At 37.8% G+C, this 71495-nt stretch overlaps 4 protein-coding genes and 1 long non-coding RNA gene across 17 annotated transcripts; 3 read left to right on the forward strand and 2 right to left on the reverse strand.

The window, feature by feature from the left end:
- The first annotated feature begins 7357 nt into the window (after positions 1–7357).
- On the forward strand, positions 7358–12065 carry LOC145136635 (uncharacterized). The gene is made up of 14 exons (XM_079070748.1): positions 7358–7787; positions 7878–7928; positions 8021–8212; positions 8294–8392; positions 8478–8533; positions 8670–8781; positions 8915–9094; positions 9178–9411; positions 9482–9676; positions 9752–9934; positions 10333–10602; positions 11109–11207; positions 11343–11677; positions 11764–12065. Exons 1-14 carry the CDS (start codon positions 7656–7658, stop codon positions 11786–11788), a joined length of 2163 nt encoding a protein of 720 aa, XP_078926874.1. The 5' UTR covers positions 7358–7655; the 3' UTR covers positions 11789–12065.
- Positions 12066–33570: 21505 nt separating this feature from the next.
- On the forward strand, positions 33571–38038 carry LOC145137248 (uncharacterized). 2 transcript variants are annotated; one of them, XM_079071392.1, is made up of 15 exons: positions 33571–33611; positions 33938–34131; positions 34224–34274; positions 34361–34552; positions 34633–34731; positions 34826–34881; positions 34982–35093; positions 35249–35428; positions 35518–35751; positions 35821–36015; positions 36112–36294; positions 36378–36626; positions 37114–37212; positions 37348–37679; positions 37752–38038. In XM_079071392.1, the coding sequence occupies exons 2-15, from the start codon at positions 34000–34002 to the stop codon at positions 37774–37776; spliced, it is 2139 nt and encodes a 712-aa protein (XP_078927518.1). In that variant the 5' UTR covers positions 33571–33611; positions 33938–33999; the 3' UTR covers positions 37777–38038. The 2 variants fall into 2 exon arrangements, with proteins under 2 accessions (XP_078927518.1, XP_078927519.1); XM_079071393.1 differs by lacking the exon at positions 33571–33611 and adding an exon at positions 33773–33791.
- A 5341-nt stretch (positions 38039–43379) lies between these two features.
- On the reverse strand, positions 43380–44958 carry LOC145135522 (GRF1-interacting factor 3-like). Its single transcript, XM_079069785.1, has 4 exons — positions 44836–44958; positions 44631–44749; positions 44106–44182; positions 43380–44029 (listed from the first exon to the last, which is right to left on the reverse strand). Exons 2-4 carry the CDS (start codon positions 44697–44699, stop codon positions 43570–43572), a joined length of 606 nt encoding a protein of 201 aa, XP_078925911.1. The 5' UTR covers positions 44700–44749; positions 44836–44958; the 3' UTR covers positions 43380–43569.
- Positions 44959–45078: 120 nt separating this feature from the next.
- On the forward strand, positions 45079–53341 carry LOC145137371 (uncharacterized). Of its 8 annotated transcripts, XR_013721008.1 has the most exons (8): positions 45079–45726; positions 50087–50515; positions 50991–51146; positions 51469–51587; positions 51898–51937; positions 52020–52125; positions 52228–52301; positions 52402–53341. It is a non-coding gene; the product is annotated as an uncharacterized LOC145137371 (long non-coding RNA). The 8 variants fall into 8 exon arrangements; XR_013721006.1 differs by lacking the exon at positions 51898–51937 and having other exon boundaries at positions 45080–45726; positions 50087–50478; XR_013721007.1 differs by lacking the exon at positions 51898–51937 and having other exon boundaries at positions 45084–45726; positions 50087–50177.
- A 2894-nt stretch (positions 53342–56235) lies between these two features.
- Positions 56236–58991, reverse strand: LOC145136913 (polyadenylate-binding protein-interacting protein 12-like). Of its 5 annotated transcripts, none has more exons than XM_079071018.1 (10): positions 58842–58990; positions 58687–58761; positions 58026–58565; positions 57825–57929; positions 57592–57709; positions 57373–57488; positions 57194–57301; positions 57038–57106; positions 56606–56667; positions 56236–56499 (listed from the first exon to the last, which is right to left on the reverse strand). In XM_079071018.1, the coding sequence occupies exons 3-10, from the start codon at positions 58476–58478 to the stop codon at positions 56442–56444; spliced, it is 1089 nt and encodes a 362-aa protein (XP_078927144.1). In that variant the 5' UTR covers positions 58479–58565; positions 58687–58761; positions 58842–58990; the 3' UTR covers positions 56236–56441. The 5 variants fall into 5 exon arrangements, with proteins under 5 accessions (XP_078927144.1, XP_078927146.1, XP_078927143.1 ...); XM_079071020.1 differs by having other exon boundaries at positions 58026–58589; XM_079071017.1 differs by having other exon boundaries at positions 58026–58589; positions 58687–58991.
- Positions 58992–71495: the final 12504 nt, after the last annotated feature.

The raw sequence follows: 71495 nt of genomic DNA on the forward strand, positions 1-71495 counted from the left end.
CTTGATGAAGCAGGTGACGATGCAAGGGATTAGGAGTAAGGGTCTATATATCTTAAGATCAAGATATAAATTAGCCATATAGATAGTATTATGTGGTGTAGGCTTTTATAAGAGGCATAATGTAAAGTGAACTTGAACATCTATGTAATCGTTTCAAGAAATAATATAAACCTTAGTTACGTTATCCTATGTGTTAAATGACTATGTGAAATTATTGTATGGTGACTTGGAGAACTGAGAGGCAATAATTGGGACGAGTATAAATAGGTGTGAAAGGTAGTAGAGGCTTATACTACCGGAAGCACATGACTCACACTTGGATCAGGGAAAGTCACAAGGTTACCAAGGCGCTTGTAATTGATTCCGTTTTGTTTATGTCTGTCGTTACCATTGTTTCGGTAGTGACCAATAAGATGATTGATATTCCGACCCTAGTTTTCATATCAAATCGAGTCTGAATAAGATAAGTATGTTACGTGGTTCAGAGAACCAAGTTTGATGTAGCATCCGACTTAAGCCAGAAGATTGAAGAAACATATAATCGAAGCGATCTATAGAAGTATCTCGATCGCCTTTAAAGTAAGAAACTTGTAAATAGAAGTGCTACATGATAGAATGTGATTATATCACATTAGAACATGAAGGAATGTATCCTCCATTCTGGAATCTGACTAAAAAAGACTTGAGTCTAAGCGTTGCATCATACGATGAGAGGCCATTAGAACATGACCCATCGGTCTGTTATGATAATCGAAGTAAAGAACTTATCTTAAGTTAAGTCTGTTTAAGAAGGAGCAGGAGTCTCCAATAAGGATCGATTTTGTAACTCGAAGGTTATGATTGAAAGTCTAACATAGTATGAAGAATGGGTGCAAGATTGAGCACCGTCAACAGTCAAGAAGTCCAAGAGTTAGATACTCATTTGAAAGGATGTAAGAGTTACAGTTATTACCTAGGATGAAAAGATAACGTATGGAGTCATTATACAAGCCTTGTTTTGTTGATGATTCTGGGACATAATCATCCTAAGTGGGAGATAACTGTAACGCCCACAAATTTAGGCTAGTCAATTTAGAGGTAATAAGCGTTAAAAATGATTTTTAGATTCTAAATAATCTTAACCAAAGTTATAGTATATTTTACAAGAATTTCGTACATATAAATAACGCTGGAATCCGACTTATAACGAAGAAATTATGACCTGTCGAAGTTTTGTGATTAAACCGGCACGACTCCAAGTATCGTAAAAAGCAAATTTTTGAAAAAAATACCTTTTAGCCTTAGAATATAAACAAAATCCATAGTAGACGTTAAACCGAGAGTGTACATATAGAGAACGTCCACACTTGACTTCATTTTAAGAAGTTATGGTTTTTCGAAGATTCAACGTAGCAATGTACAGCTTGGAAATCGAATTTTAGATCGGTCGGTTTTTAGCCAAGATGATATAAACGAGATTTGAATATCTCATTAATAGGAGCTCGACGATATAAAGACAACCAAAAACGGACGTCGGATGACAAATTTATGAATTTTTAATGGACTTTAACTGTCTAAGCTTGTTAAAATATAACTTTAAAAATAAAGTCAAAATTATCCGATGGAGTCTAAACGAAAGTTGTATATCACATCAATAGCTACACGTGGATATAAATAACGTCGAAAATGGAGCTCGTGTGCGAAAGTTATGAATTTTACAAGATAATTAATTTTCAGATTAATCAGAATGCGACACGTGGCGCGATCTAGCACCACACCTTCTTCCCCACGGCTTGCCACCAGATTGTGACACGGGGCACATTACACCCAACGTAACGCTTTGGTACGCCCAACGTACTGATCAATTACAGCCTATAAATTGAATCCGCAAATCACTCAATTATTCACACCATTCCATCCTACTCCCCCCAGGCCTCAATGCCTTTCTCTAGCACTTCCTAGGTGTTAGTAGCGAAGCGTCGGAGCGTCAGAAAACCCCGAGAAGTTGTTGGGTACAAAGTTATCCATGTATGACTTTGTAAATGGTTTGACTTTTGTAGACCCACTTGCATGTGGTAAAGTAGCCTTGTGACATGATATATATATATATATATATATATATATATATATATATATATATATATATATATATATATATATATATATATATAGAGAGAGAGAGAGAGAGAGAGAGAGACATGTAAACACCTCTATATAAGGTGAGTTCATTCCACATGTAGAGGTGTGTTTGAGAGATGTAACATTGAGAGTGCTAGTGTGTGTTAATTATGTAGATTTAGATATAGATCCTTTTTTGTAACACCTTTCATAATCGAATGCATCTCTTAAACACCCAAATCACTGTGTTCTTTGTGTGTTCTTTACTTCCGCATGTCAAATCAAATGCTCATGATTCACATCAATTGGTATCAGAGCGGGTCTTCGAATATCAACATGATTTTTTTAAGAAACGGTTCTCAGTTTGGCTACAATCATCACAATTGAAACATTTATGGCGAGTCTCTCTATGATCTCTCTAAATCTCGTTGATTCGTGCTTGTGTTCTTGAATTTTTGATCATTTTGACTCATTGGATCATTTTTTTTTGAAAAACTCATTTGTTGTGATCCAATAATTTTTCCGTTGATCAAAGTCGATCCAATCTCATATCTGTTTGTTTGATTCGATTCTAAATTTGCAAGGGTTCATTTTAATCCAGATTTAGCCCAAAACCATTTTAAATTCGTTACTGTTCATCTAACAAGTTCGAAGTCCAATCCAATGATGATCAGTTGGTTATCAAGTCGTAAGCCCATTTTGATTACTCGAATACTGTTCATGAGTCAGTTTCTCTATCTAATCCTTTCGTGTATCGTTGTTCATTTCTTTGAAGTTCGATTTCATATCAATGAGCGTCAATAATTTGAAATCAAAGTCAAATAGGCTGATGATTCTAGTTCATATCTGGAATTAAATCTCGAACTAGTTGATATCAAAATGGATTCGACTGAAATATGATTTTTCACTTGTTTATTGTTCGTGATCATTCATCAGAATCATATTTTGATTTTCAATCCAATGGAATTTCTAGGCTGAAATTTTAATGTGTTGGCATCGATTTTCAACCAGAAAGCAAAAACAGGAACGCAAATGTTGCTTGTAATGCTAGAAATCGATTTGATTGAGGAAGTCAAACTCGAAGATAAAGTCAAAATTAGATTTTCTATGTTTTGTGTTCGATGATCGAAGTGCTTCAAGTTTTGATTTCGAATTTGATTTGGAATCGATGGTTGATTGATTTTGATTTCGAAGATTTGTTGATCGATGGTTTGGTTTGGCGTCAATGGTTTTGCTATCTCATCGATTTCAGTTCACGATTTGGTTCATATGAGAGTCGTGTTTACAGTTGAATGGTTACATATCGATGTTCGATGGGAACGAACATGGTAAAGTTGATAGTGATTTCGAATGTTGTACACTCATTTCAGGATCGATGGTCGATTGATGGGTGAATGGTTGAATGCGAAGGTTTCTAATTGATTTGTTAATGTCGATATGTTAACAGTCTTTAGGAACGATTTTTTATGGGAATTGAAGGCTTGAAGTGAACAGTCGAATGATCTAAGTGTTTGGAATCACATATCCGATTTCGAAGATTTGGAGTCGATGGTATTTCGAAGGATGATTTGGTTAATGTCGACGTTTGATAACGACTCTGGAACTTGGACTTGATAATCGAAGACTTTGGGTTGATGAAGTTTCGAAGGCTTGATGCCTAAAAGCGAAAGTATGGCTTTGGAAAGGTCAATGTTTGGAAGATTTTTGATCGCGAAGGACGAAGGTTTTGTATCGATGATCGACTGGAACTAAAGAAGAAGAAGATAATGGAAAGTTTCGAATTTAATCCTTTAAGTTTTGAATGTTTGACAATTTCTACCCACTTTCGAAATGAGGACTAATTTTTCGAAAGTTTGAAGAATTGTGCAGTTGTTTCGAAATTGTTCAGGAAACGTTTCGAAGATTTGGCAGAATAAACCCACCTTCGACATTGGGCTGGAATTTTGAGAAATGGAATAATTTTCGAATCAGGCCCCTGCAGTTAATGCGAATTGATGCTTTCTACCCAGTTTCGCAAATGGGGGAGAGTTTCGCATTTTTGGCTGTTTTGGGCGCACTGGGTCACTGCAAAATTTTGAAATTGACAATTTTTACCCAATTTTGAGAAATCTTGTCAAAGGCGGTCCGTGAACAAAGCTAAAAATTGAAGATTCTTTGGATTTTTTGGAGTGAAGCAAAATGTTTATGCATGTGTTAAGGGGGAGTTTTGGATAGAAAAATTCTGAATTGAGCACTTTCTCATTCCTTTCTTGGTTTTATAATCATTTTTCGATTATAAAAAGGGGGAGAGATTTATATGGAAATTCGATAATTGAATTTTTCATATTACGCGGACTTGAAAACCGAAGTGACCTTGAGTATTGGAAATTTATGGAATGATTCGATTGAAGATTCGGAAGTGGTTTCGATTCATGATGGGTTTGGACTTATTAAATATTTTTGGAGTGTGCTTTTATGCTCAAACTTAGATAATTTTTTTGGAGATTGAGAAACTCCTAATTACCTTTTGATGCTCGGTTCGTATGGTCTCAATTCTAGAACCCAAATTGAAGAATCATGGAAGAATTGAATATTTGATGTTCGTCTCTACATGTGTCACGTTTGAGGCTCGGTTCATGAAGTTGCTCGAGTTTGGAAGATTTGAAGCAGGTCATCAATTCCTAACTTTGAGGGGGAGAATGTTGGGTACAAAGTTATCCATGTATGACTTTGTAAATGGTTTGACTTTTGTAGACCCACTTGCATGTGGTAAAGTAGCCTTGTGACATGAGAGATAGAGAGAGATAGACATGTAAACACCTCTATATAAGGTGGGTTCATTCCACATGTAGATGTGTGCTTAGTGTGTGTTAATTATGTAGATTTAGATCTAAATCCTTTTTTGTAACACCTTTCATAATCGAATGCATCTCTTAAACACCCAAATCACCGTGTTCTTTAATTCCGCATGCCAAATAAAATGCTCATAATTCACATCAGAAGTAGAGCTTTCGGCTTAGAAGTTCTGCCCACGCAGAGTCCGATTTCTCGCTAAGCCACCTGTAAGTTAAGTTACGTTTACTGTACTTTAAGTATAACTTATATTTAAGTTCATTATCGTTATTATGACCCTATACACAAGATTTATCAGTGATTCCAAGTCGTTATACTGATTGATCTACTTACGGGGATGATGTCTAGGCTGGATTTAGTGAGGTGTTTAAAATGAGATTTCCAAACAGTATACTTTATATACCAAACAGACCCTACCCCCAAAATGATCCTACCTGGTTGTCTCTTATCAACTATAGATAAGTAGACTTTGAATTAATGATGAATCTAGACTAATAATTAGTCGCAATAGACTAAGACTTAGTGATAATGACACTAGGTTACGTAAAAGGAAAAAGACATTTGCTAGAAGCGAAGCATTGTCCGAATTTCGAGTCATCACTTTAACATGTGAGTGCATAGTCCATTTCATGAACATGATTTTGATACAAGTATTAATTAAAGTATTAACTATATGTTTATGTGTGAGATATTTGATATTACCTGAATTACGTGTTATGAGCATATATGATAATATACGATAATTTTGGACTTACAGAATAAACCTAAATTAATTAAGATGAATATCAGGTAGTATCTCCTTATGAGTACGGGTGAGATATACACGGAGGGTAAAAATTTAAAATTTGTCATTGATCCGAGAGTATGAATTAGACATAGTCATCCGTCCTTAGTCCGAGAGTATGGAGAGGACATAGTCATTTGTCATTAATCCGAGAGCATGGATTAGACATAGTCATTCGTCCCTAGTCCGAGAGTATGGAGTAGGCACATTCATTTGTCATTGATCCGAGAACATGGATTAGACGTAGTCGTTTATACCCGATCCGGGAGTATGGATTAGGTAAAGCCGTTCATTTTAGATCCGAGAGTATGAATCGTGTCGTTGTGATGATCGACGGGGTGGGGTAAATTGCTTATATGAGGTGAAATTGTATCTTGCGAGTTCTAATATATATATATATATATATATATATATATATATATATGTTATAACATTATGGGATTGAAATCCCTATGTACTCACCAGGTTCTAAAATATATATATTTTATTGTATCACATGTAACAGTATGAAAGATACATTCTACTGAGAGATTAAAGGAGTATTATGCAACTAGTTTAATTACTGTAAGGTTTGTAATATTTCGTTATGCTTATGTTTATGTATTGACGATGACATCCTAATGTTTTAATATAAATAGAATACATTTTTTCGAAAATGATTTGATAATATGATTATCATGTTTTCTGGGAACAAATTCCGCAATATTATTCTTCAAAAATGATACTCTTATTTTTTTTAATAAGCATAGACAAATCGATATTTTTCTGCCTGTGAAATTGGGGATGTCACAGAATGCACATCCGTTGAACACTTATAGAAAAGAATCGGTCAAATTTGAGTTCATATGAGAGAGTTATTATTGTTCAAGGTTGAGGACAAATTATGCACATGTATGGTAAAAAAAAATGACGAACTCTGAAAAATTTAAGTTTTCAAGTACCTATGTTTTGGTCTATGTAACTCATGTTATACTTATCCAAATCAACTCATTATTGAGCCTAAGACAAAGAAGAAGATGCCGGAAGAAGAACCAACGAAATCGAGTCCATAAGAGAGAGTTATAAATGTATAAAGTTGAAGATTTTTTTACACATGTATGGTAAGAAAAAAATAACCAAGTCTTATAAGTTTTAAGTCTTCAAAGTACCTATATTTAAGATCATGTAATTTAGATCATACTTATTCAAATTAGTAGATTCTGGAACTTAAGATGTAGCCAAAACATAAAAAATACAGGTTGAAGAATCAATTCATTCAGAATTCATAAGAAAGAGTTACGAGTCTAATATGTATCCAATAAACAAACTAAGAAATCCCGATTCGGTTTTTACCTGGACCGAATGGTACTGGACCGTATATTCGTTAGAACTTAAGGGGACTAAGTACCTATATGAAATAGTTATATGATACGAATAACGTTGTCATAAGTTTTTTTGATGCAAAATAATTTCTATAATACTCATCCCTAATTTTTATAATATGAATTAATTTAATTTCATTTATTGGAATTTTTTCAACTCCCAAACGATTTGGATTCATGAGTTATTTCATTGGAGTATAGTAACCAAAGAGAACAATATAATGGTAATAATCGAGTTAAATATACATTTATTCCATTAGTTTGTCCATTCTTTTAACTTTGGGTTATTTCTCTTATCTTTTCATTCAATCCAATCAAACATACCCATTCAATCGCTAAATCGAGCACCTTTTTCCCTAATCCACAGTGGGTACTGCATTGATTGTTTAGATTTTGTCGAAGTCTCACGCGATTCGTACTCTTATTGACTCGTTTAACTAGGAGGGTTTTCGTGTTCTTGATCATTTGTTCTGTTAAATTATTCCAGTTTCTCGTTTTCCTTTTCGATACCCTGTTAGGGTTTCCGACACCAGAACAAAAGAGCCAATTGGGGTTGACGGTGTGTATAAGTTCGATTGTCGATGGAGGCGGCCGCTAGCGTCGCCGTCGCAGCGCGTGGTGTTTCTCTGACGATGCCATCCTCTCAGTCTCAATCTTCTCGGAAAGAATGGCGTGTTGTTTCAGACCATCCCGTTCAAAACTCCGGCAACGACGTAAGTTCCTTTAACTGATGTTTTTTCATTTTTCGTTTTTTCCCTCACAATGTTAGGGTTTTAGTACATGTTATCTGTTTCGATTATCAGGACTTGGACCGTTCGAAGCTAGGGCAGGGTGACGAGAGACTGGTATATGAGGTATGATACTTGTTCGTTTGAGTTAGTGTTTTTAGGTTTTCTCTTATTCAAGCTGGGTCTGGGTGTAAAGGAGTGTGATTTGTGTGCATCAGGGTAGAGAATCTGTGAATGGAGGTTCCGATCATGAACTGCGTCTTGATGATGTTGTGAAACAAAGAGAACAACTTCAACATTTAGAAGTTAATCTCAAAGCTCGACTTATAGCCAGATCAGAAGTAATGGGGATGCAGGAAGGCTTTGATTCTCAGATCAAAGAGCACATTACTGCATCTGTCAAACTGCAGGTTAGTAAGAATGTCTTTGATCCTATAGTTTATTTTTCGCCATAAATTACTTGTCACTTACTGGAATGTGGTGGTATAAAGGAGCAACTACATGAAAGGGAAAAAGCTATAATGGAATTGCAAAGGACTTTGGATGATAAAGATAAAGAACTTCATGCAATTAGTTTGGATCATGAAGCAGTATGTGTGACCTGTAAACATTCATTTCATTCTTTTTATTTCATCTGTCATTATTTAATATAACTGCTATTCTCCATTGGTACAGGCATGGGCTAAAGAGGACCTCTTACAAGAGCAAAACAAAGAATTGGCAACCTTCCGGTATTTCTTTGAATATATATATATATATATATATATATATATATATATATATATATGTGTGTGTGTGTGTGTGTGTGTGTTGGTGAATAGTGACAGTTTAGGTCTCAGTTTTTTGTTTAATGAATTATTTTTATAGGAGAGAGCGTGATAATGCTGAAGCTGAAAGGGCTCAACATCTTCAAAAAATCCACGACTTACAAGAACATGTTCAAGAAAAAGAGCGCCAGTTCTTGGAATTACAGGAACAGGTACTCTACTTTGCATGTTTATAATTTCTATGCTGTTTGCTTCCATCATAGAAAATGGCAATGCAAACATTACAAAGCTATTAACTTTTTTTCCCTTTGTGAAAAAATGTTATGACCTGTGCCATTTTTTCAGCATAGAGTTGCTCAAGAAACTCTCATTTATAAAGATGAGCAAATAAGAGAGGCACAGGCTTGGATTGCACGTGTTCAGGAGATGGATGCCTTGCAGTCAAATACAAATCACTCATTACAAGCTGAACTCAGAGAACGCACTGAACAATACAACCAGCTTTGGGTTGGTTGCCAGAGACAGGTTGCTTCTTAAGTTACAAAAATAGTGTTACAAGTTATACAGACAATTCTACTTTCACATATCTGACATTGATGACGTGTCAGTTTGCTGAGATGGAGAGGCTTCATTTGCACACACTGCAACAACTTGAAATTGAGTTGTCTGAGGCAAGAGAAAGAAATGGCACTATCTCTGATGGGAACCGCACTACTCATGTGAAGGATGTATCTCATTTTGTGCATAACAATGGAAGCCAGCTGGAGGGTAGAGGAGGAAGCAGCCCTGCTGGCGATTCTAGGGGCGTCCAAAATGGAGATGCAGAAGTTGTCTCTTCACAGGTAGATGTTGGTATTTATATGTATACAGAAAGTCATTTACATAAAATAATAATAATCTATTGGATTTCAGAATGAAAATCTTCCTGCTGTTCAAGTTGCTCCTCAGTCAATGCATGGAATGCCAGCTTTCTTTTCACCTGGACAGCTGGCACCTTTGCATCCATATATTCTACACCATCAAGGGTTACCTCAAAATGTGAATTCACATCTTGTTCAGTCTCATGTTGGCCAGTTTCATTCTGTGCCCACTTGGCAGAATCAACAGGTGCAAGCAGATATATTCTAATTTGTGATTTCACAAGAGTTTTACTGTATACTTATTCTTTACTTTTTTTTTCAGGCTATCTCAGAAAGTTTACAAATCCCAGTTCATGAACAGTATTCTTCCCAAGATGATCAAAATTCATTGAGACAGTATGAAGCGGCTGTAAATGAGCAATCACAGCAGAGCTTGCAGCAAATATCGTCTCAGTTTCATGACACTTTAAGGTTGAGTGATTCTGACAATGGCAATTTACACCAGGTTAGCTTTTTCTATACTCTAGACTACTGAAATCAAACAGAAGTCTCTGTATCGAATGAATTAGGGAAATTGACTGAATGGTTACAGACTCCACTGATATTCAAGAGACCAGGAGTCTCCTAGAGCTCAAGCTCACAAGCAATTCAGTTACAGAAGTACATAACCCTCTAACGAACTCATGATCAGCTATTTAGAGCTCTGATGCACCGGCTCTACATAGAAAAGACTAGATTGCCCTTTTACATTACATGCTCATGTTTTGTTCTGTGAAAGACTAAACTCTTCCTCCTCTTGCATAAGTAAATTGTAATGGTCCAGCAGCTTTATGTTACCAAATCTGTTTTTTTGCTATTTTATTTTTATCCCACTAAGATTAAGTTTTGACTTTTGAGTAACAGGGAAAGAATGCAAGTTTTTTGTCTAGTCATGGAAGCGAAGCTCAAAGTCCACCCACAGAACAGCAACAGCTTGGTTCTGGTGCTACGATTGGATCTGAAGTGATTCAGTCAGTGAAGGTGAGTGAAGGCACTAGTGCCCCTGTGCCAGAAAGATATGCCCCCACTGCTTCTGAAACAAAAATGGGTCTTTTTGATGAAGAAACTTTGTTGGCTTGTGTTGTTCGTACAATTCCACCTGCTCCTGGAGGAAGAATACAAATCAGCTCAACGGTTGGTAACCCATAATAACCTCATTTCAGTTTTATATTTTTATAAAAATATGCGCTATTTCTTGTGCCTTTAATCATTTCTTATCGGTCAAATTGCAGAGAATAGCAATGTACTTTACTCTAGCTACCAGTCTGGGCAATGTACTCTTTATCTTTTATACATAATAGGCAAATGACAACATACTTGTTTTTTACCTATAAATAGCAACACAATTACACTTCGCAACCAATATAGGCATTGCTATTATGGTAAAGAAATGTAAGTATGTTGCTATTATGTGTAAAAACTATAAGTATGCTGCTATTATGAGTAATATGCTCTGCCATTATTGGTAAAAAAATGTAACTGTCTTGCTATTATGGGTGAATAGTTGTAAGTATATTGCTATTGTGGTTAAGGGTAAAAATAAAAGCATATTGCTTATGTTGATGAAAAGAGTAAAGTAGGTTGGTATTTCTTATCTGAGTATTTGACAGTTGACAGTTTGACTATTACTGTATTGACAGCTGTTGAGCAGACTGACAAAAATGCTTGCACCTCTTCGTTGGTCTGATTACGAGAACAGGCATGGAAAGTTGGTTGCCTTTCTGGGAAGTCATCCTGAAGTGAGTTCATGTTTCTGAATTCTGATTATATATATATATATATATATATATATATATATATATATATATATATATATTGCTTGTGCGTGTGTAAATGAGTTGAATTAAACTTTTTTTTTTTTCTTTGTGTTTCAGTTGTTTGTGATTGAAGGGGATTATATTCAGGTGAGGGAGGGTGCACAGGAAATCATTGCAGCTATGGTGGCTCATGCAAAAGTGCGTGCTGCTGCTGTTGCTGACTCAGCAACCTCTTCCAATCTGTCGCTGCTGTCTTCGGTTGCTGTCACTCCCATGGCAAGAACCCGATTGAAGAAGGCCCCAATGCCAGCTGTCACCTCCAATTATGGAAATGCTAATGGTGTTGGTGGTGTAAGACTTGTCACCAAACAGAATGATCAAATGAGACAAAACGGGAGGCCCACAGCTACAGCCACTCCAAATTACAATGGGAAACAGCAGCAGGGGAGCAGGTAATACTTTTTTTTTGAACATATGAAACAAAAGTTGTTCATTAGTTTACATGATTATGGTTGATAGAATCTTGTTTGTGTGACAGGAGTCGAGGAAGCTTCCAAGTGTAATGAAGTTATAGAATTGGAGTTGGAATTGAAACTTTGTTACTTTGTGTTGGAAAAAATGTATCTCCTGTGTGGGTGTCTGTTTAACTTACACTTGCAGCAGCATGGGCTTCGTGGTCTGTTGGTTATTTAAGAATGATTTGAATGGATTAAAGTTCAAGGCTTCTGGTACCCACAGTCACTAGTGCTTGCAGTAAGGTTGTGTTTGGTTTGTGGATTTCGACAGAATTTAGTTGTGTTGGAATCATTCAAATTTCATGCGGACTATCATGCTTCACAACTGGTTTTCTTGATTTATGAATGCGTATGACTTAGTCTGAGAAGGGGTGTGGCTACCTATTAGCTCATCAAGTGGTCCAACCAATACCAAACTCTTAACAATTTGGAGCAAGGCAATCCCATATTGCATTATATATGTTCCTCCTTTCATGTCATAAGTGAGTCAAAAGCCTATAAACACCTCATGTTAACAATTTGGACATAAAGCTTCAGAAAATGTTTATTCAAGATTAACACGATGACATGGCTCCGTGAAGTTTAATCTTGCAGTGGGTCATTCTGATATTCACCAACAATGGATACATGTGAATCTGTAATCTTGCATTGGGTCATTTTGATATTCACCAAAAATGGATACATGTGATTTTGTCTCTTACGCTAAGATCATCTGAACTCCTGAACGTCACAAATCCTTCACATTAGCGACGGTATTTCAAAACCACTAGTGAAGCTATGACTGATTTTGTAGATTTAGAAGACAAATCATATCATTTTTAAGGATTAGACATGCAAATATGGAGCACATAAACGTCGTGATGAAAACAATGTACACCATATATCAATTCAACATGATAAAACACCACTCCGTAAGGCTCTAATACCTAAATACCAAATTCTTAAACAAACGATTTCACCTTTTCAACACAACAATCCCCAATGTCTTCAATGACCTCATGTTGTGAAGAATATACATGGTTCTAAAGCCATGGGTTTGTGATTTCGCCAGAGTGAACCGTTCAGTCACCACTACATCCGGTTAATCTTAGTCACCATCACATCCAGTTAATCTAATTCATTGTGAATAAAATGTCTCAAATTAAATTAATGTTTGTTTTCTCATAAGTTGTTTCTCATTTGCAAGTGCTTCAAGTACAATCATTTGTCTAAACATGTTCCAAAAAAATTCAATTGTTCGGGCTACACTTGGTTTTCTCGTAACACTTGGAGTTTCAATTTTATATGGTTCTGCAACGAATTTGAAAGATGTGGGCTATGCTCAAATATCTCTTGTCAGATTTGTCTTGTTAAGAGCGATTCACTCTATTTGATGTTACATGTCATGTAAAACATATAGTTAAACTGAAATCATTAAGAATTCTTTTGACAATGTTGAAGGTTTGTATCAACAATACAACTTAATGACAATCTTACCATTTAGGTCTCCATGTTTAATCCTATTTTTCTTTAGAACTCATTAATACACTCCATTAAATCATATTCACATTCAATATCCAATGCCGTGGGCACGTTGAATTTTAGACCAAGTACATGACATGTAATTTGTAGTCGACTCAGTTGAAGAAAAATCTAATGATCCACGTACCTAATCAAATATAGTACTTAAATGACATGTTACATTGGTATAACTTTGTCTAGACAGACCTTATAGTCTATATTTATCCATCATAAACCTTGATTTTATCACTACATTTCATGATCTAGTCCCAATAGCATATTTCCAAAAATCATGTTAGCATTTCGTATAGCTTTGAGAATGAACTTCCTATAATTGATATAGTATGTGTTGGTGATTTTAGTGTCACCGGTTCATTTTATCTAATAAGATTGATGTTGGTATGACCAAAATCAGATTTGACTGGGGTTGTGCCCCTATTTCTAACAAGACGTGGACAACTATTAGTGCTCCCACTAGCTCTAATGAAAACATGCAAATCTTATTCTTTAAGCAAAATCAAGTTCCTTGATCTTATAATAAGAAAATAATTATTGTTGGATATTGGCTTCGAATGAAACCAATATACTTCATTAAAAAGCTTTGACACCCTTGAATTGCTTAAAAATGCACCTGTAAGTAGTCCTTGTGTGACAACCGTCAATTCCCGGTCAAGTCAAAGTCAAATAAAGTCAACAAGTCAAACCGGTCAACTCAATTAACCCTTGTATATTAGGGTTTACATTATGTTACTACTGTACAACTCGCTATTTTAATAAGAAGTTATCACTTGAAAAATCCATATGTTCAGAATTCCCAAACCCTAATCAGGATAAGTGATGAAACTACTTGGTAAAAACATTATTTCGTACCCCTCGGGGGCGTACAACATTCATAACAAGGCTTAACGGGGTTTACAAACCTTGCGTAACGAAGCTAAACAACCAAAAAGGTCTCATACGAACTCTCTCTCAAATCTCTCTCTCTCTCTCTATCTCTCTACCTCAAATCTCTCCCAAATCTCTCCAAGTATGTGAAATCTCTCCCAAATCTCTCCAAGTATGTGAAATCTCTCCCAAATATCTCTAAGTATGTGAAACCTCTCCCAAATCACTCTAAGTATGTGAAACCTCTCCCAAATCTCTCTAAGTATGTGAAACCTCTCCCAAATCTCTCTAAGTATGTGAAATCTCTCCCAAATCTCTCTAAGTATGTGAAATCTCTCCCAAATCTCTCTAGGTATGAGAAATCTCTCCAAGAATGTGAAATCTCTCCCAAATCTCTCTAAGTATGAGAAATATCTCCAAGAATGTGAAATCTCTCCCAAATCTCTCCAAGTATGTGAAATCTCTCCCAAATCTCTCTAAGTATGAGAAATCTCTCCAAGAATGTGAAATCTCTCCCAAATCTCTCTAAGTATGTGAAATCTCTCCCAAATCTCTCTAGGTATGTGAAATCTCTCCCAAATCTCTCTCAAAATCTCTCTCAACTTTTTATAATCACTTGGGGCATCCCGACCCTTGATTTAGTCGAAAACCGCTCGAAAACGGAAGTTTATGCGAAAAACAGCCTTAAGGAGCCGAAACCTCTTAAGGAGCCGAAACCTCTTAGGAACCGAGCCTCCCTTAAGGAACTGAAACTAGCATAAGAACCGAACCTCCTTCTAGAGCTGAAGTACCCTTCGCCTTCGGTCCCTCTTCAGATGGCTTCGCCTGCGATACCTGCTCGGACCGAACCTCTCCCTCTCGGTTCTAATACATCAACCGAACCAGCCTTCGGTTCTAACCCTCTAAGGACCGAAACTACGGCCAGACTTCGGAAAATATCATTTTCTTCCCGGTTTTTGACCCCAACTCCGTTTTAAGCCCGTTTTTCGTGACTTTAATGCGGGATTTTCACCCAAACTCGTATTTTAACATAAGAGACCCTAAATATTCATTTTTTTTATTTTATTTTGGGGAAAATCTTTGTCCAAGAATAAAATCTATTAAGTTAGATTTTGTGATAGAGTGTTGACTTTCTATAAGTTTATGACACAAGCAAACCCCCCATACCTTCATAGTACAACCCTCAGTCACTATTCCCCCCTACCTAGTCTACTATTGTCCTTTGGCACCCCTCCTCCAGCTGTAAAGGTTCATCAAAAGCTGAAAAATATCCTCTCTCCTTCCACTTTACTCACTCTCTCACCAAAGAGCAAACACCTCTCTTTCTCTTTCCCTCTCTAGAACTCGAGATTTCAAGGTTACTCTTGAGCTTTTCACTTCAGTCTTGATAAGTAAATTCATCCTACATTTGAATACTCTACACTCTTTCACTCAAATCATAAATCTCTTAAACAAATATCATCATATTTGTGCTTAGGGTCTTCGAATCCTCAAATATCTCACAAGTGTTCTTGACTTGGAAACCTCTTTTCTTCCACCTTCATCTCAGAGAATAACTGAAGGTGAGTTCATAACCCTACATTTTCACGTTTTCTTCAAGTTTTAGGGGGAATACAAGTTAAAAATACCAAAAACTTAACTAAACTCAAACAACAACTTTCATCAGAAAAGTCGAGTCTTATTCGCATACTGTTTTGACCATCTTAAACTTAATATCTTTCAAAACTGTTTAATATGCATGGAGTTCAGGTTATTTCCTTTAAAATGACTACTTGCACATCTCCATACGATTTTTCTACAATTTATGGTGATTTTTACAAAACTGCCTATCATTTCAGAAATGAATTCGGACCAGTCTGTGAATATGAACATTTTCACACAAGTTAGAGACTTCTAAAAATCATAATAAAAATTATGAATAAACTAGACACATTTTATGAACTCTCAAAATTTACGGATTTAGTTTTCGACTTCGTATGATTTTTCTATGATATTTTTAAAACAATGCATAAAGGTTAAAAACTAGTTACATATCTTACAATATTAACAACACTTTGTAGCATGTTGAGCAAAGTGCGTAACAATAAGTTCTAAATGTTGAATGTATTTCTTGTTAGTTTATCATCATAAACAGAAATTTAGTCATTCATCAAAATGACTCTTCATTCATTTCGAACACATATAATAAACTACTATAAGCATAGTTTATGGGTTTTTACTACATAAAAAAGGTTTTTACTCTCAAAACAAATGGGTTTTTCATATACTACTTGATAAAATATAATAGTAATAGTTTATGGATTCATATCACTAATTTATTTTCATAAAAGGTGATTTCACTTCCACCACGGAAGGGGTTTAATACTCAAACTATATGTAAACTAGTTAACGTAAGTTGTGAGACAATTCTCTCATCGTACTCTTAGAGTACGGGTTCAAATTTCTGTAATTTATAACCAGAGTCTCTTGTAGGGAGAGCGTGATAATTGTGTATAGATCTATATTGGGATTGACACCCCACACCTCGCTGCTAGCTACAGCCGAACTGGCAGGTCTACGTGTGACAAGAGTCATAGGATCTTAACGTCTGAAAAACGTTGTTACAAGTTATTTCTCGTCAAGTATGGTTATAACGACTCACATAGGGAGTTAACAATCTTTCAAGTTTACAGGGAACATTCTACTTTAAAAGGGGTTTTATCTATTTAAAACTACAATCATGTTATAAGTATAAAACACACTCATACTCTCGGTCCTGGGATTTAGGACTGCATGTCTTTTATAAGGAAAATATTGGATTTTCTTTGGAAATACATTTCTATTAACAATACGTTTCATCTAGAATTGTTAGACTTCAGCTATAATTGCTAAGTGTATATGATATAGTTTTATAAGAATCTAGTCACAATCGACTTAGAATTGGTGGGCCCGCCTTACTTTCTGTTCCTTGTTTGGTTGTGGACCTAGGGCAGACCTATTATATTCGACGGTTTATTTAACTTAAATTTTATATAACTTATATACATTTGGTGATTATGGAAGGAATCTACGAGTATTCTAGGGTACATTATCGCATAACATAGGAGCGTTCATTTCACACTTAATAAAGAAAATATTGGATTTTATGGAATCATACTCTGTCGCTTTTACAAGGAAAATGATTTTCCTCAAATAAAACGCTTATGAACTCACCAACTTAATTGTTGACACTTTTCAAAACTACTTGTATTCTCATGAAATCAGTGAAATAGGAAATCAACAACATTTTGAGGATGGAACGTTAAATCGTCAAACAGTCCATTTTGTCATCATAATGTAATTGATTTTGAAACATGTAAACATATACTATGGTGTAACCTTTTCAATTATATTTATGATGGTTGTATTTACTTTGAGCACTATTATACTCGTTGTTGTGATACTATACATGAAGTCCTCCACCCCCGGACGTTTCCGCCATCCTTGGTTTGGGGGTGTGACACCTTGTAGAAAGGTGTTTATAAACTTCAAAGGATGTCATATTAAAATCAGATTTGACGGCAAAAAATTTAGTAATAACTTCGCTTGTTAATAGATAGGAAAAAAATCCTTAATTTATAGTACTTGGGTAAGGACCGAGTCCGGTCACCCTAACAAAAATAAAGAACTACTTTTTTCCATACAAATCTTTCACTTTAAAGTATTTTGTAGCTTAAAAACATTGTTTCTAAGAGAAATGTAGCTGTGCACTATGTATGATTACTTTTCATCGACTTCATCTTATATTCTTAGTTCTAAAACATTTATCACTCTTTACTTCGGATAAAAAAATTCCATCATTAACTGATCCAAATCATTCAATTTTAGATCTTTAGATAGACAAGAGAATGTTAATTTCCTAATCTAATTTGAAAATTTTGTCAAAATATTTATTAAATATAGTTTAAGATGAGTATGAGGTACAAGATTACGGTGTTGTCGGGGCTTCGTTCGAATGATTTTCGTTAATCATGGGTTGCCAAAGTGCTTAAATGAAAAGGCTTCTTGGATGATAAGCTTTGTATAGGTGAATCGTCCATCATTATGGCCGTACACAGACAAACCACCATTTGGACTGAAATTTGTTTGCATCAATTTGAAAGTACATTGTTTAACCACTTTGCAACTTGTATTCACATGATTTTTCAACGTGGAGCTTTTATTAGAATTATAAAACTTACCATATTATTTGCGTCGGACATTTTTCTCTATGTTGTTCATAATGCACATATTAACATTATGCAAAATAGTTGGGTTAAACGAACAAACTTCTACAACATCGACACTCATATAGTTTTTTGAGGTTAAATCATTAGTACCAATGGAAGTGCAAACAAAAGCTTGTAAGGATGTCATTTCCATAGTGGAAAACTAAGAAAGAAGTCGAGAGTACGAGATTGTGAAAAATATTGACAACAGAAAATTTTTTAGAAGTATGTTGAAATCAAATGAACCAACACCAGTTTATATCAATTCTTGAAGGGAAAATGTTTATTTTAGGATCCAAAGGGTAATAAACGACTACATAATGGCTCTATGGACGCTTTTAAATTTATTTTTACTACCTAAATGGTAGTATCCAAAAATACAGCTTTTTTAAGAATAAAATTTAGGATTGAAATATCTGAATAAATTCTGATGGTAACACCCCGTTTTATATTAACTAGGGGATCCATATAATATCCGAAAAGAATATTGTTGGATCCATATTGCAATGACCCGAACTTCTATCATCTAATTAACTAGGGAATAATCAGAATTTTCTAACAAGTGCGGAATTCTAATAAAATTTAAACACTCTACATCCCAAGTTACATTAGGGTTTACAATAAAATCATACATGTCAATTGAAATGACAAGGAAATTAAAACCTACTCTAAGTCCTTGTGCTCATATCTTCTCTCTTGGTACCACGACTGCTGCTACTTGAACCTGCAAAACACGGAAACATATCTCCAACACCAGACAACAATGTCTGAGGAGTTATATTCATTCTATTTTCCGTGCTCATCTACTATTTCCATCTTTCGTACTCTAATCTTTTTTCTTATCTTCTATCTCGTGCTCTATATTCTAAACTTTTCTTCTCATGGCATAGACTACCACTATTTCTCATCTCATCACATCTTTCTCTTTTCTTCTGTCTCTTCTCATGCCTTAACATTCTAGTATATCATATGCTATTATCTCCAATAACACTTACTGCTATTCTTCACACCCATCTATATTTCTTAGCTTATTCTCAAGCTCATCTCACACTTTCCACATTCTCTATCTATGTCCCTACCTCTACCTCTTATTTACTCTTATCTTAATCTTTATATCTCCCTTCATACTCTATTTCATCTCATCTTTCCTTTACTCTTCTTTATGATCTATGCATGCTCTTCTCTTGATCTTCTTTCTTCATCTCATACTTCTCATTTCAATACCTCGTAGACCCCTTAACACTTTCTTTCTTTCCTTGAATCCCTCATGTATTATTTATAAGTTCCCAAAAGAACTTCATTACCATATTCCACTCATGTAACCTTTTATCTATCTTTTCTAACTATTCATAATCCTTAATTCCCGCAGGAATAATCTATCTACATCCCTAAAGGGTATCATCTCATTTCTGAAGGAATCGTACTTTTGTCCTCGGAGGAACCTCTATCTCATTCCTAAAGGAATCATAATCTTGTCCCCGAAGGAACCATCTATTAATTCCTGAAGGAATCATAATCTTGTCCCCAAAGGAACCTCTATTTTATTCCCGAAGGAATCATAATCTTGTTCCCGAAGGAACCATCTATCGATTCTCGAAGGAATCATAATCTTGTCCCGGAAGGAACCGTCTATTAATTCCCGAAGGAATCATAATCTTGTCCCTAAAGTAACCGTCTATTAATTCCTGAAGGGATCATAGTATTGTCATTGAAGGAACCATCTATCTCTACATCTCTATCTATGTTATGTGATTCATCACATAACATTTGTACCATGGAAAATCTATCTTTGTATCTCATTAAGAGATCTTCTACTACACATTTAGTACTTAAATCATTAAGTACTTTTTCTTTATCTATGTGTATTAATATATGTATTCTCCACCATACCATTCATGTATATATACACATAGATACATGCACTCATTCATAGGATTATAGTACATATAATCTCATTCTTTCTTTATCTACTCTCAAGGGTATTACTCATAATACTCTTGTTCTATCTCTATACATCTGTAATGCCTGTGTTTCCAGGATAGACATTAATGATGATGAAATAGTCTAGGTTAACCTTTGTAACTCATTTTGAAGAAATGAAGAGGAATTATGTGATTATTATGTGAATTATGTGTTTTATACTTAATTATTAGGATTTAATTAATTAAGAATAAAAATGAGCGTAAAAAATAAATGTTAGATAAAGTCGATATCTATTAAGAAAGTTGTAGTGGTCGTGACAAGGTTTCCGGATATATAAAGAATACCGAAATCCGAGTTATAACGAAGAAGTTATGACCAGTCGAAGTTTCGCGACAAAACCGGCACGGTGCCGAATGACGTAAAAAGTGAGTTTTTGATAAACTACTTTTTAGCCTTGGCGATCTAAATGAAAGTCATAGTATTCGTTAAACCGACAGTATGTATAAAAAGAACATCCAAATCTGACTTCGTATGAGGAAATTATGATTTTTCTAAGTTTCAGCTTAGCAGTAGACAGCTAAAAACTCAAATTTTAGATCGAGTGATTTTTAGCCGACACGACCTAAACGAGAATCGAAGGTCTCGTCGATAGTAGTACAACGGTAAAAAGACAGACGAAAACGGACGTCGGATGAAGAAGTTATGAATTTTAACGGATTTCCTGTCCCGGTCTGTTAAAAATAATAATATTAAAATTAAAGTCAAAATTAGCCGACGAAGTATTAACGAAAGTTATAGAGCGTAATTTTACCTACGCGTGCATGTAAAGAACGTAAAAAACGGAGCCCGTATGCGAAAGTTATGGATTTTAGAAGTTCGGACACAAAAATCGAGAAAAGATGCGAAATCCGAGGAATTTCGCATGGTTGGTGTTCGGCCACGTCACCCTCGCCTCGCTGCTGACCCGTGTACGACGCTGATGACGAGTCTGAAGCGTGGCCCAGTCAGAGACCGACGCGTGTCGCATACGTGGCATGTCCGAAGCGAGCCACGTCTCGCCTACGAGCTTCCGACGCGCCTCCTACACCTCGCCTCCGTGTCTCGCCCTCGCACCAACCATCTGTCCCTCTCTCATGCGAGCCACGTGCTCCCCTCGGTCCGAAGTCTCCCCTATAAATAGAAGGGTGCGAGATTTCCCGGCTAGAATTGGAAATTTGGCATTTTCACCCCTAAATCAATATTTTAGCTATTTCTACTTCCCCCGAAGCCCCGGAATCATTTTTAACACTCGGAATACGCCCCGAAGTGCCCGTAGAGCCCGAAAAAAATTTATCTTTTCGGTTTTGAAGCTCCAACCTCACAGGACCAGGTTTTTCATTAAAGCCCCCCCCCCTCCCCCCCCCCCCCCGGTTTTATTGGAAATGCTCATTTTAAGAAACGAAGTGCTGCCCGATTATCGTCTTATCAAGTGAGTGTATAGTCACTTTCATCTTACACATAGATATGAAGTATTTTATATAAAATACGTGCTATGTGTATATGTATTGTTTGTTTATTTGAAATGATTGTTGAATGAATGATTTATACAAGTTTTAAAATGATCTAAACTGTATATGTATTTAATCTACAAATATGTTGGGTATAACATGGGTAGATGGAATAGTTGGTGTGTGATAAAATGATGAGAGGCCTATTGTATAAACCCTGGCGACTATGAGACGTAGTGCCTATTGTGTAAACCCTGGCGACTATGAGACGTAGTGCCTATTGTATAAACCCTGACGATTATGAGACGTAGTGCCTATTGTATAAACCCTGGCGACTATGAGACGTAGTGCCTATTGTATAAACCCTGACGACTATGAGACGTAGTGCCTATTGTATAAACCCTGGCGACTATGAGACGTAGTGCCTATTGTATAAACCCTAGCGACTATGAGACGTAGTGCCTATTGTATGAACCTTGGTAGCAATGGATTTTGGATAAATTCCTTAGGTCAATCCTGAGGAATGAATAGAGGAAGGATAGTCGATTCTTAGGGTAAATCCTTAAGAAATAAGGGAGATATGGGGATGGGTAATTGGGTTGATTGTTTGATGATTGAATATAATAATTGTATTATTGTGGGTTGAAAACCCTATATACTCACCAGGCTCCCAAGCCTGACCCATCAGTTTATTTGTATCACATGTATCAATTCGAAGATGCTTTACACTGAGAGATTAAAGGAGATGTAAATCACTAGTGTAAATGAATGTAAGTTTTCTTTATGCTTATGCTTCTGTATTGACGATGACATCCCAAGTTTTAAAATGAATAAAATACATTTCTTCCGAAATGCTTTGATAATATATTTATCATATTTTTCTGGGGACAAATTCCGCATCTTTTAGAAGATTACTGTGATTTTATTTTAAAAAACATAAACTAAATCGGTATTTTCTGGCCGTGAAATTTGTAACATCCGGATTCCCAGGTATCTTATTTTATGTATCTTTATTGAATATTAGAGAGGGACTCGGCGAGTTGACGCTTAAACTCGCCGAGTAGGAACGACGTTGCTGACTGTATTAAATGAATGGACTCGGCGAGTCCATGCGTGGACTCGGCGAGTCCGTGCTGTTAAGTGAAACCCTAATCCTCGGGGCCTGAGCCCTATTTAAAGGCCTTTATGGCCTCCATTTGCGGCCAATGCACCCCAGAGGAACCCTAGAGAGAGTAGTAAGAGAGTTGAGAGCAAAAGGAGGCTATTTCTTCATCTTTTTGTGTGGTTTGGCTTGAAGGAAAATAGGAGCACACATCTAGAATGTGAAGGGGACTGGATCTGAGCTAATCATCTTGTGGTATCATCTTTGGAGGTATAAACCTTTCCCATTTCGTGTTATATTGTTGGATTTCTTGCTTTTAGGGTTTTTACCCTCATTTTATGGAAGATCTAGAGAGTATGAGGTCCACTTTGAGATTTTGACATCAGATCTGGACCCATAGAGGTCCAGAGGACCTTTCCCACTCTGCTTTATGCTGATTCATGGAGAATTGGAGACTATGTTGCCATTTCTAGTGTTATTTCTCCATTTGAGGCTTGATATGGGATGCATGCACGTAAAGGTTGCACCTTTACGTGACTTTTGAGTGTTAAGGATGGATCTACTGTTTGGTGAAGCAGATCTGACCTCAAGAGATCTTTTGAGGGTTTTCATGGGAGGAACTCGCCGAGTCCATAAGGGACTCGACGAGTCGAGTCGGGTTGCCCCGCGACTCGCGACCTGTGACGACCCATGGAGCACCGGGTTGACCAGCGAGTCCAGGGAGGACCAGGGACGTAGAGTACAGACATGTACTCGCCGAGTCACTCTAGTGCACTCGGCGAGTCCGGTCAATGTTGACCATTGACTTTTGTTGACTTTTAGGGTTTAGTTAGTGGTTGGTCTTATGAGCCATTAGAGGGGCAGATTGGTCTTTTTCCCTTCTTATAGAACTTATAGAGAGGGGTTGACCTAGCCTTTAGAAGTTGTATTAATTAGAGTAATTATTTATGTGATTAGGAGAAGGCTAGCGCAGTAATTCAGAGTTCGAGATTTACCGAGTCACCCGAGGTGAGTCTTCTCACCATACTTTACCTTGAGTGGTAATAGAGCTATGTGATAGAGTATCTTGTATGTTATGTATGTGAGGTGTTGCACTGTATTATTTCTATGTGATATATGTTGTGTGTAATCCAGAGTTACAGAGTTAGAACCGGAAGGTTCACAGAGTTAGAACCGGAAGGTTCACAGAGTTAGGACCAGAGGGTCTACAGAGTTAGGACCAGAGGGTCCACAAAGTTATAGCCTCGAGTGGCTAATATGTGTTACATGTGGTATTTTGGGGAACTCACTAAGCATTTATGCTTACAGTGTCGTGTTATGTGTTTCAGGTACCAGTGAGGATCGCGGGAAGGCGCCGGCATGATCAGTACACACATGAGGAGCTTTTTTATACTTGTGATATTGGGATATGTTTTCTGGAGTGTTATGTGATACAATGAGATTTTTATAATATTGTGAATGAAATTATGTTGTTTTAAAATGTGAAAAATTGTTTGAAAATTTTGGGCGTTACAAGTTGGTATCAGAGCCTTGGTTTGAGGGATTCGGATGCACCGTCGAGCGCATTTGAACTCAAACTGAGGATTTGAGGAAAAATTTTCAAAATAGAACAAATTTTTCTAAAAAGAGTAAAAAGATTTGAAACAAGCAGAGCAGAGCAGTGTGTACGATCAGCCAGCGCCTGAACGGTGATTTCCCAAAATACCCTTACATTATGCGTTATGAGATATTATGTGATATGTTATGCATGCTAGAGTATGCTAGGTATTACTATTAGGACTAGAGTGGCCTGATCTGTGATGCCTTAGCCTAGGAGTTACTGCTGCTATGAGATGCTTCGAGAGTAAGTAGGTAGCAGCGAGAAACTTACGAGTGGTTTACTAGAGAGTAGCCTGAGTTTAGTGAGATATGGAGTACTGGTGACCTGGGATCCAAGGAGGAGGACTTAGGGTGAATACTGATGCGGTGTGGACGGTAGTATAGGGCCCGTACTACTGAAGACACCGGAGCAGTGCACACTCTACGTAAGAATCCTTTGGGTACTATGAGAGCAAGTAGGTTCGAGTATCGAGTGCGAATATACTCGAGCGAGTCTCTGATTCCTTTTGTGTTGTATTTCAGAGACATCATGGTTGGGACGCGCCATCACCCAGGGGGCAGTGGTACCAGTGGTACCAGTGATGAGGAGATCCGTAGGCTGATTCACGAGGAGGTGGCCGCGGCCATCCGAGCTGAGATACCAGAGATGTTCGGGTCTATCAAGACCACGTTGATCGAGACTTTTGATGAGCGGTACGCTGCTCTCACTGAGGCTGCTGTTTCTGCGGCCACCGCAGCCGTCGTTGCTGCCAGGCCGCAGGGGGGTGACTCGTTGCTGTACCGAGAGTTCAGCAACACGAAGCCACCAGAATTTGATGGGATGCAGGATCCGATTGCTGCGATGAGATGGGTTTCTGATATTGAGGGATGCTTTTATACGTGTTCTTGTCCGGAACATCTGAGAGTTCGGTTCGCGCTGAACCAGCTTCGCTTGGGAGCAAAGGACTGGTGGAAGTTTGTGACAGCGCACTACACACCTGCAGAGTCTGCCGCAGTAACCTGGGAGAGGTTCACGCTATGTTTCGTGATGGGTACGTTCCCCCGGTGGAGAGGGAACGTTTGGCCCAGGAGTTTCTGACCCTCAAACAGGGTACTGAGTCTGTTACTGTGATCACCAGGATGTTCCATGAGAGGGCGATGTTTTGCCCTGAGCACGTGTCTACCGAGTAGGCACGTATGAGTCGGTATCTGAGTATTCTGAGGAGGGACATACGAGAGTTCGTGGCGAACTCGTCATACCGGACATTTGCTGAGCTTCAGGCAAATGCCCGGAAGAGGGAGATAGAGCTAGAGACTCAGGCTAGAGAGGAGGCGGAGTCTCAGGGGAGAGATCGGCGACCGGCACAGTCCCAGCCGGCAGCCAAGCGGGCCAAGCCCGCCGATTCGAGATCAGGGAACCAGAAGGGCCGCACTTGTGGCAAGTGCGGCAAGGGTCACGAGGGAATTTGTAGAGCAGGGTCTTGTTATAAGTGTGGCAAGGAGGGGCACATGGCCAAGGATTGCCCCAGGGGGTTTGCAGTTTGTTTTCACTGCAACCAGATCGGACACCGGAAGGCAGAGTGTCCGCAGTTGCGAGGGTCGGCCCAGGGAGCTTCTCAGGGATCTGTCCCTGCTGCCGTGCGAGTTACGGAGAATCGGCCAGTGAAGGCCGAGGCGCCAAAGGCTCGCGGGAGGGCCTTCCAGTTGACAGCGGAGGAGGTCCGCACAGCGCCTGATGTCGTGGCTGGTATGTATTCTTTCATCTTCTTATTTTGGATTGTGGTGTTATGCTTATATTGTGTTATGCGTAGGTACATTTCTTGTGTGTTCTGTACCTGCTTTGGTGTTATTGACTCGGATGCGAGTCGGTCTTTTGTGTCGTTAGCCTTTAGTCAGCACATCAGTACTCGTTGAGAGGCGTTGAGTCGACCTTTGCGAGTTTCCATAGCTGACGAGAGAGCAGTGTATGCCATTGATGTGATTCGAGGATGTGTACTCGAGATCTTCGGCGTTGAGTTTCCGATTTATTTGGTCCCGATTGCTATGGGAGATGTCTGTGTCATCGTGGGCATGAACTGGTTGAGCAGATTTGGAGCGGTTATCGACTGCGAGCGACAGCTGGTGACCATACGAGACCCTAGTGGGGGAGTTCTTACAGTTTATGGCGAGGGTACCCGTTCTGGTTCGGCATTTTGTTCAGCCGCAAGAGCGAGGCAGAGTCTACAACAGGGCTGTAGTGGGTTTGTGGCTTATGTGGTGGATACGAGAGTAGGTGCAGAGAGACCGAGGTCGGTCGATGAGATCCCGATAGTGCGTGAGTTCTCGGATGTTTTCCCCGAGGAGTTGTCGGGTGTGCCTCCCGAGAGGCAGGTGGAGTTCCGTATCGATTTGGTTTCGGGGGCAGCGCCTGTCGCCAAGGCGCCCTATCGCCTTGCACCTCCAGAGATGCAGGAGTTATCCTCGCAGCTTCAGGAGCTGCTGGGAAAGGGGTTTATACGGCCGAGTATCTCGCCGTGGGGAGCGCCGATCCTTTTTGTCAAGAAAAAGAACGGTTCACACCGGATGTGCATTGACTACCGGGAGTTGAACAAGTTAACAGTCAAGAACCGTTACCCTTTGCCGAGGATCGATGATCGGTTCGATCAATTGCAGGGAGCGTCTTGGTTCTCCAAGATTGATCTGTGGTCTGGATATCATCAGATGAGAGTGCGAGATGAGGATATCCAGAAGACGGCGTTCATGACTCGTTATGGGCATTACGAGTTCGTGGTGATGCCCTTCGGGCTCACCAATGCACCAGCAGCATTCATGGACCTCATGAACAGGGTGTGTAGATCGATGTTGGATCGATCGGTGATCATGTTCATCGATGACATATTGGTGTATTCGAGATCCAGAGAGCAGCAAGAGGAGCATTTGAGGGAGATCCTCGGAGTTTTGAGATCGGCGAGGCTTTACGCCAAATTCTCCAAGTGTGATTTCTGGTTGCGAGAGGTCCAGTTCCTGGGACATCTCGTTAATCAGAATGGGATATTGGTCGATCCGGCCAAGATTGAGGCGGTAATGAGCTGGGAGGTGCCGAGGACCCCCACCGAGATCAGGAGTTTTCTGGGGTTGGCCGACTATTATAGGAGATTTATTAAAGATTTCTCCAAGATCGCCGTGCCTCTCACCAGGTTGACCCGGAAGGGCGTTACTTTTTCGTGGGGTCCTGAGCAGCAGGCCTCGTTTGAGACTCTTCGCCAGAGGTTGTGCGAAGCCCCGGTGTTATCCCTTCCAGAGGGAATGGAGGATTTTGTGGTGTATTGTGACGCATCGATATCAGGGTTGGGTGCAGTGCTTATGCAGATGGGGCATGTGATAGCGTACGCATCGAGGCAGCTGAAGCCTCATGAGACGAGGTATCCCACTCATGACCTGGAGTTGGGGGCTGTGGTGTTCGCTCTCAAGATCTGGCGTCACTATCTGTATAGGGTTCGGTGTACCATATACACGGACCACAAGAGCTTGAAGTATTTGATGGATCAGCCCAACCTGAATATGTGCCAGAGGAGATGGTTGGACGTGGTAAAGGATTACGATTGTGAGATCCTGTACCACCCGGGCAAAGCTAACGTTGTAGCTGATGCCCTGAGCCGTAGGGCGGAGAGTGCCCCGATGCGAGATGTTTGCTTGAGATTGACTGTGATGACTCCGGTGTTGGACACCATTCGGAAGGCCCAGGCAGAGGCCGTGAGACCGGAGAACCGCAAGAGGGAGTGGGTGATTAGGCAGGCACCTGAGTTCGTTACCGATAGCCGTGGGCTTATGACCTTTCAGGGTCGGGTTTGGGTGCCGTTTACGGGCGGGACGCGCATCACTTTGATGGAGGAGGCGCACAGATCGAGGTTCTCGATCCATCCTGGGGCCACTAAGATGTATTTGGACCTAAAGAAAGATTATTGGTGGCCCTGTATGAAGAGGGATGTCGCGTGGTTTGTTGAGAGGTGCTTGACCTGTCGCAAGGTTAAGGCCGAGCACCAGCGTCCGCATGGCAAGTTGCAGCCGCTTGATATTCCCCAGTGGAAGTGGGAACATATTTCCATGGATTTCATCACCAAATTGTCGAGGACCGCGAGGGGTGTCGATGCAATTTGGGTGATCGTTGATCGGCTGACGAAGAGCGCGCATTTTCTTGCCATCAGTGAGAGCTCTTCTGCTGAGAGGTTGGCAGAGTCGTATGTGCCGGAGGTGGTATCGCGTCATGGAGTACCGATCTCGATTGTGTCAGATCGAGATGTACGTTTCACTTCCAGGTTCTGGAAGAAGTTCCACGAGGAGTTGGGTACGAGATTGCATTTCAGTACCGCCTACCACCCCGAGACGGACGGACAGAGTGAGCGAACGATTCAAACGCTCGAGGACATGCTCCGAGCATGTGTGTTAGACTTCGGAGGAAGTTGGGACACGTGTCTGCCGTTGGCTGAGTTTTCCTACAACAACAGCCACCGAGTATTGGTATGCCTCCCTTCGAGTTGTTGTATGGGAGGAGGTGTCGGACTCCCATATGCTGGGGAGAGGTAGGGCAGCGTGTGATGGGTAGCACTGAGATAGTGCTTCGGACGACAGAGCAGATACAGCAGGTTAGACAGAGGTTACTGACGGCCCAGAGTCGTCAGAAGAGTTACGTGGATAGGCGACGATCCGATCTTGAGTTCCAGGTGGGAGATTTTGTACTCCTGAAGGTATCTCCTTGGAAATGAGTGATTCGATTCAGGAAGAGGGGCAAGTTGGGGCCCCGGTACATCGGTCCATTCAGGGTGACCGCTAGGGTGGGCAAGGTAGCATATCGGCTGGAGTTACCTGAGGAGTTGAGGCAGATTCACAATACCTTCCACGTGTCCCAGTTGAGGAAGTGTATAGCCGACGAGTCGGCGATGGTGTCATTGGAGGATATTCAGGTGGATGCGAGCCTGAATTATGCTGAGAGGCCGATTGCGATCCGGGATCGGAAGATCAAGGTTCTGAGGAACAAGGGAGTCCCCCTGGTGCAGGTCCAGTGGCAACATCGGAAAGGGTCCGAGCTGACCTGGGAGCCGGAGTTGGAGATGCGGGAGCAGCATCCAGAGTTGTTCGATGAGCAGGACTTCGAGGGCGAAGTCAGATTCTAGTGGGGGAGAATTGTAACATCCGGATTCCCAGGTATCTTATTTTATGTATCTTTATTGAATATTAGAGAGGGACTCGGCGAGTTGACGCTTAAACTCGCCGAGTAGGAACGACGTTGCTGACTATATTAAATGAATGGACTCGGCGAGTCCATGCGTGGACTCGACGAGTCCGCGCTGTTAAGTGAAACCCTAATCCTCGGGGCCTGAGCCCTATTTAAAGGCCTTTATGGCCTCCATTTGCGGCCAATGCACCCCAGAGGAACCCTAGAGAGAGTAGTAAGAGAGTTGAGAGCAAAAGGAGGCTATTTCTTCATCTTTTTGTGTGGTTTGGCTTGAAGGAAAATAGGAGCACACATCTAGAACGTGAAGGGGACTGGATCTGAGCTAATCATCTTGTGGTATCATCTTTTGAGGTATAAACCTTTCCCATTTCGTGTTATATTGTTGGATTTCTTGCTTTTAGGGTTTTTACCCTCGTTTTATGGAAGATCTAGAGAGTATGAGGTCCACTTTGAGATTTTGACATCAGATATGGACCCATAGAGGTCCAGAGGACCTTTCCCACTCTGCTTTATGCTGATTCATGGAGAATTGGAGACTAGGTTGCCATTTCTAGTGTTATTTCTCCATTTGAGGCTTGATATGGGATGCATGCACGTAAAGGTTGCACCTTTACGTGACTTTTGAGTGTTAAAAGGATGGATCTACTGTTTGGTGAAGCAGATCTGACCTCAAGAGATCTTTTGAGGGTTTTCATGGGAGGAACTCGCCGAGTCCATAAGGGACTCGACGAGTCGAGTCGGGTTGCCCCGCGACTCGCGACCTGTGACGACCCATGGAGCACCGGGTTGACCAGCGAGTCCAGGGAGGACCAGGGACGTAGAGTACAGACATGTACTCGCCGAGTCACTCTAGTGCACTCGGCGAGTCCGGTCAATGTTGACCATTGACTTTTGTTGACTTTTAGGGTTTAGTTAGTGGTTGGTCTTATGAGCCATTAGAGGGGGAAATTGGTCTTTTGCCCTTCTTATAGAACTTATAGAGAGGGGTTGACCTAGCCTTTAGAAGTTGTATTAATTAGAGTAATTATTTATGTGATTAGGAGAAGGCTAGCGCAGTAATTCAGAGTTCGAGATTTACCGAGTCACCCGAGGTGAGTCTTCTCACCATACTTTACCTTGAGTGGTAATAGGGCTATGTGATAGAGTATCTTGTATGTTATGTATGTGAGGTGTTGCACTGTATTATTTCTATGTGATATATGCTGTGTGTAATCCAGAGTTACAGAGTTAGAACCGGAAGGTTCACAGAGTTAGGACCAGAGGGTCCACAGAGTTAGGACCGGAGGGTCCACACAGCTATAGCCTCGAGTGGCTAATATGTGTTACATGTGGTATTTTGGGGAACTCACTAAGCATTTATGCTTACAGTGTCGTGTTATGTGTTTCAGGTACCAGTGAGGATCGCGAGAAGGCGCCGACATGATCAGTACACACATGAGGAGCTTTTTTATACTTGTGATCTTGGGATATGTTTTCTGGAGTGTTATGTGATACAATATGATTTTTATAATATTGTGAATGAAATTATGTTTTTTTAAAATGTGAAAAATTGTTTGAAAATTTTGGGCGTTACAAAATTGGGGATGTCACAACATCTATACATACTTTGATTATATACACATGCTTAGATACATGATCTTAAATGTATAACCACAAGTGCATACTCTTACATAGGATTATAGTGCATATAATCCTCTTCTTTTTTCTTTGTCATGTTCAGATACATGACTCTTACATACACACACACACACACACACATATATATATATATATATATATATATATAACATCATATAAAGAGACAGTGAAAGTTATAACTCAACTTATTAGTTAGCGAGGACTAACTACCCTTATTGGCTCTTATCTTCAATTGATGCATTCTTGATCTATATTATTTCTCAAGACCTATTCATACATACATACAAACATCTTAATACTTCTCTTAGCATATTAAGAGCTGACTGAATCTTTAGGTCAAAATAACCACTTAATGAATCTTAATTCTAATTTCTCATTTTGATAATGTGAATACGTTCAATCTTACATAACTATTGTCATTATCATACATTCTCACAAATTAAATCTTCTATAAGGTTATTATAAATTTTTTTTATTATTTACATTATGTCAGAATGTTGTTAGGATGTTTATCGATTCGTATTTTGTAAGAATGAAAATGAGTGAAAAACGATACGTGAGAACAAAAATGAATAATAATTAGTGAGAATGAATGGAAATGACAATAATTGTGTGGGGTTGAACGTATTCACATTACTAAACAACTTATTTTTTTAGTAATTATAATAGAATAACACTGTCCACACGTCTGCACGATAGTTGTTCGTCCACATTATAACCTAGCAATATATATATATATATATATATATATATATATATATATATATATATATATATATATATATATATAGGTTTAGGTTATATGGAAAACAAAAAAACCCTAAAAAAAATAAAAAAAATAATTAGAGATCACAAAACTTTCTTTTGACTTTTTATACCAAAAAATAGCACATTTTTATTAAAATTCGCTGAAATGTTTTTTGAAAAAAAACAAAAAAAAAATCGATTTTTAACTTTTTTTCAGCGAATTTTTTAAAAAAGTAGTGATTTTTTGTTATATAAAGTTAAAAAAAAAGATTTGTGATGTCTAAGTATTTTTTTTATGCATTTTTATGATTTTTAGGGTTTTTTTGTTTTCCATAATTCTTATATATATATATATATATATATATATATATATATATATATATGTGTGTGTGTGTGTGTGTGTGTGTGAAAAAGTTCAATAGAGAACCATTATTAATCAATGAACTCATGAACAAATCTAAAACGTTAGAATTTAAAGTGATCAACGGGAAAATGAAGAGTTGTTGACTTTTACAATAAACGCACATGCATCAAATTATAACAAAACATATTTCATTTTTTTTTGTTGAATTTTTTTAGGCCATGTTTTTTATCGAAAAAAAAAAACAAATATACTATTGTTCATGATTCACCTTTACAGATTCACATTGTAAATCTGTCCAGATTCACATTTTGAATCTGAATAGATTCACAATATGAATAATAGTAAGTCAGATTGACATTGTGAATGTTAAAATTGAAATATTTACAGTTTAAATTTACAATGAGAATCTGAACTAATCAAGTTTTTTTTAATGATGTTTATTAATAGAGAACAAAAAATTGAGATTTTGGTATAATTATTTTTTTTTGGATAAAAATAAACTTAAGTATTGAAAAAAATTTACAAAACGAAGTGAGTTTTTTTCGAAATAAATAGTTTATTTTTTATACATAAACATGAATCTCTATGGAAAGAGGACAAAAAATCATGAACAATAGCATATTCGTTTTTTTTCGATAAAAAACATGGGTTAATTTTTTTTAAATGAATGAGTTTTTGGTAAAGTGGATTTATGGTATTATCCGTTGTATGTGCGTACAATGTACAAATGTAAATCTATTTTTTGACCGTTGATCGCTTTAAATTTCGACAATCACAATTGGTTCTTAGATTTTTTTGTTAAAAAAATTTCAGAAAATTCTTTTAATTCTATAACACACGTGTACTATTCTCATTGGATGTTTTCATTTTCACAAAATATTTATATTTTTATAAAAACCTACTTATTTATATCTAATAATAATAATAATAATAATAATTAGATAAAAAAAAAGCCCAATTACTGTTAAAAAAATCAGCAAGTAGATACACTCATATTTATAACTAATAATAATAATAATAATAATAATTAGATAAAAAAAAAAGCCCAATTACTGTTAAAAAAATCAGCAAGTAGATACACTCATACACGCTCATGAAAAGGCGCGTTAGAGGGCCAACTAAATCCTTGATATAGATATAAATGGCGGGAGCTCAATCCTCCGTCAAAAATTTGCCCAATCATCCCTCCATATGACTGTTTATCTATCTGTATGCTGTTTTATTTTTTTGTGATTTTTTTTTATTTCTTTTGCTACAACATATAATATATAATATATAAAATAATATATAGTATCTTAAGGCAATCGATTTTCGTTCTGTCTAAACTAAAACCCTTAATTCAATCGCGAAATCGAGAATACTCTTTTCCCTAATCAACAGTGGTACTGGGTACTGCATTGATCGCTTAGATTTTGTCCAAGTCGCGCGCGATTCGTACTCTTATTGACTCGCTTAACTAGGGTTTTCGTGTTCGTGATCTTTTGTCCTGTTAAATTGTTCCAGTTTCTCAGTTTTTCTTTTTGATTCCCTTTTAGGGTTTCCTACTCAGAACAAAAAAACCAATTGGTGTTGCCGGTGCGTATAAGTTCGATTTTCGATGGAGGCGGCCGCTAGCGTCGCCGTAGCAGCGCGTGGTGTTTCCCTGACGATGCCATCTTCCCAGTCTCAGTCTTCTCGGAAAGAATGGCGTGTTGTTTCAGACCATCCAGTTCAAAACTCCGGCAACGACGTAAGTTCTTTTAACTGATGTTTTTCGTTTTTCGGATTTTTTCCCCTCACAATGTTAGGGTTTTAGTACATGAAATCTGTTTCTATTATCAGGATTTGGACCGTTCGAAGCTAGGGCAAGGCGACGAGACACTGTTATACGATGTATGATACTTGTTCGTTTGAGTTGGTGTTTTTACATTTTCTTTTATTCAAGTTAGGCTTAAAGGAGTGTGATTTGTGTGCATCAGGGAAGAGAATCTGTGAATGGGGGTCCCGATCATGAATTGCGTCTTGATGATATTGTGAAACAAAGAGAACAACTTCAACATTTAGAGATAAATCTCAAAGCTCGACTTATAGCCAGGTCAGAAGTAATGGGAATGCAGGAACGCTTTGATTCTCAGATCAAAGAGCACATTTCTGCAACTGTTAAACTTCAGGTTAGTAAGAATGTCTGATCCTATAATTTATGTTTCGCTATACAATTAATTGTCACTTACTGAAATGTGGGTGTATGAAGGAGCAACTACATGAAAGGGAAAAGGCTATAATGGAATTACAAAGGACTTTGGATGATAAAGATAAGGAACTTCATGCAATTAGATTGGACCATGAAGCGGTATGTGTTTCAAACTGTAAACTGTAAACCTTCATTTCCTTCTCTTAATATCTGTCATTGTTTAATATAATTACACTATTATCTAATGGTACAGGCATGGGCTAAAGAGGACCTCTTAAGAGAGCAAAACAAAGAACTGGCAACTTTCCGGTATTTCTTTAAAACATATGTGTTAGTGAATAGTGACAGTTTAGTTCCCAGTTTTATGTTTGATGAATGTAACATAAAGTTGGTAAATAATATTTTGTAGGAGAGAGCGTGATAATGCTGAAGCTGAAAGGGCTCAACATCTTCAAAAAATCCATGACTTACAAGAACATGTTCAAGAAAAAGAGTGCCAGTTCTTGGAATTACAGGAACAGGTACTCTACTCTGTATGTTTATGACTTACAAGAACATGTCCACTCTTTTCCTTTAGTCACACACATACTCTTGGATTGTATTGTTAGCATCTGCTTCCTGCTTTTTGCTTCTTTTCTTACACAGCTTTATTGCTTACCCTTGCCATTTCTTTCAGCATAGAGTTGCTCAAGAAACGATAATCTTTAAAGATGAGCAGATAAGAGAGGCACAAGCTTGGATTTCACGTGTTCAGGAGATGGATGCCTTGCAGTCAAATACAAACCACTCATTACAAGCTGAACTCAGAGAACGCACTGAACACTACAATCAACTTTGGGTTGGTTGCCAGAGACAGGTCGTTAATTTTAATTAGCTATAATTGCAAATTACATATTATTTATTCACATATTTTGGCATCAATAATAATATAGTATGATGTGTCAGTTTGCTGAGATGGAGAGGATTCATCTGCACACACTACAACAACTTGAAATTGAGTTGTCTGAGGCAAGAGAAAGAAATGGAACTATCTCAAATGGGCCCCTCACTACTCATGTAAAGGATGTATCTCATTTTGTGCATAACAATGGAAGCCAGCTGGAGGGTAGAGGAGGAAACAGCCCTGCTGGCGATTCTAGGGGTGTCCAAAATGGGGATGCAGAAGTTGTCTCTTCACAGGTAGATGTTGGTATCTATATGTATACAGAAAGTCATTTCATAAAATAATAATAATCTATTGCATGTCAGAATGAAAATCTTCCTGCTGTTCAAGTTGCTCCTCAGTCAATGCATGGAATGCCAGCTTTCTTTTCACCTGGACAGCTGGCACCTCTGCATCCATATATTCTGCACCATCAAGGGTTACCTCAAAATGTGAATTCACATCTTGTTCAGTCTCATGTTGGCCAGTTTCATTCTTTGCCCACTTGGCAGAATCAACAGGTGAACTAGAATATATATATATATATATATATATATATTCTAATTCGTGATTTCATAAGAGTTTCACTGTATACTTATTTGGTAAGTGTTTCACAGGCTATCTCAGAAAGTTTACAAATCCCAATTCATGAACAGTATTCTTCCCAAGATGATCAAAATTCATTGAGACAGTATGAAGCGGCTGTAAATGAGCAATCACAGCAGAGCTTGCAGCAAATATCGTCTCAGTTTCATGACACTTTAAGGTTGAGTGATTCTGACAATGGCAATTTACACCAGGTTAGCTTTATGTTACCAAATTTGTTTTTTTGCTATTTTATTTTCCCCCCCACTAAGATTAAGTGTTGACTTTTGAGTAACAGGGAAAGAATGCAAGTTTTCTGTCTAGTCATGGAACTGAAGCTCAAAGTCCAGCTACAGAACAGCAACAGCTTGGTTCTGCTGGTAGCATTGTATCTGAAATGATTCAGCCATTAAAGGTCAGTGAAGGCACAAGTGCCCCCACTGCTTCTGAAACAAAAATGGGTCTTTTCGATGAAGAAACTTTGTTGGCTTGTGTTGTTCGTACAATTCCACCTGCTCCTGGAGGAAGAATACAGATCAGCTCAACGGTTGGTAGCCCGTAACATAAGTTTTTTATTTTTATGCCTTCATTATCATTTTATATCAATAAAGTTGCAGGGAATAGCAATATAGTTTACTCTTGCTAATTTACTTTATATTTTATCCATAACAGGCTAATAATTAGCAACATACTTGGTTTTTTTTTTACCTATATATAGCAACGCAACGGCACTTTGCAACAAATATCGGCATTGTACTTTATTTATTAAATATTGCTATCATATGTAAAGAGATGCAAGTACATTGCTATTACATGTAAAAACTATAAGCTTTCTGCTTTTATGAGTAAGATATGGCCATTATTGGTTAAAGAAATTTAAGCTTGTTGCTATTATGGTATAGAAATGCTAGTGTATTGTTATTATGGGTAAAAATAAAAGCATATTGCTTATGTTGATGAAAAGAGTAAAGTTGGTTGGTATTTCTTATTTGAGTATTTGACAGTTGGCAGTTTGACTTTTACTGTTTTGACAGCTGTTGAGCAGACTGACAAAAATGCTTGCACCTCTTCGTTGGTCTGATTACGAGAACAGGCATGGAAAGTTGGTTGCCTTTCTGGGAAGTCATCCTGAAGTGAGTTCATGTTTCTGAATTCTGATTATATATATATATATATATATATATATATATATATATATATATATATATATTTGCTTGTGCGTGTGTAAATGAGTTGAATTAAACTTTTTTTTTTTCTTTGTGTTTCAGTTGTTTGTGATTGAAGGGGATTATATTCAGGTGAGGGAGGGTGCACAGGAAATCATTGCAGCTATGGTGGCTCATGCAAAAGTGCGTGCTGCTGCTGTTGCTGACTCAGCAACCTCTTCCAATCTGTCGCTGCTGTCTTCGGTTGCTGTCACTCCCATGGCAAGAACCCGATTGAAGAAGGCCCCAATGCCAGCTGTCACCTCCAATTATGGAAATGCTAATGGTGTTGGTGGCGTAAGACTTGTCACCAAACAGAATGATCAAATGAGACAAAACGGGAGGCCCACAGCTACAACTACTCCAAATTACAATGGGAAACAGCAGGGGGGCAGGTAGGTATAATACATTTACATTATTGTCTTTTCTTTGAGATAATTGTTTATTAACTTTTGTTTCTGTGACAGGAGTCGAGGAAGCTTCCAAGTGTAATGAAGGAAGATGGTTATAGAATTCCGGTTAGAACTGGAATTGGAATTATAATTTAAAATTTCTTCCTTTGTGTATCTACTATTTATGGTCTGTTGGTTATTTAAAAATGATTTCAATGGATTAAAATTCTACCCACACTCCCACTTGCACTCTTAAAACACTCTACTAAGAGTATCCACAATAGCAGCTTTTTTCATTTATAACTATGGAAACCCCCATAATATATAGTAAGAGACCGTGTTTGGTTTGCGGATTGCGACAATTGAAATTCAAGATTCCATTTTGTGACATGTTTGATTGTCATTGGTATGGTGTATGATGGGAATTCATTATCATTGGTTATTTGTTTATAAAAGTAATCTAATTACATACATAAACAACTTTCTACCACTCTAAAATCCAAACTTTCTCAAATTCCATTCAAACCCTCTCCAATTTCATCCAAACTTTCAAATTCAGTGAATTCATCTCTAGTTTGGATGATCATGTGCGTGCAACAATTATGTTGTGGAAATAAATCATCTTTTATCATCTTCACCCGATACTGAAAGTAGTAACATTCAACTTTTGTCGGCACTTGCTCAAACTGCACAAACACTTTAGGCTCTGCAAGTTGAAATGTGCGTTGCAATTCAAGAAATATTGTGAGGAGAGATCGTGAAGCTGCAAAATGGGTGTGATTTGAGATTACTTTGCTAAAAATGCAATCTTCGGTGACGAATATTTTCGAAAAAGGTTCCGGATGAGCAAACATTTGTTCATTTTTATTGTTGAAGACATGGAAAGAACATATCCATATTTTGAAACAATGTGGGTTGTAAGGTTTCAAATAAGTTCTAGTTCATTGCAAAAATAAACATCTGCAATATGGCAACTAGGATACAAGAATACGACAAATACGTTGGATGAGTACTTGAATATGTTAGAAATAACTTCACGTTAAAGTCTTTTTAACACTCCAATTATGGTATTATCAAACTATATGGAGATGGATTTTTGCACAATCCAACTCCAACGACATTCAACTTTTGTATAGTATACATGAAACCGGACATGGATTTTCTAGAATGCTTAATAGCATTGATTGCTCATATTAGAATTGGAGGCATTGTCAAATGGCATTCGAGGCCAATACATGAGAGGTGATCACAAGTACCCAACAATGATGCTTGAAGCGGTAGTGTCATAAGATTTATAATTGTTGCATGCATATTATGGTGTCGCTTGTTCGAACAATGACTTAAGCAACCCCTACCAATCGCCCATAATTAACTATAAATATCTTAGAAAAACACCAAAATGTTCATTTAATTTGAATGGAAAAAATACAAACGGCGTTCTACCTTGAAAATAGGATATACCCAAATTGGGCCACTTTTATGAAATAATTTCCACATATAGCTACCGAAAAACGGTTCAAGACGGCACAAAAATCAATAAGAAAGGGCATGGAACGGGATTTTGGCTTCTTTAAAAGTTGTTGGGGGGGGGGGGGGGGGGCATAACATGACTCCTTTGCACGAGCAATGTCCTCTAACAGAACCAGAGATATAATATATGCTGCTGAATGTGAGGCTATTGTTATATGTTCGATTCATGATACTGATGTTCCTATTGAGGTAGAAATAAATGAAGATATATTATCACGGGGAACATTTTGGTTTAAATTTCTCACAAAAAATACAAAAATTTCGAACCTGTTTATGTTTAACCTGAACTCGAAAAAAAATCATAAACAAGGTAAAAAAAAAATTGTGCTAACCCTAAACTTTTGTTCTGCCTCCACCACTGGTTTAGATTGAGCCCCAACACAATCAAAAGATTGCAATAATTACAGCATTCCCCTACCCCCCCCCCCCCTACACCCCAACACACACACACACATTATCTACATACAATAAGTGAGACACATACAAAGAACCAATCATGACACCACGGAAAAAATACAACAACTAACCTTTCCATCACCAAAATAAAAAAAGAGGGAGATAGAGGATCTCTTTGACACAACCTTCCTTGTAGAGGAAACTCCACCGAAGGACTACCATTGACCAAGACCGAGACCCTGAGTGGATAAAGACAACCACGAATTCAACCCATCTACATGGGGCCGAACCCCATGAATTGCAACACTAGTTCAAGAAAATCCCAAGAAACCGAATGATACGTCTTTTCAAAGTCGATCTTGAAAACCATTAGCTGTTTTCTTCACTTCTTATACAGAACTAGTGATAGTATTTGGAGTGAATGGCTTCAAAACCCTTTTTTTGCTATTTCCTTGTAACTTTTTTTTCTAGTTCTTTTGCTAGTTTCTTACAAAATTCAACTGTGCTAAAAAAAATCATGACTAATTTTATTTCCACCCATATTCGACATTGTAAATGAAATAGTTATTTTTGTTGTCATCAATAAATCTTTCTCACTCAAATTTCTTTGTCAAGATGGTGGAAGCATTTAAAAGACGAGAAGTGCCCAAATTAGAATCGCATATCCATCTTTTTTGCAACTTTAATTTCATTCATCTCGATAAATCATTTAATAATTGTTCTCGATATTTTCAGTGTTACATTCTCTACATGCAATAATTTGTTTGCACTTTTTGAAGTCTCCATGATTGACTTCTATGTCATGCATAGAAACTAACAATATTGCTAGGCATAAAAATCTCCACCACAGTAAAAGACTAAAAGTCCTTAAAGTCTCTACCGCAATAAAAGGCCTTATGACTGAAGCCAACATCATGGGATGAATTTAGGATCGATCAATTAAATTCATAGTCTTTGAAACGACAATTTATTACTATTATTATTATTATTATTATTATTATTATTATCGTAGATTCTTGCAACTACTTTACCCTTGTGGATGATCTAGACGACATTATTTTCAACCCCTAAATTTGGAAGATAAAATATTTTTAATTTGAGCTTATGTGGAAAAACAATAAAACTTGTAGCTATATTACACTCATTTTGGCTAATTTCACGGTAAAAATGACAATTTTGCATCACCATTGGCATTGCAAAACACAATTCCACAAGATGCAATACACAAGTCAAAAACCAAATTCTTAGTGAAGTCCCCAATTACACAATAACCCTATGTGAAACATATAGTTATTTTAGGGTGTTGCTCATCTTTATTAGACTGGAAGGAGTGGGAGGGAAGCTTCCCTCACTTTTGGTGGGCCTACCCCTCTTTCCCTCACCTAAAAGCCAAGGAATGGGTGGGAAGCCCTTCCCTCACTTTTTTTTTTTTTTATATTAAATAAAATAATTTTTTTTTGATTTATAATTTTTAAATTAATATCAAACATAAAATTTAATTAAAAATAAAAAGCATTTCATTAAGTAAAATAAAAATTACATTAACCCTAATATTTAAATAAGTAGAAAAAAAAACCGCAAAAAAAAAAAAAAAAATCAAACAACCTACAACATAGTAAAAATTATTAATTAATATCCTAATTTTATTTAAACCTAGATACGTCACTCGCAATCATCGTCTTCGTCATCGCTTTGATCGTCTGCATCATTCTCTCCAGCGTCACTCTCGTCGTCGGAATCTTCACTCTCGACGAACATATCAGAATCCTCGTCTGATTCGTCAAACAAATTATCGTGAGATAACTCATACGGGGCTGAATATGAGCCCTATAAATGTGCTCCACCAAATCAGCACCAAGGGCCTGATGAATGTCGCGATTGTGTACTTATCTTCTATTCACCCTATACTCTTGTGTACCAACGACTACTCTTTCGACATTTGGCAAAACTTCATTTTCGTTGTATCGGCATATCGCTCTTCCTTCGTCTTCAAGAATCATATTATGCAATATGATACATGCATACATTACGTGTTGTAACCTTTTCACCTCATATGACCTTGCCCCGACCGTTAGTACTTGCCAACGTCTCTTAAGTACACCAAATGCTCGCTCCACATTCTTCCTAGCTGACTCTTGCGCCTCTTTGAACTTTTTCATTTTCGGGTCGTTAGGACATGTAAACGATTTCACAAAAACAGACAAGGGAGGATATATACCGTCAGTAAGATAGTATCCACGCTTATATGCTACCCCATTTGCTTGAAAAGGTACATCGTGTGACTTTCCAAGGTAGATATCGTTGAATACAGGCAACTGGTCTAGCACGTTGATGTCATTGTTTGCACCAACTGGACCAAAGAATGCATGCCATATCCAAAGATCATGTGATGCGATAGCCTCTAGAATGATCGTCGGCTCTTTGTGGTCGCCTCTCATGTACTGACCACGCCATGCGTTGGGGCATAATGACCAACTCCAATGCATGCAATCGATACTACCTAGCATTCCAGGGAATCCATGTTTGCCTTCATGCACCGTATACAATTGGTGGATATCGTTGATAGTTGGTTTGCGCAAATATCGTTGCCTATAAACCAAACAGATCGCTTTGCAGAACTTGTACACAGACTCCCGCACGGTACGCTCTGACATCCTAAAATACTCGTCCCATTTGTCTGCGCCCATGCCGTATGCTAGCTGACGAATTGAAGCCGTGCATTTTTGAATGGGAGAGAAACCTTTTTTTCCCCTTGCATCCATTTTCCATTGGAAATATGGAAAGCGGCCTTCCAAATCGCCAACAATACGTAAGAATAGTTCCTTCCTCATCCGGAACCGACATCGAAACTTTACAGCGTAGACGGCGTCATCTACAAAATAATCTTCTATAAGGCGATCGTGTCCGGCTTCGTGATTTCTACGTAACGGCGGCTTTCTTAGGTTAGGTCGTGCATGTGATGTTTCACCTAGTCGGTTTTGATAGTATGCAACCGTTTTCGCCATTACGGAACCGATAAACTTAGCCTCCTCTACCGCCGTCGAATCGGATGATGAAGATGATGACATTTTGAGTAATATTTTTTAGAGAGAAATATAGATTATGGGTTAAAAAAAATGATAAAATGTTTGAGTATTTATAGGTTAAGAAAAGGGAAGGAAAAAAGAAATATATATATATATATATATATATATATATATATATATATATATATATATAACGGCTATATAGCCGTTTGGAGTAAAAAAGAAAAAAAAAAACGCGTCACCCAATGGTTAGAAGAGAGAGAGAGAGCGGGACTCTCTCCCCAGCCTCTTCCCGCCGTTCCTTTCCCGCACCCACGGTGCGGTGTGCTTAAGTGCAGGAACCGATCCCGCGGTTTCTCCGCAGTCCACTCCGTCCGGCCTTAAAAGTCAACCTATAGGTAATTATTTTTAATCATCTTTTTCAGAAAACAATACAATTTCAACCAATAAAAATACCTTAAAAACTATATAGGGTGTCTAAATGATAAATGAGGTGTCTCTTTAGCCTATCCCTTATTTTAAGAAATTTGAAAAAATATGGCTATTTTGTGACAAACCTTATGCCAATATGGGTACATTTGTCTTCATCTCTTAATTTAAACTCTTCAACTTCCATTTAACTACTTTAAGATGATGTAAGTATCAACTCTTTTATGTCTAAACTCAAGCTATCCTAACCCTTCAAACGTATTCCATTCCTTTCAAAAACATTCTACACAAACCAAATAATATACCTCCAAGATATGAGAGATTGTTGAAGCATGAATGCATTATCCTTGATAAAAATACATTTCTTAGAACATGGTGAAATCAGTTCTCTCAACACCTTATTGGGCAGCTACAATACAAAACCCACAAAGCAGACCACTTTTCCAGACAACAAACACGAAAAGATACTGGATTTGGTTTTTTTCCTATCTATATATAATTTAAGGATAAATTCATGAATCCCTATTACCTTCAGATCCATCTTGCTTGCTTCCTTGTCCATTTATCAAATCACCACCACCACCACCATGGTTCATAACTTGATGCATCCCAAACAAACCACCCTGACCACCACCACCAGGCCTCAGACCCATCTGTGCCTGAAGCTGCTGCTGCTGCTGTTGCTGAAACTGTAACAATTGTTGTTGCTGCTCTGGGGTCCGAAGTGAATTCAACTGAAATGGCAGTTTCTGACCACCACCACCACCACCAATAGGAAGCTGAGGAGGAGCTACGGGTTGAGGTTGCTGCATTAAATTATTAGGCTGCTGAGGCATGAAACCTGGTGGCAAGCTTGGATTCCCCTGAGAATGATTTGGTATTTGTGGTGTTGGCGTTGGTGTTGGTGGAGGTGGGTGAGTATCAGCAATGGCAGCTAAGTACATTAAGTTCTTTTGGAGTACTGCTTGATACCTAAATTAGTTAAATTTCTCAAAAAGGTTACATTTTTACATGATCAATATATGAATAAATGCTGTAATCAACTTACTGAGCACATTCCTGGAACTTTCCAAGGTTTTGATTTTCCATTATAGCCATGATCAGGTTCTTGTTGTCCTCAAGGCACTGCAATCGGATCAACACAATCAATTGATGTATTTTCTACTACTTATTCCGTTCTTTCCCCAATTCCTTCCTATCAAATACTATGTAGCGATTAACATGGTATGTCACGATTGCAAGTATTAGGGCAAAGAATCTGTAGTTGTTATGAAAGACGTTCTTTTGTTAACAATCGTCCAACAGAACACATCAAAACTACTTAATGAAATCGTTAATGGCGATGATCTGTTAAATACAAGAAGACACCCATAACATAACATATACACTCTAAATCGACGCATTGGTGTAAATTTGCGGCTAATATGATCAAATGAAGAGCAAAAAGAGTTATGTAAGATCTGAAAGTTTAGGAACAAACTGGGAAAAGTATTCATCGATTAATGGGGCAAACTAAAGGTTAAAACTATTTGAAAGATTATAATAGAGAAAATCAATCGGAACACTAAGAAACCTTTTGAATCTGCTCGGTGGTGATGGCATTGGGGGAGAGCTTCGACGCCGGAGGGGGCGGCTGCTGCATTTTGTAGCGGGAGATTTATTTTAATCTGTAGAGGAGCTGAACCCTAAACCCTGCGAGAAACCAAAAGGCAAAAACAATGAAATTGAAAGGCAAAAAAAGGGAGACGAATGAATTTGAGGGGCAGAAGGAGACAAACCGAGAATTTGTTTGTCTGCATATGCCGCCGACTACGACTCAAAACTCAAAACTCAAAACCGTTGCGTGTCGTAAACGGTGTTTTGCAGAACCGAGAAAATGGATTGTGATGGTCCAAACGTGTTCGAATTTATACACGGGTCGGCTATAAACACATTTTATAATACATTTTATCTTTCCATTTATACACCCTTTATATATCATCCATAAAAATGGGTCATGTTTAGGTTTCTTTTGATTTATTGGGTTTTTTAACTCAAAAAAAATATAAATTGCAAAAATAGTCCCTGTGGTATGTAATTTTTTTGGGTTTTAGTCCAAGCCATGATTTTTTTTGGATTGGTGATCCTTTTGAGATAGTTTGCTTGTGATTTTGATCATTCGGCAAACTGAAAAGACTAAGGGTGTGTTTGATAACTTGTTGACCGGGTCTGGTCAGCATTATTTTCTGATTGGGTCCAGTTTGTTTGATAGATCACTATTTTGTCTGACCCGGTCCACAAATAATGGCTCACGCTATTGATTCGGTCCTTGGAAAAATATAGTCTGACCGAGACCAAAGATTTCTTTTACCTCCTTTACCCTTCTCCTTATTGACAACGTTTTCTCCCTACATAATCTCACCTCGATCATTCAACATCTCCTCCCACCTAGATCCTCTGTTTTCTTTGTTGTCGTCGTCCAAACTTGCGTCGCCGTCCACCGCTTTCCAACGACGCCCAACTCCGATGGAACCCCTTCCTCAGCTAGACGTCGTGTACACTTCTCTTCTCCATCTCCCTCCATTCCAACGACTTCCTCCGCCACTATGTCTTTGAGCGCTACCACACAAGCGATTATCTCCGGCCACCAAACATGAGCGCCGCCACCTAACGCCTTCTTTCTCCAGCCGGTAAGCTCCTATTCTCCATATGTGAAATCAATTTTCTTTCTTCTCTGAAATCATCTTATCTTTTATTAAAAATTAAATATTGCAGCCGGATGATTTTCGTTTATTAGTTTTGTGTTTTTGCACAAATCAATTTGGCTTGAGATGGTTATTTAGGGCTAGGGTTTGTGTTTTGTGTAGTGCGAATTTCCATATCTCCAGTTGGATGCTTTGTGCTCTTATTGGTTTTTATGCTAATTAACATATGTATTCTATAATTCTCTTTATAATGAATATTTTCTGATTGATGAAGTTCTTTGGATGTGTAGACTCAAGAAGACGCAATGATGAAACTCCTTTTTAGTTGTTGATGATTTGCGTTTTTGTAGTTAGCTCTATTATACGTATAATTAATTGGTATATTAAAGATAGGAGCATATTGAAGGTTAGCAAACACTTGGGAATATTGGCAAAACAGTATATTGAGAATATAGGCAAAACAACATGTTGAGACGAGATTTAAGATTTAAGCATTTTTGGTGTTTTTGTATTGTGATTTCTGGCTATTTTTTATTTATTATAAATGATTTATGGATGATAGATGGGTTTTGATGTGCTTGGTGGGAGTGATGATTTTATTTATTATAAATGAAGTATTAATGTGAGATTAACAAATTGTTTACTTGATTTCTTTTTTCTTATAAGAAAATTTTGTTTTCTATTTTCTTATTAAGGCATTGTTCATTGAATAATCTACCCAATTATAGGATTGTTTTATTAAAGTATCAAAGTTCATTGTCTTTTCTAGAACCAAGAATAAAATTCATTGTTATTTTTAGAGTTATATGAAGTTTTCCATCAATGGGTAATATGGTCATTTGTCATCAATAATTACAGTCAGTCAGAGATATAATCAAACAACATGGTTTCAGTCAGATATGGACTCGGTCAGAAGTTCTAACTCAGTTAGCACTAACTCAGCCAGAACTAACTCAGCCAGCAGCTATCAAACGACCCCTAAATTGTCATTATTATATTTATTTTCCATTTTTTTCCCTATAAGTAGATTTTAATATGTTTTGATTTTTGACTTTTCAAAATTTTTTATTTTTATAAAAGACAAATTTCCCTTAAAACATATATAAACTAAAATAAACATTTAAAAAAAACTTATTGATTTATTGATTTTTTCTACTACAAAAATAATCAAACACTTTTTAATTTTTTTTTTCTTATTTTCTTAATTCAATAAGTTCTTTCATGCGAAAAGTCATTTTGAAGTTCGAAATGAAATATTAAACACCCTCTTGGAAAATGAAACTTAAATGTTTTTATTCTTTTAATCAAATTAACGTTTTCATTCCTTTTGTCTACAATATTTTTGAAGTTCAAAATGAAATTCCAAACATCTTCTTGAAAAATAAAATTGAAATGCTTTTATTCTTTTAATCAAATTCATGTTTTCAATTCATGTTTTATGTATATTTGTCTATCATCATTTTTTTTTTAATTTTATACTTTTTTCAGATTTTAAATTTTATTATAAGTTTAGTACGAAAACTAAATTTTGTTACGAATTCATTCCAAATATAATTTAATTTATTTTTTAAAATGTTTGTATTAAATTGTAAATAAACTTATTTTATTTTTAAAATGTAAGCAACTTATGTTTTCTGTATTATACAAATACCCATCTTTTCAATTTTATAGCTTTGACCTATATTTTAAATTTTGTTACGAATTTGATGCAAACATTATATTTTATGACGAAGTAATCCGAATATTAAATTCTGTTACGAATTCATTCCAAATTTAATTTAATTTTAATTTTTAAATGTTTTTATTAAATTATTAGTAAACATATTTTATTTTATTTTTAAAATAATCAACTCTGTATAATACAATAAGAACAAAACACCTATCTTTCTAATTTTATAATTAACTAAACTGCACAAATGGTTCCTGTGATATGTCGAAAAATGCCACTTTGGTCCAAAAAGATTTGGACTAGCACCGGTGGTCTAAAACTTTCATTTTGTTGCGTCTTTGGTCCAATCTGTTCTGATTATTTTCAAAATGACGGATTTGCCCCTGTTAATATGATTTTCTCTTTTTTCTTATTTCTTATTCTGATTTTCTGATTTAAAAAAAAAAACAAGAAAATAAAAATAAAAATAAATCTCTCTCTCTCTCTCTCTCTAAAAAAATAAAAATAAAAATAAATCTCTCTCTCTCTCTCTCTCTCTCTCTCTCTTTCTCTCTCTCTCCATCATTGAGTTAGTGTAGAGGATTGCTTTTGGTATGACAAGAAATTGCATAAATTATAGAGTGAAAGAGAACATATTCTTATTTGTTGTTCTTGGACTAATACCCACGATCACCTTAAATCCACACACTTCTACCATTGTTAGAACAAACATCACCAACCTCCACCTTTTACCTTAGACCGTGACTAGCAGCCACCAATGACCACCCATAGCCACCACCGAACTGCTGCTAAGGAGTTCCGACAACCAGCCACCGATAGTGAGGCCACCAGAAAACTACCAGGGACCACCGTAACATCACCGCTGCCACCACCCATCTTGACACCACCACCATTTTCTGCCATTGGTAAGCCACTACCACTCTCTATCTCTCTCTTCATGTTCTTGCATCGAGCCCCACTATCGATTACAACAGATATGTGGCTCGATTTTCAGATCTATTGATCGGTTTTTCAGATCTATTTAGATCATTGGTTGAAGTTTGATCGATTTTTCAGATCTATTCAGCGCCACCCCATTCTCGGTTCGTCCTCGTTGCTACCCTTGTTGCCTCCTGTTTTGCTTTCCTTTCGGCGAGAACGAAGAGAAAGGAAGGGAGTTGGGTTGGGTTTGATCGGTAAAGGAAGTGGGGGAGTAGAGGGTGGTGGGCAGCTGCGGTGGTGACGTGGTGGAGCAAGGTGGTCCTCGATGGTGTTGGGGTATTTCTTGGTGTCGCCGGTGGTTAGGGAATGAAGCAGCAACGAGGGGAAGAAAAGAAAATGAGAGAGAGAAAAGGAAGTGGTCGTTTATGGGGAAGAAGAGAGAGAGAGAGAGAGAGAGAGAGAGAGAGAGAGAGAGAGAGATTTGTCTTTTCTTTTAAATTCTTTTTATTTTTTTAACCAGTAAAATATTTAAATAAATAAATAAAATTGAAAAAGTAAAAGGTAAGGGTAAAATCTTCATTATAAAAAAGTTTGGACCTCTGGTGCTAGTCCAAACTTTTTTGGATCAATGTGGCAATTTCCAGCTAACCACAGGGACCATTTGTGCAGTTTTGTCTCTATAGTTTTCTCTCTCTCTCTCTCTCTCTCTCTCTCTATATATATATATATATATATATATATATATATATATATATATATATATATATACATATTATACAAACCTTACTATTTCTAAAAATAAATTTAAGACGTTCAAGACTTTAAGCTGAATGTACAATAAAGCCATGCATATCTTTACCTCTCTCACTCATCGGTTTCCTAATTATCTACTTTTGTTCTCTTTGACCTGACTTTTTCTCTGCTTAATCGTGATGACCAATTCAAAGCATAAATCAAGGAACTATAGTTACATTCTCTCTCATCTTTTCTCTCCAAAATCGAACGCTCCACCCTCCTTCATCTCCTTGATCTGTTAACAACCACCACATCATCTTCCGCCGTAATGATGACACCCAATATATGTCCCTTCATTTTGAATTTGAAAGCCAAATATGTTCACAGCAGCTGCCATCGACGACCATTCCACCGTCCTCTGCTGCCATCGGTGATGCTGTTCCCCAATTTTTTTGCTTTGTGGGTTTTCCTCGGTTCAAGTGTCTTTGTCTCCTCGTAACACTAACATCACTCTACATCGTTCATGGTTTTGTTGTTGGACATGAAGGTGAATCAAGGAATTGGAGATGGAAGGGAATCGCATCAGATCATAGCTCGATTTTGCATCTTCCGGTTTTATTTCATGCCCTAATTGTCGCTCTGTAGGTCGATTATGGAAGATGTAGTTCTTATTTTGAAGTTTCTGATTTTTGCCAATGTACGTTCAAATTGGAGTAGCGGACGTCGATTTCGGTCACTACCGTTGTCTTCCACTTTTCTTTAAGCAAGGGTGATAGGGAAATCAGTGACACCGACTTCGGTCATTTCATTAAGCTATTGATTCGATGACGGATTGGTTCTAAGACATCGTTGTCTGGTATCCATTTCTTTTCTCTCTGTTAGTGTTAGTACTTAGTAAAGTTAATATTGTTTTGGTTAACTGCTGTCACATTTCAATTGCTCACCATAAACCGCTAATGGAGGAGAAATTCATTTTGTTGCTACTGGAGTTGTACCTCACTAATATTTCTATGCTTGCAGTATTGAATCAGGTCATTTCATTGCTTAATCCATTTTATCACAAGGATTTATTTCACTGGAATAAGTCAAAGGAGGATTTGATGGCATCAAGGTATATATATTTGTCTTGCATCTTAAAGTTGTTCAAAACATAGCTAATTTGAAGTCAAACGCACCTCCAAGTTCATGGCCCACGACGAACTAAATTAGTGCAATATCGGCGATCGACTAAGCATCCCTTATTTGTTATGTAAAATTCTTTTTTTTTCTGCGAACGGCGCCTTCTGTAATCCAAGTCCTCTTTGTTAGCTATTCGAAAAAAAATGTCATTCCAATCACTTATTCACTTTTACCCTGTTGCTCAGAATTGATCAGATATGGACTTCCCTGTTCATAAAAGCTAAAGACTAAAGGTTCAGTATCAGTCCAACACCACTCTCATCCTTACCGGTAACCCGTGGATCACCTTAAATTGCTTATACATACAGTTCTTGCTTCATATAGTGATATCTGATGAGAATTTCACAAGTAATGTATATAAGTTTTGTTGTATTGTAAAAACCTTGCATTAGTTAACAAATAATTGAAACTTAAATCCGTAGTTATTATGTTTTTGTTCAAAAAAAACATACAAACTTCATCTATCAGATACTTTTGCATAAAGACATCCCAATTTACATATCCATATCTACCTATTACATTTCAATAATTCTTCTGATTGTTTCCATGGCAAACCAACATAAATTAGGGCACTTAACTGGTAGGGTTTGATTTCAAGCTGAATTTGTCGGAATCTGTTATCTAGCGTCATTGAGTGCACGCCATGTATTTGATGAAATTCCAATGATGATTTTTAAATACCATTAGCAAATTTTAAGACTGGCGTGTGAAAATTTCAATAATACTTTTTTGGACCTCTAATTAGGAAACAAATGGCCTTATATGGTTACTGTACAAGATTAGATGGGTTTTTATCAAGGCAACGTTGAAAGAAAGGCAAGAATTCAAGTAGATGAGTTCAGGTGACCCCTCTAACAGTCACCAAATCAATAATACGTTAAGTTGCATCTGTTCTATGAAGGTGATTCAAATATCCAATGAATTTTCTATCTACTTCCTGAATTTTGCCTCTACATACATTGTTGTGTTATTGTTTCTTATACATTAAACAAATTTATCGATTTTAGAGCTGATGAAGAGTTTATTTGTCGATCAGAAACTTGATTCCAAGTATTCATTTTCTAAAGTATGATTTTGTTTTCATTTTTGAACTAAATTAGGTTTTTAGTTGAACTGACTGGCCTTTGGGCAGGTGAATTATTTCTTGGATCAGCCTGAATGATTCTATTACATATATTTTTTTACTCTTTTGATTTATTATTCAAAGTTTCCCCTCAATCCAGCTTTTACCCATCTCGAACCGTCACCATCGTTAGAAGACCATAGCATCAAAGGTCGCCTTCTTTTATGACACCATCTTCCACCCCTGCTACAACCGCATCACCAACATCGTACATTATAGGTTCGTCTCTCTCTCTCTCTCTCTCTCTCTCTCTCTCTCTAAACCACTTTACAACCACCACCACTCAGATTTATTTGAAAACCCTAGAAAGTGTTTCAATTAACGGTAAGAGTGCATCATACTCCCATTACAATTGCATGCTCCTTTTGAGTTATTTGTTGTGTGGATTTATATAGGTATCTCTAAGTATATGTGTATGTACCTATGTGTCTATTTGTGTTTGTATCTTTGTATCTATCCATCCATGTGTGTATTCGTGTGTACAACACTTGATGTGAAAAACAAGCTCTTAATTTGCATTTTTTATCAGATGCTGAAAAAAATGAGATCTTGGAAGCGAATTTGAGAGGGTTGGAAACGGTGCCCTTGGCTTGATTGATATCTTTAATGTTAGAATGGCTTTCTAATACCTTTTCAAGTTTACGCTTTCAGGAAATGCTTGGATCATCACCGTTTATCAAAAAAATCCGTCCTTTTGACATAACCATGGGTGGTAATGGCAATTTTTGTGGTTTTATGAAGTACTTGACACCTACAGGTAATGTATACCAACGTAATACATTGTAATTAAGTGTTTACAAGTAATTTTAAATAAAAAATTTCCTAAACTCTGTAGTTTTCTTCATACAACATGTTTCAGACCAGCACCTATTATGATTTGAACATGCCCCTGGTCTTGATTGAGATTGGCAAATCGAAGTATACAAGCAATAGGTATGAAAACGAATTAATTTGATGTTTTTCTCTTTATAAAATTTAGTTAATAGTAATTAATTTCTAATGCCAAATGGACCACACCTTACCATGGAAGCAGCAGGGGGTAGGATGAGGTAGCTATTTTTCTGCATCTTTTGAACCAAATGAGGTTGAATACTTTTCTAGAGCAGGTATGTATCAAAAAATGACTTTATTGGCTTTATGTGTTCTCATATCAGTTAAACTATTGCCTAATTGCATTTGTACCCAGTCACGTCATGATGTCTAAGTGCATATTCTGAGGTAAACAACATTGCCCTCTCTCTTTCTGTTTTTTATAATCACAGATACATATGAGATGTTATTTTTTTTGTAAATATTAAGATGGTTTAATGGCTTTCTTATCTTATGTTTTTTGAAAAGTTTTGAATGTACTTTCTTTGGTTTGTATAGAACAAGCCCAAGAAGGTAATCTTACTATGTTTTTGCTCAACATAAATTCATTTGTGTACTTTCAGGAAAAGCTACACAGAAGCAAAACATGAGGTTTGTCGTTACCCCACCCCTAATACATACATATCAAGTATACCGTTTCAGGGGCAAATCTGTCCAAAAATTTTGTGATGCCTCTATTAATTGCATGGTGCATCTTTAATTTGGATTAGTCAAATATGTTCACGATTGATGGTTTTATTGATCATTTTATTTTATTTTTGTCATTTCTTCAAAGTAAATTCTTTGTTACTTTGAGAATGCATTTCCTGCATCTATAGTAATGATTATGTGATAAATCTCATAAATTTGCCAATATGGTTTTATAGGAGCTTGGACAGGAGAGAGCATACATTAGTGACACAGTTTTTAATGCATCTTCAATGTTTAGGGGCAAATCTATCCAAATTCCAAAACATTGGTGATATGCATATAATAAGAGCATGTATGAAGTGTTCTGTTTATACAACAATGTTTAGCATTTTATTGCCACTTCATACTATAACAATTTACTCATTTTCGTTTAAATTTTACTTACCAAATATAAATATTCAACTTGCTTCAAACTTGGATCAATTTAATAGAACTTCCACTGCCTATGAATTTCATATTGAGTAATTTACAAAATGGTCCCTGTGATTTACGATATCTACATTTTAGTTTAAAACTAAAACCTTTTCTAAATTTGATCCTTCTTCTAGGTTTCATATCGTTTTGTTGTTAGGGACTTCTCTTACCAATAGCTTTTTTAAATATAAAATACAACAAATGCTATAAAACGCATACTAAAACGTAATAATTAAAAAAAATACTTATATAGCAATATATAAATAAACTCAAGACAATTAAGAAATCAAATATAAATAAATAAAAATGATATTTTATTTTTTAATAACGACCATGTTATCCATAAAAATATTATTTGTTAGTGTGTTTATTATATTTTGAATTCATGAACAAACATTTTTGTTTAAAAGTGTTCAATTTATCATTTAGGAACCAGTTTCTAAAGTATAATCATGAAGTGCGCTACAAGCTGATAAACGACTTCTACATCTATAATAATGGAAATTAAAAAAATAAACAAACAAATATTTCTTCCATGTTTTCTATTTTTTTTCTAATTCATTATCGGTAATCATTTCGAGTGGTTTTCTAAAAAAAAAAATATGTGATTTACGATATCTATTTTTATGGAAATGAGTTTCCAAATAATAAAACAAATCCAAACAGAAGAGAAAATACTTTCTTATTCGACTATGTTTTGCGATAACAATCGATAAAGCTTAGGAACAAACAATTTCAAACGTAGGTATGTATCTACCAGAATCAGTATTCTCACACGGACAACTTTATGTAGCATTTTCCAAAGAAACATTACGTGACAATACAAGGTATTAGTGAATCATGAAAAAAAGTTCAATCATAACGAAGTCTATATAACTCAAATGTAGTGTAAAAAGAAGTATTGCGTGATTAATATTGTACAATCAACAATTAGTAATTATATTTACATTGTTTTGAGTTTATTTTTAAGTTAGTATAATCTGATGATTAAAATTAAAAAAGTTGTTATTGAAAATCTTAATAAGTTTTTGAAAAATATACATAAATGGTCCATGTGGTTTTTCATATTATTGGTTTTCGTCTTTAACTTTTTTTTTGTTACAGTCCACATAGTTTTCGTCCCAAAAAGAAGCTAATAGCCGAAAAAAACTATTCGCCGCCGCCGCTTTGCGCGGGTAACGACTAGTATATATATATATATATATATATATATATATATATATATATATATATATATATATTATGAATATGAATTTGGTTGAAACATTAAATTTTATTAGTAATTTATCCAAATCTAGTTTAAACTACAAATTTATTTTTCTACATAAATTTTAAGACTTTTTAAATAATTTTTTACAACTTTTTTTGAAATTTTTTCTTAATTTTTGTAAAAGTCTTTAACAACTTTTTATAGAGAAATTTACAACTTGTTATACTTATTTACTAAAAACAAAGGTTGATGTATATTTTTTTAATACAACATTTTAAAATTGGATTACAACCTTTTAACTTTTTAATAAAAATGTTACATTCTCATACTTGGGTCATACAATTTTTACATATCATACGTTTTAACTAAAAGGTTTAAAAACAATTATATGAAAATTGTATCAAAGTTATAAATAAATTTTTTTACTTAAAACATATAAATAAGTTATAATTTTTTGAAAAGATTTGCAAACTATTTTTGTTTAAAAACGGTTGTATTAGAATTGTATTAGAGTATAAAAAAATTAAAAAGTTATAATCCAAGTTTAAAACATCATATTAAAAAAATATATAAAACAAGTTCATAACTTTTTTTATAAATAATTATAACTAATAGTAAACCAAATTATAAAAGTTACAAAATATGTTTTTTAAAGTTGTAATAAAAATTAAGAAAAAAATCTTAAAAACGTTGTAAAAACTTCTTAAAAAAGCTGTAGAAAAATATTTTTGTATTGGACTATATTAAAAAGAAAAGTTAATGATTTGTAAGGGTAACCAACTTGTATAATTATAGATATTTTTTATTTAGTCATGAAACTTTTTGTATGCGATCTACCTTTCAACTTGTTCAAATTGTCAAAATAAAATACCTATACAACTGGTATACAAAAATTTTACTGATAAAATATATGAATTATAAAAGTTGGTTACCCTTACAAGTCATTATCATTTTACCTGTTTGAACTTTGTGTCGTTAGTGTTTGTAGCTTTCAAATGAATTGGATTCAGCTATTTGAGTTTATACACAACTGTTACGAGACGAGTTTTTTTTTTTTTTTTTGAATGGTAAATACAATATATTCATAAACTACTCCTAAATCCACCTATGTCTCAATGTCTCAAACGAGACTTGAACCCTCAACTTCAAGGAAGAAAGACAACACCTGATACCACTAGTTTAATAACCCTTTGGTTGTTACAAGACGAGTAATTGAATAACAAAGAACTTTCCTTATTTTAAATGGTAGTTTCCAGAACCTAGAAAAGGGATAATAAAACAACAAATGACTTATTAGTTTTTCGGTCACAACTACAACTACTTAAGAGTCTTTGACAATTACCAAATAGCTTTTTAAAACTTTTTTTTCCACAAAGTTTCTTTGAAATGTCATATTATCTGATTATCATCAATCTTTTTAATTTTTGAGATAAGATTACTATAACACCCTTCATTTTAACTGTTCAGCCTCACATTTTCTTTCCCTTTCCCTTTTTTGTCATTAAGATTGGTTGATCTTTAAGCTTTTAGTCTAAAAATGTTTTTTTTTTTTTGAATTCACTGTTCAGTAACGTTTTTAGTCGTCCTTTCCTTTCATCAGTTAAGTGTTTCAACAATGATCTTTACCATATGGAATCCTGAATAAACAATGCACTAAAATATGATTAAATCTTGCGAAAAGAGTAACTTAAAATAACAACATGCGATTAACTAAAAGGTTAACAGAGTCTCACGAAGCATAAAAATATACTTGGACTCGATGCATCAGACAGGAACTAGAAACATAAAATGGCATGAAGGCGTTTCAACAGTTTCTCTGTATCTATGCATTTGTATAAGTAGAGAAGTAGAGAATAAAGATAATAAATAGATCCTTCTAAAAACCTAAATCAGTGCATAGTTGATCGTGGTGCACGTGGGCGAACTGGTGTCTTTGAAGGGCTCACCCTGCATTTTATAAATTAAAAAAAAAAATCAACCCAAATTAGAAACCATTAATTAATTTTAGTTTCTCAAATGAAGAAAATGGAAAGTTACTAAACAACCACACCACCTTATTGGCAAGGATCCCAACACCGCACCACTGCAGTTCAGAGCTGCAATTGCACTTTCAGCCTGTAAGAAATATCAACATGCTTTTATTTATTCCTGTAGTTAGAGAATTGTATATTTGAAAATCTACCCAATTATAGCAGTGTCAGTGTCAGTATCAGTGTTAGTGTTAGTGTTAGTGTCCAAATACAAGCAATTCCAAGGATTATGTTCTAATAAGAGAAAACATGAACATATAACGCTATAGTTGGCTAGATTTTTCAAAGTACAATGTCATAATCTGACCCTCAAACTAGGCTTAACTAATACATAGTAATATGCAAAGTTAAACCTGAATACAAATTTATACAAACATGTATACACTTACATATCCCATGAATATATCACACTTTGAGCAATAAAAACCAGCTTAAAATGGTCAAAGAAAACTTACCATCACAAACTCAACGAATGCAATACGAGTGGAATGATTATAGTCCCCAAGCAACCTCAAGCGGTAAACCTAAAAACAATAAATTCCAGTATTGTTACAAATTCAAGAAACATCAGTTTTTATATATTTATTTTTTAGAAATAAAAAGCCACAAACCTCGCCACATAGTGTTTCAAAAAAGAGTTTGACATCTGCTTGAGTGACCTTCTTATCAATGTTAGTACAGTAAATGGTTCTTGCACACATTTCCCTCTCGTCTTCAGACTACAACAACACACAAACTAAGTACAAGCACTGAGGCACATGGTACACATTTTACAGCTTCAAAAAGTCACCTGGGGTAAAAAAGTTGGATTCACTGGTGCAATCGCTGTTTTTGAAGGCAAAACCCTAACAGGATAGTACCCAAGCATAGTTCCACCAAGAGACAATGCATTCCTTGCACCTTCTGCTATTAAAGAATATTAACTATTACTACAACACAACACATTAAAAATCAAAAATCAAAAATCAAAACTTTTTAGGCTAATAGTAAAGGTTAAGAATTTGCATACCCTCATCAGTAAATTCTATGAAGGCAAAATGAAGAACAGAATTTGGGTCACCACATACACGACAATCCACAACCTGTCCACAGTTAACAAAGAGAGCTGCAAGCTGTTCTTCGGTCACCTGAAGAATTTGTAAAATAGTTGAAAAGCAGGGTTTAATAATCAGTGAAACAGCAAAATCCCAGAAATATAAATGAGATTCTACAGTGATTGTACATTTATACATAATTCTTTACCTGTTGATCGATGTCAGACACATAAACTGTTCTCTTGATCACATCATCTCTTTGTGCCATACTAGTACGGCTGTTGATTCTTCTCTTACCACTGAAATTACCCTTCTGATTACAACAATCAGAAACCCCCAAAAATCAGCAAAAGAGAAAAGGAAATCAAGGAATTAAGATGACAAAAAGGGGAAATCGAAATCGTTGTACCCTTCTAGTGGTGGTGGGAGTGCCATTAGCGAAAGCAGCGGTGTTAGTGTGGACTAAGAAATTGTTAACAGCGGCATAACCAAATTGGGGAGGAGATGATGGCAGGAGTCGAAGTCTTTGATGGGGGACAAATTCTTCAGCCATAGGGTTAAGTTTTGACAGCATTTCTTCCAAATCGCTCATTTCTTTCTTAAACCCATCTCCACCATCATCATCGCCGACATAACCATTGCCGTTGATGTTGCCGTTGGTGGTCGACGGCGGCTGTAGTGACGTCACCTTCTGTAGCTGCTGCTGTTGCTGGTGGTGATGCTGGTGGTAATCGTTTGATCGGTAAGACATGGTGGAAACAGGGTTACGGTTGTTGTTGTTGTTGGTATAGGATGATTTTGTTGACTGATCGACATCTGAGGCTACAACGTTGATGCTATGAGCATTTTCAACAACAGCCATTTGATGTCTGATGGAATCAACGATTAAATCCTTTTTGAAAGTGGGGTTTCTGTTTGATCTGGGTAGTGACCGATTCCGATATCCCTTCTGGTAAAAACAACAACAGTGTCGCTGTTCAATTCTAAATACTACCAATCAGAATCTGGAAATTTAATAATAAAAAGAAGAAAAAAGGACTGAAATTTCCATTTTGGAGAAAGAAACGTACCTGGAATTGAGCTTAAAGATTGCACATTAACCAAGAATCAAACCAAACCCATCTCTCTATTTCTCTCTCTGAAATCTTCAGACCATAAAATAAAGGATCAAAATCAAAAACCCACAGATAACAGAGGCGAAAGTGGTGAAATTTTAAGAAATTACCCAACTAATTATATAATCTTTTGCAGTAGTAAAATAAAGATGGATGAATATTTATAGAAGTATTGGGAGAGAGAGTGTTACAGAAAGAGAGAGAGAGAGAGAGAGAGAGAGAGAGAGAGAGAGAGAGATTGATTTGTCCGTCAATGTTGAGAAATGAAGCCATCAGAACAAGCATTCAATGTAGCACAACAACAACCTTTTTCCTTTTCCTTTTTCTTAATTTTATTTTCTTTTTCGGGTATTTAATATTTCTATTTCTTGGTGCATAATATGACAAAATTTGTGGGGTGTCTACCCTTTTGGTCCCATCTTAATCATGGAAAACTTATTTAAAACATCCTTAACAATTTTTCTTAGTGTAAAAGTAAAACTTTATAGTTAAATATGAATACATAAATGTTATTTAAAAACTATTAAGTTAATTTATCAATAATAAAATAATAATTTTATATTAATAACAAATAATGTTAAATTATGATAATCTTGAACCAGATCATCATAGTAAAAGATTAGAAAGTTATTATTAGTTATACTTGAAACGAATTCAAAAAATAAAACTGAAATTAATATATGTAACATCTCAAAAATTTCAACAAATTGTAACTTTTTAAAACAACTCATTTACTAAAGCGTTAATTACAAAAACCATTGTTTCCAAAAGATCATTTAAAATCGGAATCGTTTACAAGGTAGTTTTCAAAACATTTTCATATCAGAGTTTCCCATAAATCATAAGTCTCAAAATCACGAGGATGTGTACGGTCACGCCTTCACATTGTCACGATCCACTGAAGTACCTGAAACCATAAACCAAAATAGTAAGCACGAAGCTTAGTGAGTTTCCCCAAAAGTACTCACACAAACAATTAACACATATACAATAACAGCATGCAATGGGTCCACAGCTAAAATACTGGATTACCCTTGAGCCCACAATATGAGTTTGGTTTGCCTATCGGGCCCACAACTCATATCTGGCTTGCTCCTGAGCCCACAACATAAGTCTGACTTGCTTCCGGGGCCCACAACTTATGTCTGGCTTGCTCCCTAGCCTAATCAGTCATTAGACTGGCACATAAATGTTCAGCCCTCAGTACGAGTCTGGCATACCATCGGTCCTCAGCTCATACCTGGAATGCTTTTGAGCCCTCAGTATGAGTATGGCATGCCCTACCCGGCCCTCAGCTCATATCTGAATTTATCCAATACCCTCAAGCCCTCAGTACGAGTCTGGCATACCACCGGGTCCTCAACTCGTATTTGGAATGCTACTAAGCCCTTAGTATTAGTCTGGCATCCTTACCCGGCCCTCAGCTTATATCTGTAATGCTCCATGGTTTGTTGGATATAGCACGAAGCAGTACAACCTCAACCCAACACAATATACCGACAGATAACAAACATATACAGATAATCGTGCAGACAGAATCATAGGTAGTCCTACAGATCTACCATACTAGCATATCAAAATTAGCATGCATATCTATCCCATACCCAGCATATCAACAATATCAGGTTATCAAACCAATGGGTCAGTCTTGGACGTTCTCTCCTCCCATCCTCTCCTCTCCCTACCGGTCGCCGAATATAACTCTTCTTTGCCGTTCTGGTTGGCTTAGGGCGGTCGAACTCTCCCCTCCTCTCCTTAACAGTCGAGTGATTTCTCATTCTCTCTCCCTCTTTCTATAGATAAGCGGGTTCTTCGATCATTCTAATGAAATAGGTTCGTTAAAGCCAATTGCTCGAATTCTGTTTTGCAGCGTGGTTATAGTAGTTGCCAGCCATGCAGCCTTCCACCCGAAAGTATAGTGAGGAAAACTCACCTCTCGATCTGATCCATAGTTCATAAGGTACCGACTCCGAATCTCAGCTCCAACCAAAACCTATCCATACAAGTGACCAATAACCATCAAAATCCCAAAATACCCTTTAGGTCAACTTGGTCAAAGTCAAAAGTTAAAGTCAACAATCCATGTTGACTCCAACACGTCGTGTTGACTTGCAAACACGTCGTGTTCCTCCCGCATCCAAACAGTCAGGAAAACCCCATCCAACACGCTGTGTTGACCTGCAAATATGTCGTGTTTACCAGAGTTCCAATATTTTAATCCATTAAGCTGATTCTTTCGATTCCCAAAGCTCCAAAGCTCATATCTGGACCAAAATGATAAGAAGAAGGATAAAGTTTCCAACTTTATCCTTTGGGACTACTCCAAAGGGTCCAAAACCCATTGATAAGGCTTAAATATGCAATGACTTAACCAATAAGCACTCAATCATTAAAGTTGATGCCCAATACTTTCCAGAATAGGTTCTAGCACTAAAACCATCCCAAATGTTGGTGCTTTATAGACATGAATGTCCAATGCATGTCTTGAACCCATATTAGGTTAACAATGAGGATTACGAACTAATCTCTATGCATGACATCAAAACTCAACCATAAACCAGATCCAACACTCTACAAGGTCACCTTGACCTGGAGATTCATAAAGTTGCGAACTTTATGAGATCTAACCATCCTAACGTTCAAGAACAAGAAGCTATGGGGACAAAACTTAAGATCTAGCAATATGGAATGATAAAAATCAGATGTTGAACACTTACAAAGGTCCAAAAGGATGCCAAGATGAAAGGTGAGGGACTTGCTTGTTGGATCTTACTTCCTTCTTCCAACTTCTTCCTTCTTTGGCTCCAAAACACAACATTAGCTCACAAATGAGAGGGAAAGATGATTAGGGTTTCTTTCAGGGCTTGAGGGATGGTGGGGGGCTGAGGGTGAACGAACCCTAGTCTCCTTATTCCTTTAAATAGGGGCAAAAACCCGGAAGATTTGGGTTTCATTTCCAGCGACCAACATGCTGTGTTCCAGGAGGCAACACGTCGTGTTGCTCTTAATGAGACCCACGTCCTTTCTTATCTAGACACGTCGTGTTGGTGCCTCCAACACGTCGTGTCCAATCCCTAAAAAGGTGATTTATACCCAAAGTTTCTCCTTAAATTCCGGGTGTTACAACTCTCTCCTACTTAAATTAGATTTCGTCCTCGAAATCATTCCTCACTATATCCTTTACCTGCTTAAACGATCCTGACTGAACTCCCTGAATCCCAAAATGATTGTGGAAATCACCTCGCTCAGATGACCACCCACCCCTACTGATGTCGAACCCAAAATAGAAGATATCACAAGCCCTAACGAAGAATAAACCTCAAACTTTTCCTTAATCCAACGAGTATCCAACCGATGTACCTGAAATTGAAAACCCTAAACAATGTCGGTCTCCAAGACAAACATAACCAATCAAAATTGCTCCCATACAAACTCAATTTCACAACCCAAACCGAACAACCTATCCGGCCTGAACAAATCTACAGATACCCATAAACATATACATCCGACCACCTACCAGATCCCAGATAAAAGTCGACCCTGCCATATGATGGCCTTTCATTAATCAAACCCATTCAAAACAGGAACCTTCTACTGACGACTGATGAATCCTTGATCTTGCTAACGCTAACTGGTAAAGGACAACCATCACTACTCAGCTCAAAACCGGGAATCCAATACCTTATCTGAAAAGAACCCAAACACATGCATTGCGAATTTCCCACTATACCCTAATCCATAAGATGCACCAAAAGCCTTTAATTAACCCGTGACTCCCTGACATGTCATTCCAACCACTGATCCTATAGGAGAGGATGAGAATTCCAAAAATTCCTCATTTACCCCCAATCCTTAACAATTCATGTGTACCACCATCTAGCAAAACACCCGATACATGAACGAAGAACATTTGATTTGAGACTCCATAACCGATTCCCAACCTTGATAATCAACCCATTATAACAGCTTGCGAGAAAACGAGATCATAATGTAAACATTATGAGAGACTTTTTGACATACGGTCGATACCCCCAACAACCTTTAACCGTTCCTTTTATCCAAACCAGTTGATTGTGTGCCTCCCGGCTTTCCTCGATGTACCGATACCGAAAATACCATAATCAGAAGAAATCAACAATCATGAACACTGGGCCCGCAGCCTATGTCTGGAATACCCTTACAAAGTCCTCAGCATAGGTCTGGATTGCCACCGAGCCCACAACATGAGTCTGGAATGCCTTACACGACCCTCAGCCCATGACTGGAATGCTCCCGCTATTACGCTGATCTTGTCGACATTACATATTTCACATGGAACTCGTGACCTACAATACGGGCCCAAAGACTCTCAGTCTCTTCCCACTGCCTTGTAGGGACCTACACAACGTCCCTCTCAACAGTAACTACACAACAAGGCCAAAATCTTACCATGCACAAATCCTTTCACAAAACATCTTGCTACCACTGCTATCTGGTCCAACCCACATACACACACTGAATTACCATAATGCACATCCTCAGGGAACCCATAACCTCACTCAAAAAGGCAGAAATACCAAAATTCTATTGAACAACGAACCTCAATCTTAACAAAAGACATCCTCATGATCGATCAAAACAAGATTCCATACTTGATTCAGACTGAACAGGTTCCACCAACACGCAACTGAATCGAGAAGGCTTCCGAAACGACTATGATCGCCACCCTACCCAAGGCTGCTATGAACCAAAATCCCACACCGCCATTGAGGGTAAGCATACTCAAATACCAAACGAACCTAAAACATACTAAATCTGGTGAAAAGATAATGCATTCAGAGAATTTCTACTGCCACACTCAAAACCTCCAAAGGCCCTTTGCTGAAAGACAAACGACGCGACCACTAATCGCGAACACATGACATTAAATCGAATGAACCAAGACCTTTGCGGGGCTGAACGCACCAAATTCTAGAATTGATTCCTTGATCGATCCCTGCCCAAACTTGACTATGATTAGAAATCCTTACACCTAGCTGACAATTTCCCTCCACCACCGATACTCGACCTGAGTAATCCCAACGGTTCTTATCTATTTATTGGCACCCCCAATAGGAATCAATATCTGCATTGAGCTCCTTGATCACTCCTTTCCTGATGAGTGACAACCCATTTGTCTCCTCCACACATGCATACGATCATTACCTACTATATACCATTTCCTTGACCAAACCCTGAACCGAGATTCCACATACTCGCACCGCATATCCCTAAAAAGCATTCCTCAATACCACTAACCCGAACAGATCGAATATCCTCCAAGTAAAATACCCAGTTCTCCCCCACTTAGGGTTCGAACTACCACCTACGGGTGGTGAAACCAACCAATAACTCACCCGACTCAACCAGGTACAAGCATCCCCTGACCCCAGAAATGAATAATACACACAGGATGATCCTCCAGATAAGGATCACACGAATCCAAGGAGAATTGTAACGCTTGATTTCCCGGTATGGTTTTAATTCCAAGTTATTTATGTTTTCTCTTTGGGACACGGCGTGTTGGAGCCTCAATACGACGTGTCGAGATGTATTTGTCCGCAAAGTTTAATGAACTAACACGGCGTATTGGCAGCTTGGAAGGAAACCCTGATTTTTAAGGTGTTGCACCTTATTTAAAGGCCTTATGTCCCCTTGACTGGCCTCCTTACCAGCCTCCTTTGTTACCTAAAACCCTAAATCGAGTATTGAGCTTTCTTAGTGGTGTTCTTGAGGTTTTGAGTGAATTCTTGTGGATTTTCGTGTGCATTAGAAGGAGCCTTGGAGTTTGAAGGTGCCTAGCTTGGAAGGAAGGCCATAAATCCAGAATCTCACCACTTGTTACATCGAGCGACCAGTAGCGATCCTCGACAGGAAGTCGAAGGACCTGAGGAACAAGAGAGTAGAGATGGTGAAGGTGCAATGGCAGCACCGCAAGAGATCGGAATGGACTTGGGAGCCGGAGGATGAGATGAGGGAGCACTACCCCGAGCTTTTCCCAGAATCAGCAGCAGACTTCGAGGACGAAGTCTAAAACAAGTGGGGGAGATTTGTAGCACCCGATTCCTGCTTGAGAAGAAGGAAGAAGCTTGAGAGTTCGAGTTGAGGCTTGGAGATCCAGAGGTTTTGGTCCATATCCAACTTAATCAAGGTAAAATGCCCCTGTTTTGGTCTTCTATGTAATTATTCATCTTTAGAAGCTTGGACTTTAGGTACATTTAGGGCTTTCCAAGCCATTTTCGGATTTGTGAGGTGTACATGGAATCTTGACTTCAGATCCGAGTCATTGGAGGGGTCTCATGGCATAAAGGTGCCAACTTTAAGGCCATGAGAGCCCCATATATTTTGTAGAACACCTTTTATGGCTTTTTGAGCCAAAGACCCCATGCATGTGCACCAAGTTTAGAGCTTTACGTGTAAAATGGACATTAGAAGGTCAGATCTATGGTTTTGATGTGTTAAGACCCATTTAAATCGACTGTATAGTAATGGTCAAGGTTGGACTCGACGAGTCGTTCTTGGGACTAGGTGAGCCGGGGTGTATTGACCTCCAAATCCCTTATGTGGATGGACCAGTTGTTAGGATGGGAAGTCCCTTAGTTGTTTAGACGCGTAAAGGGACCTGGGAATCATAGGACTCGATGAGTGTATGAACAGACTCGGTGAGTCCAAGGCAATCTCCCAATCTTTGAAGATGGACTCGACGAGTTGTTCATACAACTCGGTGAGTCATAGACTGGACACATTCTTATGAGGGAGATGAACTCGACGAGTTCAAGGATGAACTCGGCGATTCGGATGAAGATGGTCCCGATGGTTTGAATAAAGGAGAACCCGTCGAGTTCTTGCTAGACTCGACGAGTGGAGTCGGGGTTGGATCGGGTTAGTAGAGTATGGACTCGATGAGTTAGTAGACCAAATCGGCGAGTCAGGTCAACTGGGTGTTGACTTTGACCAATGTTGACTTTGCCTGGTTTTGGTATTGACCCTGATTAGGGTTGTATGTTCGGTTTGATGACTTGAAGGTTGTCGTGTAGGGATTTAGGGGTCGAGGAGAGCCGACCTTCACGCAGAGGACAGTTCTGACACTACACGACATCGAGGTGAGTTACCTTCCAGTAGCGGTGGGTCTACGACCACAATGTCGGCCCACAAGTAGGAGTTGTATGTTAGATGATTGTCTTTGTGATATTCATCTAGGTTTGCTACTACCTGTTATGTTTTATGTGCTAGCATGATATGATGTTACGTGATGATGGTAGTAGTAGGGGGAGATAGTCCCCAAGTTACCGGCCGATAGGGCCGAAGGGGTAGTTTAGTACCCCAGCTATGTTAGATTATGATTACGTGATTGTATGTGATAGACCGGTCGAGAGGACCGAAGGGGTAGGCCAACACCCAGATATGCTAGGCAAGGTCACCGGTCGAGAGGACCGAAGGGGTAGACCAGCACCCAGATATATTAGGCAAGGTCACCGGTCGAGAGGACCGAAGGGGTAGGTCGGGCACCCAGATATGCCTGGCAGTATGTATGTTATGTGTTGTATGGTATGTGGTATGATGGGGGAACTCACTAAGCTTCGTGCTTACAGTTTTCAATATTGTTTCAGGTACCTCTTCAGCGAAGGGGAAGGATCCGGCGCGGTAGCGGCACATCACACTCATGCATGATTTCTGCATTGAGTTTTCTGGGATTGAACTCTGATTATTACTATTATCCGATGATATGTTTTGAGACACGACGTAATGGTTTTATGAATTAATATAATATTAACAATGTTTGATACATGATTTCACATAAGTACTTAGTTAAAAATGAAATTTTAGCCTTGAAAATTGGGTTGTTACATGTTGACCATGACTTTTGACATTTTTCTTTGACCAAGTATGACTTAAGGGGTACTTGAGGTAATCTGAGGTGTATCTAAGGATTGGTCACTGTTTGTTGTTAGGTGGTGGGTAGAGCTGATATTCGGAGTCGAGACTTATTCAGCTATCGTTCGGATTTCGAGGTGAGTTTCCTTACTGGGTTTAGCAGGTCTAAGGCACCAATTTCGGCCCTTATTGATTATGTTAGGATGTTAGGAGTCTGCGTGACCCTTGCATGTGTTATGTGCTGTTATGCGTGTCGGGCGGGGCTCGAAGCCATGCGAGGTCTGAGTACTGGAATATATGATATTGTTTATGATCTCTATATGTGTTAGCATGATTATGTGATATTGATTGTATGTATATAGCGGGCGAGGCCCATTGACAGGCGGGGCCTGAGAATAACAAATTTGTATATCGAGCGGGGCTCGATGTTGGGCGAGGCCTGATGTCGGGCGAGGCCCGATGTCGGGCGGGGGACCAGTATGTGATTTATTATGTTTGGTATGGGGTATTTTTGGGAACTCACTAAGCTTTGTGCTTACGGTTTTCAGTTCACGTTTCAGGTACTTCCGGTCGCAAGGGGAAAAGCTCGGGTTGACTGCATCATACACACCGTTGGGATTCTGCTTATGATACTTTACTCTGATTTTATGACATTTGATACATTGGTTTTGTTGAGATGTATGGATGTTATTTGGAAATATTATTTTACCTATTTTTTTTAAATGAAATTTTTGGGACCATATTTTGGGATGTTACAAGTTGGTATCAGAGCTTTGGTTTGAGGGATTCAGGCACACTCTCGGGTGTGTCTGAACTCAAATTGAGGATTTGGTAGAGTTTTCAAAAGAAAAACATTTTACAAAAAGGATTTCTAAAAAGAGATAAAGGGTGCGGTGCATGCAATCGACCGAGCTCAAGTAAGTTTTCCCAAAATACCCATACATGTTATTTGGTATGCTTGAATATGTGAATCGCATGCTAGTTAGGGCTAAGGATTTGCTCAGTTTTTCATAATAGAATGCTAGGAGAAATGCCCTTGTATTCCTGTTGTGTGAGCTCTTAGACTTGCATGTTAGTGTTGATCAGTCAGTAATAGGATGGCCTGATTAGGTTATGCTTGATTCTGATATTTGATGCTCGAATGCTGCTTGCTTTGTGATTTTAGGAGTTCTAACTAGCTTCATCTAACTAACAAATGAATATGCTAAGTTACATATCATGGGAACTAAATAATTTTAGAAGGTTAGGTTTTAACTCTATTGCACAGCTCTTGTTTGAGTCCAACCGTTGTAGTGAGATACCTCTCATTCGAAGAGTTATATAGTTTTAGTGATATGTGATAGTATTCGTGAGTTAGTTAGAAGGAGATAGCAGGAATTCCTTTTGCAGCTGATGGCGGAGAGTGGTGTGGAGTTGCCCTGGGAAAACCTAGGAGAAGATCAAGTGTTGGGAGCCTTATTTGTGAAGGATGGATAGATGGATTTGGAGCAACCTGGTTGAGTCAAAGCAATTCTTGAGGAAAGTATGGATAGATGTGGAAGGTAGTATGGGCCCGTACTACTGGAAGCAGAGTACCCGTACTCGATTTAAGGAGGGCTACGACAAAATCAGGAACCTTGTAGGGTTGTGATGACCCAGTATATTTTGATGCATATCATGATAGTTTTGTAGTCTATTTTCAGTATGGTGGTATTGCGAGGCAGACCAGTTGGCGATTTTTATGCCGGGGAGGGTTGAGGCTCAGGATCCGGAGCCGGGAAGCTCGATGAGCAGACTAGGGAGTTTCTCTCGTCAGATATTACTCGTTGCATTCTCGATCAGACTCCTGTGATCTTCGGCCCGGTTAAGGAGGGTATTCTGGAGGTTTTGGAGGAGCGTCTGAGCTCGTTCTGTACTGAGATGATGGTTGTAGTTGGAGCTCGATCTTTGTCATTCAGGGAGTTCCGAGCTTGTGGAGCTCCAGACTATCATGGCGAGAAGGACCCCATTGTGAGCATGCATTGGTTAGAAGATGCTGTTAACGCCTTCCGCACCAGTCGTTGTCCCGAGGGGGACAAGGTCAAACTAGCCTCCTGCTTTTTGAAGGACAGGGCGCGAGACTGGTGGGAGGAGGTGGGTAATGTTGTGGGAGATGCTGATTTTGATGGGATGACTTGGGATGATTTTTCGACCAGGTTCTGAGCAGAGTTTTCACCGATTATTGAGGTACAACAGTTGGCACGGGAGTTCCAGGATATCCGCCAGACTATTGAGACGGTGGCTGAGATCACTGCGATGTTCAGGGAGATGGTGCATCTGGTTCCGCAATATGTGGCGGACAAGGAGATGAAGAAGGCACGATATCATGAGATGCTGAGGAGCGATATTCGGCAGTTTGTGAGCCGATCCAGCTGCAAGACGTTGGAGGATATGATCGCTCGAGCCAAGGAGAGGAAGATTGACTTGGAGATGGAAAGGAAGAGGAAGCCATATGAGGTTCAGACATCAGGGGGTTCGGGAAAGAGGCCCAAGGTATCAAATTCCAAATCGAGGGGCCATCAGGGCCATAGCCGTTGTGGCAAGTGTGGCAGGACGCATGAGGGTACGTGCATGAGTGGTAGTGGTGGTGGTTCTGGCTGCTTCAAGTGCGGTCGGATTGGTCATTATAACAGGGATTGTACTGCTATCACCGCCCAGGGATCAGATCTGATTTGCTTTCATTGCAATCAGAGGGGCCACAAGAAGGCTCAATGTTCGAGTTTAGTTGTAGCAGGACTGGTGTCAGCACCCGCTTATGCAACTTTGAGGATTACTGACGACCGTCAGGGTTGAGCAGAAGCACCTGCGGTGAAGAGCAGGGATTTCCAGCTGACGACAGAGGAGGCGCGTGCAGCTCCCGATGTTGTGACGGGTATGTATCTTCTCCTTTTCTATTTATTAAATTGAATTGTTGCCCCTGTTTATGTGTTTTATATTAGTATCGTTCCTTTTGAATGGTATCTCTTTTCTGGTATTGTTTGATTCGGGGGCTACCCGATCTTTTGTGTCGCTTGCGCTTAGCAAGAGATTTGTTGGAGCTCCGTGGGAGCTGGATCGTCCTCTTGATGTGGATATTGCTGATGATAGGATGGTTAGGGTTGCGAGAGTTTATCGGGATTGTACTCTCCAGTTGTTCAGCGAGCGGTATCCGGTTGATATGGTTCCCATTCCTCTGCGTGGGAACAAGGTCATCGTGGGCATGGATTGGTTTAGCCATAATGGGGAAGTGATTGACTGTGAGCAGCAGCTAGTGCGGGTTCGGACCCCAAGTGGATGAGAGTTGGTGATTCAGGGTGAGAGACCGCAGTGTGGGCCGGTTATGTGTTCTGCAACGAGGGTCAGACGTTATCTTCATCAGGGTTGCTCAGGTTTTTTCGCCTATGTCATGGATACCCGGGATAAGGTTAAGGCGACCGTGGATGATGTGCCGATTGTGAGAAAGTATCATGATGTGTTTCCAGAGGATTTGCCTGGGGTACCTCCGGAGAGGCAGGTAGAGTTCAGGATCGACCTGGTTCTGGGTGCGGCTCCGATAGCCAAAGCACCGTATCGTTTGGCACCTCCCGAGATGCAAGAGTTGTCTAAATAGTTGCAGGAGCTATTAGACAAAGGATTTATCAGGTCGAACAGTTCACCTTGGGGAGCGTCGATTATGTTTGTGAAGAAGAAGGTGATGGGTTTTGAGCATTCTAACATTCCTATGGTGTGCATGCAACCCTATGTGCCTTGGATCTATGTTTTCACTATTATACATGCAAATATACAAAATTCCAAAGCATCATCCTAACTAGCATATTATGGAGCAACTATACTACAAGAGTCTAGTTAGATGACATACCTTTTGATGGAGCTTGAAGTCTTGAACCTTTAAGAGCTTAGCCCTAATAGTGTGGAAGCCTCAAATGGAATCACAAATCACCAAAACAACTTGGAAAGCTTGAGAGAATAGTGTACACTTGTTCAAAATCGGCTATGCCCTCTTTCTTCACACTCTAGTGCAAATTTCAAGTGTCAATGACCTCTTTATATAGTATGGTGGATTAGGGTTACATCCATGTAAACCCTAATACCCATGACCTTTCATTTACATAGGATCCATGGGTTAAAAGCTCCATGGACTATCCATGCAAGCTTAGCCCATCCTAAATAATTATTGGCCCATTCTATATATATATATATATATATATATATATATATATATATATATATAAGAGTCCATATTTAATTAGTCTCCTTTTGATCACAAAATTAATTCCATATTAATTATTGATCAATACTAATTAAATAATATGATTTCATATTAATATATTATAACTTATAATATATTAATAAACCATAGACATACTATTCTCAAAAGACTATCCATACAAATTGTTCCGGTGAAGTGCAACCCAAATGGACCATGCTACTCTCGGGTCGAGTACATACCAATAATAGTTATGGGCTTAGACATCTAATCCAATAGTCTCCCACTTGGATAAGTCTAAAACTATTATTCAAGTATGATTCCAAGATCCCGACTAGCAATCGTAGCTCTTAAAGCCGCTGCCGAACTCTGACCTAGTCAAATGACGTGTCCATTAGATAAGGGATCATATATTCCTCCATTCTAGATATCATATGGACTGAGACATGGATTATAATCATTCTCTCTGTCCATTTGTTGTTTCCCGATTTCCGATTTATGACAACTGACTAATTGAACAAATCAAATCAGTCCAGGCTTGGCCAAGCACTTAGGGGTGTCATCACTCAATCATCGAGGGGGACACATATATTGCTTTTATCCCTCCAAGGGTAAAAGGAATGGATAAACTTCGACCCAAATGGTCTCTTGTACTTACTCATCAAAT

The sequence above is a fragment of the Lactuca virosa genome, chromosome 9, assembly GCF_052849685.1.
Source record: "Lactuca virosa cultivar CGN04683 chromosome 9, Lactuca_virosa_CGN04683_v6, whole genome shotgun sequence".
Taxonomy (NCBI): Eukaryota; Viridiplantae; Streptophyta; class Magnoliopsida; order Asterales; family Asteraceae; genus Lactuca; species Lactuca virosa.

Excerpts from the sequence above, each read along its gene's own strand:
- LOC145136913 (XM_079071017.1), bottom strand. The coding sequence starts at position 58,478 with ATGGCTGTTGTTGAAAATGCTCATAGCATCAACGTTGTAGCCTCAGAT. Across the intron at positions 57,710-57,824 it reads TGTCTGACATCGATCAACAG|GTGACCGAAGAACAGCTTGC; the intron begins GTAAAGAATTAT and ends CAAATTCTTCAG. Across the intron at positions 57,107-57,193 it reads TTGAAACACTATGTGGCGAG|GTTTACCGCTTGAGGTTGCT; the intron begins GTTTGTGGCTTT and ends TATTGTTTTTAG.
- LOC145135522 (XM_079069785.1), bottom strand. The coding sequence starts at position 44,699 with ATGCAGCAGCCGCCCCCTCCGGCGTCGAAGCTCTCCCCCAATGCCATC. Across the intron at positions 44,183-44,630 it reads CCACCGAGCAGATTCAAAAG|TGCCTTGAGGACAACAAGAA; the intron begins GTTTCTTAGTGT and ends ATCCGATTGCAG. Across the intron at positions 44,030-44,105 it reads AAGTTCCAGGAATGTGCTCA|GTATCAAGCAGTACTCCAAA; the intron begins GTAAGTTGATTA and ends TAACTAATTTAG.
- LOC145136635 (XM_079070748.1), top strand. The coding sequence starts at position 7,656 with ATGGAGGCGGCCGCTAGCGTCGCCGTCGCAGCGCGTGGTGTTTCTCTG. Across the intron at positions 7,788-7,877 it reads TTCAAAACTCCGGCAACGAC|GACTTGGACCGTTCGAAGCT; the intron begins GTAAGTTCCTTT and ends TTCGATTATCAG. Across the intron at positions 7,929-8,020 it reads ACGAGAGACTGGTATATGAG|GGTAGAGAATCTGTGAATGG; the intron begins GTATGATACTTG and ends TGTGTGCATCAG.
- LOC145137248 (XM_079071392.1), top strand. The coding sequence starts at position 34,000 with ATGGAGGCGGCCGCTAGCGTCGCCGTAGCAGCGCGTGGTGTTTCCCTG. Across the intron at positions 34,132-34,223 it reads TTCAAAACTCCGGCAACGAC|GATTTGGACCGTTCGAAGCT; the intron begins GTAAGTTCTTTT and ends TTCTATTATCAG. Across the intron at positions 34,732-34,825 it reads TTAGATTGGACCATGAAGCG|GCATGGGCTAAAGAGGACCT; the intron begins GTATGTGTTTCA and ends CTAATGGTACAG.